This window comes from Lactuca virosa, chromosome 1 (assembly GCF_052849685.1).
Source record: "Lactuca virosa cultivar CGN04683 chromosome 1, Lactuca_virosa_CGN04683_v6, whole genome shotgun sequence".
Classification (NCBI taxonomy): domain Eukaryota; kingdom Viridiplantae; phylum Streptophyta; class Magnoliopsida; order Asterales; family Asteraceae; genus Lactuca; species Lactuca virosa.
In genome coordinates, this window is record NC_136426.1 from 30,173,121 (window position 1) to 30,245,209 (window position 72,089).

Sequence of the window (72,089 nt, forward strand, 5' to 3'; positions counted from 1 at the left end):
GGGTAAAGCTGAACCTAAAACTGAGGCCCAAGTCCAAAAACCATAAAGGCCCAAAACCAAAAGTTCCACAAAGGCCCACTAATGGCCTAATTTTCCAAATTGGGCCCAACCCATATGGGCCTTATCCTGAAGCCGAAAAATTCCCTTTAATCCAACAGTTGATCTCAGATGACCCAAAAGGCCCAAAGCAACAAGCCCAAAACTGAAATGACACCACAAGGCCCAAATCAGCAAGACCCACATCCAAAGTTAAGTCCAAGCCCAACAACCAAAAACTCCACTGATCAGACGAACGTACAACGTCCAGGGGATGAACGCACAATGTTCATCGGCGGACAAATTGACGGGGACTCAAGACGGAACGCGCTGCGTTCCCAAGGGCTACGCACGACGTTTCAAGACTTAGTTCCAAATTCTTATTCAATGGACTTAATCCATTAAGTCCAACATCTAGAACCCCAGAAGAGTCCTATAACAGTGACTTAACCTATAAAGTGGAAGGCTTTAAGCCTTTTCATGGCTTAAAGAAGCCCAACACCAAAGATGAACCCCAAAAGTCAAAATCACCCCAAAATGTCTTAAAAACTTTTTAATACCTTAAGACCTCAATCCAAACTTCCAGATCTGATTTCAAGGGACTTCTTAAGTCATAAAGTTTCCAACTTTATGACTTAACATAACTCAATGAGAACCAAATCAAAATCCTAAGTCTGAAACTTCATCAAATGACTACCAAATCATGCATGTAAGGTTTATACCCATCAAGATCCAGACTTTATGACACCATAACCTCAACAAGTACCAAATATGAAGCTCAATGGTTCTGGAGTAACTTCTACTCACAAGAACCACCTCAAAGGGACAAAAACCATCACAAGATACCACTTAGCTAGATCTACATGAAAGAGTTGTCAATGTTGAGACTTTATACCTCCAGAAGATAGATCTTGGTGCACAAAGCCTGGATCCAAAAGCTCCAAGTCAAGCAATGACTCTTCAAGAAGTTCCTTCTTCTTCCTCAAGCACCAAAAACACACATAAATCACTTTGTAGTTCAAGAATCACTCAAATGGAGGCTAGGGTTTCGTTCTTAGGATTAGAGAAGATGGAGGCTGAAGGAAATGAGGGTTGGAGGTGAGTTAAGGTCTTTAAATAGGGTCCAAGACCCTAATTTAGGGTTTTAATCTAGCCTGACGAACGTAATGCGTTCCCTTGGGGAACGCAGGGTGTTCCCAAATGAACTCTCATCCAAAATCCCGTGTACGCCATGCGTACCTCCCTTGTACGCCATGTGTACCCCTTTTGGTCCAACACCCCTCTAACTTCAAATTGTCATAACTTTTTCATCCCTTATCCGTTTTCGATGTTCTTTATATCCACGAAAAGGTAATGAGAATCCCTACACTTCTATAAACTTTATTTAGTTTAAAAACCAACCGAAATTAAATCCAAAATTCATAAAAGACTGAATTATCAAATTACGATTATACCCTTGACCTCTGAAGACAACATCGAACACTTGGATCACTTAAACCATAACACCCACACCCGAGAAGGGCCAAATTCTTCCTTCCCCAAGGCCCGAAGCCTCATGACTACTAAAGATTGGGCCGCAACCCCGAATAAAGAACCAAATATGAAACCGAGTGTTACAACTGTTTTCTTATAAAGTACTTTGGAATATTTAGAAAAATAATATTAAATGTTGACTTAAAGACAATTAATGTTTTGGTTGAATTAAAAATGATATTTTTACCACATAATTTTGGGTTGTTATAAGTTGGTATAAGAGCCTTGATTTGAGGGATTCAGGCACACTCTCGGGTATGTCGGAACTCAAGCTTAGGAATTGATAATCTTTTTAAAGAAAATAAGTTTCTAAAAAGATTTTGAAAAAGGAATAAACTACAAAAATGATTTTATATAGACAGAAGGGGTGTGGTGCGTGCAATCAGCCGAGCTCAAGTAAGTGATTTTATAAAGACAGAAGGGGTGTGGTGCGTACAATCAGTCGAGCTTGGTGTTAAAAAAATTACTTTTTTTTAATAATCATGATTTTTTTTATTATTATTCTTATCAACAGGTTATTAATCATTAGAGATCTAAAAGTATACAATTTTAATATTATGAAGAGCAATTTATAATTTAGGGAATATGGCACAAATGCCCTACAAAGTTTCTAAGATTGGTCGATTTAGTCCCTAAACTTTTTGTCGGGCTTTATGGGTCCCTAAACTAGGATACGACCTTCTCTTTTAGTCCCTGTCAACCTGTAATAGCCGGTTCACCATGTGACCGTGGCCATTTAGACCAAAAAAAACTCACATTGTGCCCCTATAAAGCCACAAAAATTAGTTCGGGGATTATCTTGCCAATTGCATTGATGCATCTTCCATAAAGTACCATTGTTTTTCTTTCCTCATTCCATGTTCTGTTGGCATAATGATCATGCATAAATCAAGTATTCACATAACTACGAATAGTGTAATGGAACATCAGATGTTTCATCCTATCACGAGATACAAGTATTAACAAAGTAATAACCAGAATTAACCAAAGTTCATGTCATTATCATGATCAATATGATTCATAGAGTATTAACCAAAGTAAGAAAAAAAATGCAAGTTTCGAGCCTCCAAAAGAATATCAAAGTCTGTAACTATTAACTAAAACAAGCTAAAATTTACAGAGAATTCAGTAGACAATGGAATGGTGGAATTGATGAGTACTTTATGATTTATGTGTGTAATAGACAAAGGAGAGCCAACCTGCAACCATCACCAAGCTCTAACACAATGCAATTTTGGGCGGCATGAATTGACGAATGAGAGAGGGAGATCTCACCGCAAAAGGGGTGAGATCGGTGATGATATCTGCAGGGATGACGATGATGATGGCCATGGGATCGATGGAATTGACGAAGCGGACATGGAAATATTGTTGGGCATGTAAGACGATGATGATGAAGTATCGGGAAGCTGGGACATAGGGATGGATGGTGTATTGTTTATGTGAGGAAGGTGGAATAAGGTGTGGTATTGGGTGGAGATGAAGGTGAAACTGCATTTGATCCTTGAACTTATTCTTTTGACTTTGTTGGGACACAATGTAAGTTTTTTTGGTCTAAATGGTCACTGTCGCATGCATGGTGAACCGGCTATTACAGGAACTAAATGAGCAGATCGTATCTTAGTATAGGGACCCATAAAGTCCGACAAAAACTTTAAAGATTGAATCGACCAACCCTAAAAACTTTGTATGACGGTATCATTTATCCTATAATTTAAATGTAACATGTTAGTTTTTATTTTATGCTTATGTGGTTATTATGAATTTTAGTTTTAAATTGAACAGTAACGAATTTGCTTAACAATATTTTAAAATATTTTTTTATAGTCTCAATATATATAATTTCAGTGAGTATAAGGCTTTCAAAATGTTTGTGTCGGACGTGTATGTATGTGCATTTGTAGCTAATTTTTTTTTCCAGTAGTACATGCTGCTGTATTTTGTTTTTTACCGAAAAGCCAAGTTTGATTTAATAACAATCATAAGGTAGCCCAAAAGATAACATATTTTACGTTAATTTTGAAGTCAAAATATGTAAAATATGATCAACTTATTTGATATTAAATAAAACTCAAACTTTTTTTTTTAAAATGTGATTTTGTTTTGTTTTTTTTTTTTTTTTTGTTTTTTCGTAGAAACCCTATGGCGTACCGTAGTTTGTGCCAAACTGGTATACAGAAAGCCAGAAATGGTGAATGGTGCATAGATACGGTTTTGAATTTTTTTTTTTCCAATATCTATCAAATTGTACATAGAGCTCTTACGACATATTCTTTCACGTAAGATTGTATACTTTAATGATGCTACTTTACATATCAGTACTTGATGCTTCTGCAAAAAATAATTTCCATATAATTCATAAAATTGTTCTATGTTGCCTTCAATGGCAAACATGATTGGTCAGCAATTTTTTGAAATAAAATTACAGACTAAAGGTTACTCTCTTGAATTTGGCTCACCAAGAACTAAATCTTTAATTGATCATCTCCAAGATTAATCTTTTGAAAAATATGTTCTTTATTGGTGTGAATGAGTTCTCTTTGTGGATAAATCTTGGATATATCAACAACCAAATCCTTTTACATTAATTTGTTATCTTTTTGGTGAAATATGTCAAAGGAAATACATTTCGCATACTATATTGAAAGAATTGCCGTGTACTAATTCTCTTTTGCATCACTAGTACATTTTATTGAAAATTGTAGTATAGACCATATATACTTTCCATATTTACATGCCGCCTAAATCTGTATACCTCTATTTGTCCTTGCTTTCTCTCTCTTCAAAGAAAGAAAGAAAAAAAGCCCTAATTTACGTTGTCGTTTCCTTTTAGACTGGCATGATGACCATTACCAGGACCACATGGGATTGGTTCTAGGGTTGCTTTCAACGATTGAGATAAGTATGACTACATGGAGGCTCCAGCTCCTTACGAATGTGTACTATGCCATTCAATTCAAGGGTGGAGATGACAATAAGACCATTGATCATACAATCCTAATTATTAAGTGCTTTCATTTCAAATTTCACTTTAGCATGCCCTTTGATTTGTACTGTAGTGCCAAAAGAATTTGATGCTCCTCCTCTATTGCTTATAACTCTTCATTCTTTCAAATGCCATCTACGATGTAACTCACTAATTATTCCCACTGTGGTTTACCATTTTTTTATATTCCCACTGTGTACTTTTGGTCATTTCCCACAAGATTCATCTGCACTTAGGTATGGTTTAATTATTGGTGCATATATACATATATACTGGGCGTGGGGTTAGGGGGTAGGGTGTTGAATCACTTTCCATCTTTAGCAACAACTTATTAAGTGACTTTGATGACACCGGCTTGAATAGCCAGCTTCAATTCTTGTATATATGATAGAGAAATTAAATATCCTCCTACAATTATAGGGCTTGTAAATTTTGGAGTTTTCTTGCTTGGAACTTCTAATTCGTCATCTACCATGTCTTTGGACATAAGTATAACAAAAGATTTGATTAGTTTTTGTTAACAGTCCACCATAATTAATTATACCACTGTGCTAATTAAGGGAACTTTTGGTTTTCTTTGTGTACATGCTCCATACTTGTTTGAAATTGCAACAAAAATGTTTCCAAGTAACTTTTTAAAGTCGAATAAAATATTGATTAGGCTACTAGAAAGTTGAGTCAAACGAAAGGATATGGCGATGGAAGAAACTGTCGCTAAATATCTACATATTCAGACGGTTTACCAATGGATATCTAACGCTTTACCCAAGAAAAAGGTTGTATTTAGTATTTACTATTTAGTATGGTAATTAGGGTTGGCCATTATTTAAAAGTATGTTATCTTTTGTCAATCTATAGTTATGTAAAAGACTTAATTAGTTCAATTACTTTTCAGTTAGTAGATTAAACCATTGCATGAAATATGATCTCTTTTGTAAGATCAAAATAAATATCGGAGCTAAATTCGGTGCTTAACTTAATATGCAAAGGACGTTTTGTTTGCGAGCTAGGGAACAGCTCCCAAGTCGTCTGTGCGTCTATTTAGCAAAACCAAATTATAAAGTGGGTTCCTAGCAATTGTTTTAACAAGTTTGAACAGACCCCTTTTTGTTTTGCTTTGAAACATTTGATTTTTTTTATCAGAAAAGCAACACTCAGCTAGCATTTTGGTTGCAAGGAATAAAAAAAATGTTTAGGATTAAGGTTTGGCTTTATAAGACCTAAAAAATTTAAGGTGTTGCAAGAGTGCAATCTATAGGTCTTAGTAGAAGGGTGGATGATGGGTCCATATGCTCATGGTTTTTAAGAGAAAAATTTATACTTTCTGTGTCAAAAAATTATTGTTTACAGACAAAAAACATACAGATTAAAAAAACAATAATTACCACTAACTTTATTAAATGAATTGACAGTTATACCAATTTTTTGCATTTAATTTCATGGTAGGTGAACTAATAATGAAGAGTATTTTAGTAAAAGTGATATTTATTTTTAAGTGTAGTTTATTATTTTTTGACAAACCAAAAAAAAAAACTTGGATTATTAATATGGAATGGATGGAGTATAAAAACTAGGTAGAGAGACTACCAAAGCCCAAAATGGTACAAAAAAAAGGGGAGACACTTATGCAATGGGAAATAGACTTCTTAAGGTAACTATTTTTTTTCACATCTAGGTAACTATTTTTTTTTGTACACATATAGGTAACGAACTTTTTGAAAGTGTTCACATATGACCATTATGACCGACTGTAGCAAGTTATATCCGGTCATAATAGTCATACGTGAACACTTCCAAAAAGTCTGTTACTTAGATATGTACAAAAAAAAGATAGTTACACAGATGTGAACAAACCGACAAGGTAAGAGTAAATTACACGAATGGTCCCTGTCGTTTGGGTAATTTGTGCGTCTGGTCCCTAACTTATTTTTTAACTTGGATGATCCTCACTGTATATTTTTGTTGTGTGTTTGGTCCCCGTCTTACCTCAAATGATTATTGTGCCCTTTTTAATTCATTTTTTAATTAATTTTCTTATTTATGTATTTATTTTTTATAAATTAAAAAAAAAAGTTTAATAGACCCCACATATCTGTATCTCCCAAGATGGAAAGGAAATAGAAGTTGAAGATGATGAGAGATGGGATGGTGACTGATGGGACCCAGTTTAAATTTCTTAAATATGGTTTTAAATTTAGGGTGAGAAGATATAGATATATGGGGTCTATTTTTTTTAATATATAAAAAATAAATATATAAAGAAGAAAATAAATTAAAAATGACACAATAGTCTTTTTATGTAAGACAGAGACCAAACGCACGACAAAAAAAATAGTAGGGATCATCCGAGTTAAAAAATAAGTTAGGAACCAAACGCACAAAATACCCAAATCATAGGGACCATTCGTGTAATTTACTCATACATTTTCGGTTTGTTGTAACTATCTTTTTTTTGTACACATCTAGGTAACGAAATATTTGAAAGTGTTCACATATGACCATTATGACCGGATGTAACCTGCTACAACCGGTCATAATGGTCATATGTAAACATTTCCAAAAAGTTTGTTACTTAAATGTGTACAAAAAAGATAGTTGCCCAGATGTAAACAAACCGAAAAGTTAATTACCTTAATAAGTTTATTTCCCGTATGCAATTGGTATCGCAATCTATTAATTATGATAATGATTGTATGTATGATAAACTATACATGATAACAAGCTTTAATGAGGATCATAACCTATAATAAATTCATTTTTTATAAACACAACAGTGATTAATTTATGGGATATATACATTAAAGTCCCAATATTTTCAACGATTTGACAAGAATGTCATAAACTTTATTTTTTGATAGTAAACTCCTAACTCCTGACAGTATTTAACACACTTATCCTTATTTTTCGGTTAGCCGGTAATTAGGACTTTACTGTCAAAAAAATAAAGTTTAGGACTTTCTTGTCAAATCGTTGAAAATATTGAGACTTTAGTGTATAGTCTTCCCTAGAAACAAATAATTTTATCAGTCTCGTGAGACCCAATTCGTAACCCAAGAACTTTTAATTGTGATTTTCGTCACGCACCACTATTATTCTTACCATCATCTTTACCCTGCTACAATCACGAGTAGGGGAAACAGATACAAAAGAGAGAGCGAGAGAGGGTGAGAAGACTTGTAAAGCTTTCTTATTGGTTCACCGCCAAATCTTGAACTGAAAATAGGAGACATATTATACAAACACAAACAACACATACCTAGTTAAAAGGGTGTGAATGTGGAGAAGGGGTAAGAAAGGCGGTTTCGTCTTTTCGGTTTCTTAGTTCTCCATTTTTTGGACGGCAAAAAGCCAACACAATCCTGTTTCTTTCTTGCTTTCTTGATTATCTCCATTTTTTTTCAATGTCGCTTTGTTGAGATTAAAAAAAAACTATTTAACAATAAGCAAACGTTAATGATTTCAATAGGACCTACCTTATCAAAATAGGTCTCAATAACCCTTATACTTCAAGACTATCATACCATTAAATTTCTAACAAAAAAAGGGATATATACAGTAAAGTCCCAATATTTTCAACGATTTGACAAAAAAGTCATAAATTTTATTTTTTGATATTAAAATCTTAATTCATGGTTTGACAAGAAAGTCCTAAACTTTATTTTTTTTTTAACAGTAAAGTCTTAATTACCGGCTAACCAACAAAAAAGGGTAAGAATGTCATAAACTGTCGGTAGTTAGAACTTCACTGTAAAAATAAAAAAAAAATAAAAAACAACTTAGGACTTTCTTATGAAATCATTGAAAATATAATAAATTTAGTGTATATATTCCTTAATTTAAAAAGGATTGATATTGAAAAATACTAAAATGAACTTTATGTATTTTAATTTGTAGAATTCTACCATATACGTAAACAACATGTCACTTTATTCTCTATTGGATAAGCACAAAATGAATAGCATAAACTTCATCGACTGTACTCTAACTTATGATTGTCTTTAAGCATGAAAAACGTTGCACATTCTTGAATCCCCTTTTCTAGAAACACCTCCCATAGACTCGACTAATTTCACTCGTAACGTCTAATATTAAAAATTTGACGAGTATTGTGAAGTTGCATGCCTTATTCTTACAACTATGATCAATGACCTCCAGAAGGAGTTCAAGAAATTCTTCGGTATAAGAAATATTTGAGAATCTAAACAACATGTTTCAGTAGTAGCCCAAGTAGGAGTCTTTTTAGGACTTTAATGTTCTTTAACCATGAGAAATTGAGGAAGGTCAATCGGTTGACACTCACATATTAAAGATGAAGAATTTCATTGGCCAAATTGAGAGGTATGGTTTTCCCATAGGCAAAAGCTTGGAAGTAATGATGATCATGAATTCTCTATCAAAATCATATGACTAATTCATTATGAACTATAATATACAACGATAGAAGAAGTTCATCTTAGAGTTATGTCTGAATCTCAAGATTGTTGAGAAGAAGATTCCAAAGTCCCCTTACAGTGCTACTAATTGGTCAAGTCATGTGAAGAAGAATCAATATGGGAAGAGTAAAGGAAAATGAAAGGTCACTGCCCAACAGGTTGTCATTCAACCCAAGAATAGGGATACATCTATGAAGGTTTCCTATTGTACCATATACTTGATGGGTTTTACATGTAATAACGTGGATAAATCCTTAACAATCAAGAATCCTTTCTTTGGAAACTTGGAAGCTAGCAACACAAATGTCTTGTCTCTGATGGTTCACACCAACACTAGCAACAAGAAGCTTTTAAGAGAGGAGAGGGGATGTCAATTTTCGGATATCTCTAGGGTAGGAAGAGTTAGCCGAAAATTATAGCTCAATGGGTCCTTTTATAGTGCAACTTGGAAACCCTATATAACCCTAAATGAATAAAATAATATTTTATTTAAATTGGTAATTATCCAGCTTCCTATTTATCTGCAAGATATATTTCAAATGTCCTGGAATATCCTAGAATTCATCCACCTCCTTCAAATGAAGGTTCTGGACTTTTTCTTGTTCAACTATTGAACTATTGCACTTTAACCCTTGCACTTTTAATTAATATAATTAATCCCAAAATTAATGTAATTAATTTCTAATTAATTATTAATTAAATATTTCTATTTCTAATTAATATATTATTTTCATAACATATTAATAAATTCATTTATTGCTATTTATTAATCATATAATAAATCAATAAATCAGTCTCTCTCTCTCTCTCTCTCTCTAAAAGTCATCTTATTCAATTATTAGGTTTGAGGGCAACCCAAAAGGACTTTGTTAATAATTCAAGATTATACTAATTCACTTATTGGCTTAGACACCTAATCCAACAGTCTCCTACTTGGATAAGTCTATAACTGCAATTACCAGTATAACTTCTAAATTAAATAGCAAAGAGTGCTTCCATAGCAACTGCCGAACTCTGAAATAAACAGACATTGGTCCTAAGCTAAGTGATCCAACATTCCTCCGTTCTTCTAGATATCATACAGACATGAGACATGGATTATAATCAATCTCATTGTCCAAATTTTTGTTTCTCGATTTCCCGATTTGTGATGACGACATAAGACTTCAAATTGAACAGATCAATTGAGTCCTGGTTGGGCCCAACACTATAAGGCAACACCAAATCATCAAGGGGCCCAAAGATATCTCTTTTCTCGTTAGGGTAAAAGGCACAAACAAACTTTGACTTATATGCTTGTATCCTTTACTCACCAAATCATACATGACACTACGTTTTATAACATCATGTTACTGACGCGTTTTCACAATACCAATGCACAACCAACTTGTAAATTACAACTCATATATCTCTGTTTCAAGAATATAATATATTATCGTCTTGGAATTACTCGTGATATAATTCATGAAGTAATTCTCTGAGTGTGGGTTTATCCAATACTTAAATCTCCATTTCTAAGTACTCGTGAATGTTGTAGCAATTCAATTGCTATGTATAACCTCCTTAGACAATCTACAATCCAATTCATTACAATCTTAATTCAGTACTTACTTCCCCAAGTATGAGCGATCGTGGAGTTTGAATAATTAAATTATTCGGGAAGTAAAACATGAAAAATGAAACACAAGAATATATAAATGACAAATGCAGTAAACAAACTCATAAATAATCTCTATTATTTCATCACCAAAAGTCAATTATATTTATTTTGTTACAAGTTTCAAACTAATCATCTAACTACTAAAAATAATGTCATCTCTCAATCCAATGCTCATAGCATGCTTTCTATGCTTAATCCTACTCAGAGCCTTTGTGAGAGGATCTACAAGATTATCTTCTGATGAGACTATCTTCATTATGAAATGACCTTCTTTTATTATATGTCTGATGTAATGGTATTTTCTATCAATATGTCTTGATTTTCCATGATCTCTCGGTTCTTTGGTTAAAGCAACCGCTCCTTCATTATCGCAGAAAACTTCCATTGGTTCTTGAATGTTTGGAAAAACTCCAAGATCTCCGATGAAGTTCTTCAACCATGCTGCTCCCTTTGATGCTTCACTTTCCGCTATGTATTCTAATTCACAGGTAGATTCAGCCACTGTGTCTTGCTTAGAACTTTTCCAAGTAACTACTCTTCCATTTAATGTAAACACCCAGCCAGATTGAGAACGAAAGTTATCTCTATTTGTTTGAAAGTTGGCGTCACTATACCCAGTCACTCTCAACGTATCACTACCACCAAAGACTAGAACAATTTCCTTTTTCCTTCACAAAAACTTGACAATGTTCTTAACTCCTATACAATGAGTTCTACCAGGATTTCCCTGATAGCGATTGACCATGCTCAAAGCAAAGGGCACATCAGGGCGAGTACATGTCATAGCGTACATGATCGATCCTACAACAAAATCATATGGGACTTGACTTATTTCAGCTATCACTTCATCCGTACTTGAGCTTTAAGTGTTACTCAATTTGACATTGCTCTGAATAGGTAACTCTCCTTTCTTGGAATTTTCCATACTAAACCGTTTTAGTACCTTGTCCAAGTATGTACTTTCACTAAGTCCAATTAGACTTCTCTTTCTATCTCTCAAAATTCTTATCCCAAGAATATAGGCAGCTTCTCCTAGATCCTTCATAGCGAAACACTTTCCAAGCCAAGATTTTACTTCTTGAAAAGTTGGAACGTCGTTTTCTATAAGTAACATGTCATCAACATACAATACCAGAAAAGTTACTACACTCCTACTAGCTTTGACATACACACATGACTCATCCCCACTTCTAGAAAAACCATACTCTTTGACTTTTTCATGGAAGCAAAGATTCAAACTGCGAGATGCTTGTTTCAGTCCATAGATGGATTTCTCAAGCTTGCACCCTCTGTTGGGAAACCTTACATCAACAAAACCCTCTAGCTGACTCATGTAAACATCTCCATCCAACTTCCCATTAAGGAAAGCAGTTTTGACATCCATCGGTCAAATTTTATAATCATGAAAAGAAGCTATAGTGAGCATTATCCTAATAGATTTTTTCTTAGCCACTGGTGAGACGATCTCATCATAGTCAATCCCTTGGGTTTGAGTAAAGCCCTTTGCAACCAGTCGTGCCTTGAAAGTGTGCACATTTCCATCCATGTCGGTCTTCTTTTTGAAGTTCCATTTGGAACCAACTGTCTTTCGACCAGGTTGTTGATAAACCAAATTCCAAACATGGTTATCATACATGGACTTGATCTCGCTGTCCATTGCCTCTTTCCATTTGGTTGCCTTAGGTTCTGCCATTGCTTCCTTTTATTTAGATGGCTCATCCAAATCTATCAGTGTTTGATCACTGATAAACGTATCACCTTCTGCAGTTATATGGAAACCATAAATCTGAGGTGGCACTCTAACTATGCTGGAACGACGAAGAGGTAATGAATTGTCACCTAGCTCAACTAGAATTTCTTCCTCTAGTTGAGTGCTAGTATCTTCTAAGGTTCCTTCATTAGTTGACTCTTAAATCTCTTCAAGGTCAATTGTGCTCCCACTGTCCTCTTTGCATATAAGCTGTCTCTCGTGAAAGACTCCTCTTCGTGCTACAAAGACCATGTTTTCACTAGGCCTGTAGAACAAATATCTAAAATACTTTTGTGGGTATCCAATTAAAATACATCTCTCACTTATGGGTTCTAACTTGTCATGAGTCTCTTGTCTAAGGAAAGCTTCACAACCCCAGACTTTGATATGTGCTAATGAGGGAACTTTCCCTGTCCACATCTTGTGAGGTGTTATGACAACCTTCTTAGTAGGGACAAGATTGAGGATATGGGCGGCTGTCTCTAAGGCGTAGCCCCATAAGGAAATGGGAAGAGTGGATGAACTCATCATGGAACGAACCATATCCAACAAGGTTCGATTACGCCTCTCAGCCACACCATTAATTTGTGGTGTCCTAAGAGAAGTCAACTGTGAAACTATTCCACATTCCTTAAGGTAGTCGTCGAAATCGATACTAAGATACTCTCCTCCTCTATCTGATTGGAACATCTTTATCTTTCTGCCTAATTGATTCTCGACTTCATGTTTAAACTCTTTGAACTTTTCAAAGGTTTCTGATTTATGTTTGATTAAGTAAATATAGCCATATCTACTATAATCATCTGTAAACATTACATAAAATCGATTAGCATCTCTTATGGTGGATCTGAAGGGACCACACACATTTGTGTGTATGAGGTCCAAGAAACCTTCACCTATTTCACAAGATCCAGTAAAAGGTAATTTTGTCATTTTGCCCAAAAGACAAGATTCACATTCATCATCTGGACTAAGGTCAAATGATTCTAACACTCCAACATTTTGGAGTTGGGCAATGCGTTTCTTGTTAATATGCCCAAGACGGCAATGCCATAAGCATGCTTTGTCTAGACAATTAGACGAATCAATATGAAATACACTATTACCTAAGCTATCAACACAAGTCACACTTTCATACACACCATTACGGGGTAAAGCTTCGAATATAAAAACACCATTTTTATAAACTAAAATTGAACCATTCAAATCATTAAAAGCATAGTGAAAACCTTGTCTAAACAATGCATGAAATGAAATAATGTTTCGTGTCATTTCTGACGAGTAGCAACAATCAATCAAACTAATCCTTACATTACTACTAAGCACGAGATGATAAGTCCCAATCTTGGTAACAAGAGAAGATCGCCTATTGCCCATGATCATATTCATATTCTCATGCTCCACCTCTTCACTTTCTCTTAGCCCTTGCAAGTTAGAACAAATGTGAAAACCACATCCTGTATCAAGGACCCAAGAATGACTAGATGGTGAGTTATGAGTTTGGATAATGTGTATACCTATTGACGATGGCTTCACCTTGCCAGGCTTCATGTCTTGCAAGTATTTGGGGCAACTCCTCTTCCAATGGCCCTTGTCATTGCAATAGTAACAAGTGACCTCTTTGGGTTCACTAACGGCTAGAATGTCTGAATTGGGCTTCACCTTTGGCCCATTGCCAAAAGACCCAACTTAGGCCTTGTTCTTCTAGTTATCTTTAGGAGCAACCTTTCTCTTCTTCCCTTTGCCTTTGCCAATGGCGAGAATGGGAGCACTAGCAGTAGTGGTAGGGGCTTGACTATTTCCCTTCATTCTTGACTCAACAGTCTATAGGAAGTTGTGGAGTTGAGCCAATGTGGTTTTTGTGTTGCTCAAATGATAAGCTAATATAAAATGATCATAACAACTTGGCAAGTAGTTTAGGACCATGTCAATGGCCAACTCCTCGTCAAAGTTCACATTGAGGTTAACGAGGTGCTCCACATATCTTTGCATTATCTGCACGTGGTTGCAGATGGACTCTCCCTCTTTCATCTTGCAGGCCATGAGGGACTTGACCACTTCAAACTTTTCTTGATGAGCTCTATTGTGGTGCTTTTCCACAAGGTCATTGTTCATCTCAAATGGCCAGTAGTCCTCATAGAACCTCTGCAATTCAGGAGTCATTGTAGCAACCATTGTGCAAGCAACTTTTGTTGCATCATCGTAGTGTTTTCTGTTGGAGGCTAGTTGTTCAGGAGTAGCAGTGGCTTCATCGACTTCAGCGAGCTTTTCCTAAAGGAAATATTCTTTTCCCTCGAAGTGAAGATCCATTATGATGTTACGCATCCAATCATTATAGTTTGAGCCATCAAAGGTCACTTTGGAGACGATGGAGAGTAGGGAGAAACCCGAGTGGTGGGTGGATGAAGATGGAGCAGAAGCATCAACAGGAGTAGACATCTATAGAGAAAAAGAGAGAAGTTTTAGTTAGATAACAATAATCCTTAATAATTAATCCATAATAAAACAATTAAGGCTAGGATCCAAAATAACAATTCACAACTAAGAAGAGCGAGGTCGTAATCTTAATGCGAATTTATGAAGGTAGGTAAAAGCTATTTACCAATTTCGAACTATGAAATTCCTAGATCTTTTGAGATTCATTGAATCTATCAATGGCATGTTTAATTTCAGATTATGCTATTCTATTTGTGACTAGGATGCCGAGAATCACAAACAAGATGTGAATAACCATACAAATATGCTTGGCACTCTCGATGTCATTTATCATCTCATTTTAATATGTCGGTTAACCACAAGCGCTCCATTAATCAACGATAATTTTCAAGATGTCCATTATTACTCGTTATAGTCACTATTAGTGTGTCGGTTAACCACACGCGCTCCGCTAACTTCCATAAAGTATAAAGTATAATTTGTAATTTTATGGATTAGCATACTATTCATATTTTCCTAAAGTAATTAAGAGTGTGATTTCATAAAAGATGTTTAGTTACCTTTTATGTCATTATACTTATTAATGAGGTTATCTCCTATCAAATCCGTTTGGCTAACGACCCCCCACCATACAAGAGAGCGGTGGGTAAGAATAGATACCCAATGGCGGTCATTTCATAGGTCGCTTCCTTAAACTCCCCTTATAGTATGGCTTCGTGAATGAGGCGTACTAGCGATTTGACGGACTTAATCTTATACATATAGTAATTAACTTCTAACGTATTATATATATATATATATATATATATATATATATATATATATATATATATATATATATATATATATATATAAGGTGTATCTTAAAACTTTTTCAAAAATACAAGGTTTAAATTAAATTTTCAAAATTTTCAAAATTAATTTAATTTAAAATAAACCAATTACGTTTTTTATCTTTATCTTTTAATTAATCAAATAATTAAATATAATTAAAACATAAGGATAATTCACAAATTTAAGATAAGGATATCTGATTAGAAAAGATAATTATTTAGTTTTATACAATTAAAAACAATATCTAAAGTAATTATCCTAATCAACTTGTGAATTAAGCAAGAAAACTGATTTTAAGTTGGTCTGATCGTCCACCATGTTGTGGTAAACAATTACCACATCCTGGTTGAACGAAACATAACACAAATTCGCAGATCAACACGTTGAGGTAGAAGATACCACGTCGTGGTGTCAAAACAGAATGACGATTCTGTTTATCCTTCGTGTTCAAGTTCAAGCAATGTACATTCAATTGTTAGATAACCATACGCTCTGATACAACTGTTAGGTTTTACATGTATTAACACGAATAAATCCTTAACACTTAAGCGTACATGTAACCTAAAGATCTAAGTCATAACACTATTGATGTAACATTCTATTGAACAACAAGAACACACTAACCCTAGGTAATATCGAAAATTAAGGAAGGAACAACATACCTTTTGATTGTTGTAGTAAACAATCAAGAATCATTTCTTTAAAAACTTGGAAGCTAGCGACATAAGTGTCGTGCCTCTATGGTTCACACCCAACACTAGCAACAAGAAGCTTTTAAGAGAAGAGAGGGGATGTCAATTTTCGGCTATCTCTAGAGTAGGAAGAGTTGGCCGAAAATTATAGCTTTATGGGTCATTTTATAGTGCAACTTGGAAACCCTAGATAACCCTAAATGAATAAAATAATATTTTATTCAGTAATTATCCAGCTTCCTATTTATCTACAACGAATATTCCAGATGCCAAAATTAATATAATTAATTTATGACTAATTATCCTGGAATTCGTCCACCTCCTTCTAAGGAAGGTTTTGGACTTTTTCTTGTTCAACTATTGAACAATTGCATTTTAACCCTTGCACTTTTAGTTAATACAATTAATCCCAAAATTAATATAATTAATTTATGACTAATTATTAATTAAGTATTACTATTTCTAATTATTATATTATTTTCATAACATATTAATAAATTCAATGATTATTATTTTTAATAATATAATACATCAATAAATCTCTCTCTCTCTCTCTCTCTCTCTCTCAAATTCATGTTATTCAATTACTAGGTTTGAGGGCAACCCAAAAGAACTTTGTTAATAATTTAAGTTTATACTAATTTAGTTATTGGCTTAGACAACTAATCCAACAATAGTAAGCAAGACCACTCGAGGAACTTTATATCTATCTTGCTATGTTGAAGAGATGAAAATATGGAGAGTCCAACGAATCAATTATTTACATACATACATACATACATACATATATATATATATATATATATATATATATATATATATATATATATATATATATATATACTAACACCCTCTTTTCATGAAACTATTATTAAATGGTTTTAATAACCATAACCATAACCATAACCATAATAATAATAATAATAATAATAATAAACAAACAGATCAATTTATTTAATATAATTGGGAATTATATGTCCAAGGGTCAAATTGGTATTTTCCGAAACTAATTATGTTAAGAGAGATGAGGGAAGTGGTGTTTCTTGCCAATAGACCAAACCCCAGGAACCATATATGCCAATATGTGAAACTTGGCTTGTCGCCTTCGTGAATCAGATATAGCCTCACTACTGTTTTTTTTTTCTCGTTTTGGATCGACAACCAGGAATAGCTTCGAAAGAGTGATGGATTTCAACCTCTTTTACCCACTTATATTCATAAGTATCGATCTTTTGGGTTGGGAGAAGAGGGAGCCTCATTTAGGTTGATGTGTGTTTATTTGTGTGTGTGAACTCCGGTGCTTATAAGGTGGTAATATAAATGTGTGAAAGTAACAGAGGCGGTGATGGTGGTGTTTGCTTTTTCAGCAAGTAAATATGGGGATGTAGTGTTGAATGAGCGGAGGTGAGCTCCAGCAGTAGCAGTGGTGGTATAAGGAAGTGCGATGGTAGGTGTTTGGAGATTTCTGGTGGTGGTTCTTGAGGCTGAAAACAATGATGTTATTGGTGTTGTTTGCGGATATGGAGTTAGAGGTTGTATTCGCGGCTAATTTATACTACCGATGGGATGCATTTAGGGATGTCGGAGACAGGGGCAGAGCTACTATGTTGCCCGGGGTAGCCCGGGCTAACCCTCAATTTTTCCCGTCAAATATAAATTTAGTGAATTATTTCGAAAATCCGTCACAAATCCGTTGGAAATCTGTCACAAATCCGTCGACAATCCATCACAAAGTTTAATATTTGTAAATTTGGTGTAAATTCATCAGTTTATTGACGATTTTGTGATGGAAACTTCCTTCGGAAATGAGTTTTTTCTAGTATGAAACCCCTAAAAGTTTTAGGCAACCTCTGATTTTTCTTTCTGGATTCGCCACTAGTTGGAGATAGGATTTTAGTCGAAGAAGAAGAGCTTTGGCGGTTGTACTGTATGATGAGGAAGGGTAAGGTTCGTTGACCGTTTGAATTTCATTCAATATTCATCATAGGTTTATATATATTTATTAGGTTGATTTATTGGGTAATGGTAATATTTTATTTTCGGGCTCTTCTTATGGATTCAAACTATCAAAGAAATATATATATGTGATCTAGTTCAACCATGGGCTCCATTTCATGAGATAGAAATTTAAATGGGTAAATTAAATGATACTCGGACCAATGGCTAGTAATTTGAGTCTACCTAATTATGAACTAAGTTTGCCGGATCATTCAATTCGTTGATATCCTTCTAGATTAAAGAATGGAATGCTATTTGTTGAATTATTTAATTGAATTGGCCACTTAGTAGTGTGGTCGATGATGGGGTTTAGCGAATCATGACTTTATCTTTCTGGTACATAGATATGAGCTTGGAACTGATGTTTGACCTTAGTGTGGTGTTAGGTGGTTTGTGTTAGTTGTTTATAATTGTGAGGCTATAAGACTGCAGATGTCAGCTTCAAATGAGTCTCCTCACTATATTATGTAGCACACTGGATGTCATTGTATGTTTGTTTGTCTTTATGAGTTGCATGAAAAACCATGTTTGGATCATGGTAAGAAAGACTGCAGTTGGGTTGTAGCAAAGGAAGTGACTGTAAGACTATGGTTGGATCATAGCGTTCACATGTATGTTTGTTTGTTTTTGTGACTTGCATGATAGACCATGGTTAGATCATGGCAACAAAGACTGCAGTTGGTTTGTAGCAACGGAAGTGACTGTAAGACTATGGTTCGATCATAGCATTCACATGGGTGAAATGGGTTGTTACTTGTACGGTATTTGGTATCTTGGGGAACTCACTAAGCTTCGTGCTTACTACTTTAAGTTAAATTGTTTCAGGTGATCTGGTAATGAAGAAAGGGCTACTGGAGATTTCCACACTTAATATTGTTTATATTGTACTCTGATTAATGTTTTGAAACAAATGGTTTATATAAAGATTTCTAATATTGGAGTTCTAACAAATGCTTTAATATTAAATGAAAATTTTACTCTGTATTTTAGGGACGTTACAACTTGGTATCAGAGCCTTAGTTTGAAGGATTCGGATACACTCTATAGTGTGTTTGAACTCAAACTGGGGACTGAAGGATTTATTTTTACGAAAACAATTTTTTGTTGAAAAGTTACAAAAAGAAAAAGGATGTGATGCGTGCAATTAGCCGGAGCTCTAGTAAGTGATTCCCAAAATATTCATACATGTTGATATCCTTTATGTGTTATAGTATGATAGAAGTTAGTCTAAGGAGCTGCACATGTTTGAATGATTGAATGCCTGATTAGGAGATATGCCTTTTTGTGCCTGACATGTGAACTGTTAGAGATGCGTGATAGTGTGTAGGCTAAGGATCTTCAGGAATTACGTGTTAGAATTTCCTGATCTTTGTGATGCCTTGTTGTTTGTTGTATTTGTTGCTCGAATGTTTCTTGCTTTGTACTATGTGAAACCTCCATTGATGATAATTAACTATTAAGCGAATACATTAGGTTGCATGCCACGAAGATTAAATAGTTTTAGAATGCTTAATTTGGCTCTATTATCCATCACTTGTTTGAGTCCAACCATTGTAGTGTATGATCTTTCATTCGAAGGACTATTTAATTGTCACACCCTCCCGACCGATGGCGGAAAATGTCGAGTGGTGACGGTATAAAGATTTCCCAAATCATCGAGCGCCAATCATTTACAAAATCTATAAGTCTTCATGTCGATATTCCTTCCTTGGCTGGATCTCTTACTCTTTCCTAGAAACACATGCAATTTTTGAAAACGTCAACATAATGTTGGTGCAAAGGTTTTCATAGTTTTCGGCTTTATTTGGGTTGTATTTAAGAGTTCTTTTTCTTCTAAAAAAATATTTCCTAAAGTATTTTATCAACCCTATCTTAGTATCTTTTAGGATATCTAACGATCCTATCTTACTATCTTTTAGGATATATTTATTTATCCTAATTTACTATCTTTATAGGATATTTAACAATCCTAACATATTTTATCTAGGATATCTAACGATCATTTCTTATTATTATCTCTAGGACATCTAACGATCCCATTATAGTATTGTATTAGGATTTTTTTATCTAATCCTAACGTATTTTATCTACCATTCCAAGGCATCCATAATGGTAGTCATACCCTAAGGTGATCTAATGTAGTACCATGAGCCCCCATAATCGACGTTGCTTGACTAATAATCGTGTTTATCTTTTATCTTTTATCTTTTATATTAATCCTTCCTAGGGATTTCTTATAACTATCACATTATAAATCTCTAATCTTGTATTTGATGATTATAATCTTTGATCTTAATCCTTCTTAGGGATTTCCTATAATCATCACAATATAAACCTTTGATCTTATATTTGGTAATTATAATCTTTGATCTCATAATTATTTTGTATATATAAGTATTCATATATATATATATATATATATATATATATATATATATATATATATATATATATCCTAGTTATGGTTATTTGAAAACAATATATTTGGACAGAGTAACAACTAAATACATTAAGTATCCCTAAATTTGAACAATATAACTTCTAGGAACTATGTTATCCAAGGAAATCAGCCATTATAACATCTAGGTATTATCTCTTCATAGACTATCGGGCATCATATCTCTTAGGTATAATATCATAGCTTAACATTAGGCATAATATCTACAACTACATTATCTTAAGGCTTTAAGCTTTATAAAATGATTTAATATTTATAACGATAAATATATTTTGATAAAACCATTTGATAAGCATGTATTCCCCCCGTAAAAAATTTAAAATATTGAAAATAGGGGCCATGTACTCACTCTAGCGGCATATTCTGAAGCATCCGAGCCATTGCATCCGAAACTTCGCGTCACCGAGAGGGTTTTCGAAACGACTTGAGAGGTATAGAGAGAGTGTTTGTGATGCGAAAATTAGAAAGTAAGCACCTCTATTTCGAGGGGTTGTGTGTACGGTGCACTTCATGCGCAGCGTGCCCTCGCTTTGTGGCTCCATCCAGAGATTGCCACGTGTGACACTTCTGATGGTCCACGTCTCCCTAATCTTCGACGAAACTGGTTGCCAGATGTGTACGTTGAGCATGACGTGCACCTGGCGTGCACCGCTAAATTTTTGATAAAAAATCATATCTTCCTTATATGAATCTTGTTTCTTACCCTCTTTATATATTTATGTAGTTCTCTTCTAGTACTACAACTTTCCTTAAGGCTGCGTTGTCAAATTTTGACTTTCATTTTTAACCCGTATTTTATATTTTTCTAAAAATTGTATCTTCTTCATATGAACTCCGTTTTGACCTTTTTCCTTTCAAGTCCTTATCTCACGGGTTACTACGATTTTCCTTTTAGTGCCATTAATCAAAACGCAACCGATCTCTATATGTTATTTTGACGCTAATAGCGTTATTAATGCGGTTGGTTCTTATCTATATAAAATCATAACCTCTCCAACCGGAGTCAGATTTTTGCTACACTTATATCCTCAGAATCGCTTTGTTGTGTACTTTCCAAATACACTAACCATCATATAACTTTTTGATCACTCATTTTGACCCTATTATCATTATGTAACTGGTCATATTTTCCTTTAATATGAAAAGTTCTATCATTATCATCTAACTGATCATATTTTCCTTTAATATGAAAATTTGTATCATTATCATTGGTTGATGCTATTCTTTAGTAACAATTGGTGATGGGAAATTCCCAATTGTTACATTAATCTTTTCTGCATGTAATTGTATCTTTAAGATAGTTAATTGACATTGGTGGATGTTTCTTCCACGGCTGATAGCAGGGTGGAGTAGGAATTCCTAGTGACCTAGAAAGAGTGTTAGAATGTGCTAGTATGGGCACTTGCATAAGAGAAATCCTAGAAGGAGAACCTACGAAGATTAGCGATGTGTACTCGTTCGAGTACGGGTATATGTGATTAGGTGGGTTAGTTGTGTTCATAAGTAGTGACTTGGGAACCTTGAAACAATTATTGGGACGAGTACGGATAGGTATGGAAGGTAGTATGGGCCTGTACTACTGAAATATCAACATCCATACGAGGACCAGGAAGAGTTGAAAATGTTTCTAAGGAGCTGGTGGAGGGTAGATAGCATGGTTTGACACCAGGATTTGTTGTAGTGTTTCTGTCTTTATCATTTATGGTTTTTAGGATGAATATGATTCTGGCATTTTTCGGACCTTAGTGGTTATGGCAGATTGGGTCTGAATGGTGCAAAACTATGTGAGTTAGCTGGTTCTAAGGCCGTGAGGGTCTTGTTCGAAGTAGTGACAGTTTGAGTTGCAAGACTCAAGTGGGAAGCGATTGTGATGATCGGCTCGAGGATTATAGCATGAGGCTAAATGGGGGACCGATGATTTGGGATGGACACCGAACACGTGATTCATGAGCGGGTGTAGGTTCAGGCACCACCTAAGTGATAGATTAAGGCTTTGGATATTTGTTTGGATGGAGTGGATAATTGTGGTTGTCTTGGTAAGTGTGGGAATAAGAAAGATCGTTCTTGGGGTATGGTTGCTGCAAGATATTTCAGATGTGGGCAAGAGATTCATTTCATTCGAGACTATAAATGAAGAGCATAAGTGTCTGCTCCTTTTGAATCAAATAGATCATGTTCAAACTAATTATTTAGGTAATCAGGAGGGATGATTTTGGAACTAGCAACTGTCGTTGTCGTTGGTGTGCCCCGGTTATGAGAATATTGTCTCTTGTATTTCAGTTGATTCTTATGATGAAATGTTTGATGGAAATTTATAGGCGTGGTGTGTGGCTAGTCATATTGTTGCTAGATAGAGAATTGGTACTCTGTTGGGACTGTCAAAGTTATTACTTGTGCATGTGCATGGGAATCTAAATGTGTTAGAGGCGTTAATGTCGGAGAAAGTTTCTATAACATCTGTTCCATGTATGAATCAACTTTTTTATGTATTTACTCAAATTTAGGAGGCCACCACATGGTGGAGCATCACCATGATGTGGCGGAAAGTTTAAACCGCTAGATTTAAATGACCCGCCACGGCGTGGCCTTAGGTGCCACGGACTGGCAGGTGTTTTTAGTTAAAACCCCTAATTCAGGATTTAGGCCCTATATAAAGAACATTAAGGCTAGGATTTCATGATCATTCAACCTCCATCACCCTCTCAAACTTAGAAACCCTAAGTCTAGCCTCCATTGAGTTGTGAGCTCATTCTTGGTGCTTTTGGTGATTTTTAAAGGAGAAGGAAGCCCGTGGTGTAGTAGTTACTTGGCAAGCATCATTTTCTTTAGCTAGCACATTTCCTGGACCTTGGTGATTGTCCAAGATCCAACCTTTTTCTTGCCATGTTACTAGATCTCTTGATTTTGTCCCTTTTCTTCATGTATTGATGGATTTGAATGGTGGGATCTCATAAATTTTTGTAACGCCCCATTCCTGGTATGTAATTTAAATATTGAATTTCCTTTCTTAGGGTTACTCGACGAGTCAGTAGCCCCGACTCCTCGAGTAGAAGCAGGAATGCACGTGGACTTAGTGGGGCGACTTAACGAGTCCATTCCCGACTCGACGAGTCTGCCAGTCTGGATGAAACCCTAATTCTTAGGGTTTGTACCCTATTTAAACATCCTTATAGCCCCAAACCAGCCTCCTTCACCTCTCAGAGACTTATTCCCGAAACCCTAGCCTCCTTGAAGTGTATGTGAGTGATTTTTGCCCTTGTGAAGGAATCTTGGTGCATTGTTGAGCAAGAAGAAGAAGGAGAAGGTAGAAAAACTCAAGGAAGAAGAAGTAGATCCAGATTATACTCCTCTTTGGCCATCCTTTCTGGTAATAAAGCTTTCATCTTGGTTATTGTATTGCTAGATCTAGTTTGTCCCGAAATTGATGGTTTTGAGCTCAAAAACCCCAAATCCCTAGTGATGAAGCTATGTAATCAAGCCATATCTCAAATCTAGCCTCTCTTGAGTTCCAGGAGCTCAAGAAGGCCACCTTTTGGCAGCCATGGCCTTGTTCTAGACAAGTAACCCCCCAATATAGCCAAGTTTGAGTGTTATTGCTTCATTGCATCATAGATACACGTAAAGTTAGCAACTTTACGTGTTCAGATTGTCCCAAAAACCCAGATCTATGAATTGGATGCACTGAAACTGATTAGAATCGACTGAATAGAAACTGCATGCAAAGGACTCGGCGAGTCCGGTCGCGAGTCTTAGATTCCCTGTTCAGTAGTGAGTGGAGTATAGACTCATTGAGTTAAGATATGGATCTGAGAGTAGAGGGACTCGGCGAGTCTACGCCCTGACTCGGCGAGTCCAAGGAAATCTCCTTACCCGTAAGAACAGACTCGACGAGCTGTTCATACAACTCGGCGAGTCGGATGAAGGTTGGCAGGATATCAGTAAAGAAGGAGAACTCGTCGAGTTTTGGTTAAACTCGACGAGTAGAGTCGAGAAGGGGAGTAGAAGGAAAGATAGGGACTCGACGAGTTGGCGGCCCAACTCGGCGAGTCAGGTCAACGGATTGTTGACTTTGACCAGGGGTAAAATAGTCATTTTATCCTAAGATTAGTTATCAGTGTCTGATTAAGTGTCTTTTGGGAATTGTAGCCGGGGAGTTACCGGAACAGCAGTCAGACAGTTCCCGAGGAGCATTTCAGCAGCCAGCCTTACAAGGTGAGTTTTTCCTTCCAGTAGGAACGGGTCTATGGCCACAATGCCGGTCCGTTTAGTTAGCAGTAGTTCCGGACTTCAGTCCGATGTAGTAGTTCAGTATGCTTGGTGTCTTTGTGATACAGGCATTGTAAGTGTTGTGTGTTCCGGACTATGATCCGATGTAGTATTCAGTATATGTGTTCATATTATATGCTATGATTATGTTATGCTATGTTCAGTCAGTTCCGGACTTCGGTCTGATGCAGTGGGCAAGGCCCTAGTCAGTTCCGAACTTCGGTTCGATGCAGTGGGCAAGGCCCTAGTCAGTTCCGGACTTCGGTCCGATGCAGTGGGCGAGGCCCAGTATGTGCTTTATATGTTATTGTATGGTATGTGGTAGTTTGGGGGAGCTTACTAAGCTTCGTGCTTACAGTTTCAGTTTTGGTTTCAGGTACTTCAGCTAGCAAAGGGAAGGGCTCGGAATGATGACATGGCACACACCACAGTTTTAGCCGGGGAGTTAGACTCTGATATTTTGATATGATCTTGACACTAGTTTTGATTTGATAAATTTATTATGACATTTTGAGATACACGATTCATGGTTTTATCTTTTAATAATTGATATTATGGTTTAGTAAAGTTTTCAAACGAAAATTTTTGGGTTGTATTTTTGGGATGTTACAAGTTGGTATCAGAGCCTTGGTTTGAGGGATTCGGGCACACTTTCGGGTGTGTCTGAACTCAAACTAAGGAAGTGGTATAGATTTTTCAAAAGAAAAGAGTTTTAGAAAAGCAAAAAGAATTTTAGAAAGAAAAGAACTTTGAAAAAAAAAGGGTGTGGTGCATGCAATCAGTCGAGGTCAAGTAAGTACTCCCAAATTATCCATACGATTTTATGCTATGTTATGATTATCAGCTTTATTAGAACAACATGCTAGATTAGGACTAAGGATCTAGGAAGGATGCCTTATGTGCCTGTTATATGTGTTTCAGCTCTATGAAAACTGCATGCTAGTACAGAACTGTCAGTATGATAGCCAGAGTAGTATATGCTTGATTATGTGTACTCGATGCTCGAATGCTGCTTGCTTTGTGCTTTTAGGAGTCTTAGTTATCTTTCACTAGCTAATAAATGAATATGTTACGTTACATATTGTGAGGATTAAATAATTTCAGAAGGTTAGGTCTAGCTCTATTAGGCAGCTCTTGTCTGAGTCCAACCGTTGTAGGGTAGGATCTCTCATTCGAAGAATTATCTAGTCTTAGTGATATGTAATAGTATTCACGAGCTAGTTAGGGGGAGGTAGCCGGGACTTCTTGAGCAGCTGATAGTGGAGAGTGGGTTTGTGATTACCCTAGGGAAAGCCTAGGATGAGTGTAGCAGAGAGCAGTGGTAGTAAAAGGGACTTGGTGGAGTCACGACAGTTCTTGAGGAAAGTACGGATAGATGTGGAAGGTAGTATGGGCCCATACTACTGAAAGCAGAGGATCCGTACTCGAATCAAGGAAGGCTGAGATGAGACCAGGAAACTTGTAGTAGTAGCGATCCCTCGAGATATATCTATATTCCTGACATTGTCATTATGTGTTTTCAGAATGGTGGTTTTATGCCCTACACCAGCAGTCGGTAGTTCAGGTGCCGGTGAGGGATCGGGATCAGGCTCGGGGGCCGAGCATTTGAATGAGCAGACTAGGGAGTTTTGTTGGATTAGTGTCTAAGTCCATAAATATTTTGGTATGTACTTGACCCGATGGTGCATGGTCCTTTTGGGTTGCCTTCACCAAAGCAACTTGATAGGATGAATTATGGAGAGAAAGGATCAAATATGATTTATTAATATATTATGAGAATAATATATTAAAGGAGAAATCATATTGTTTAATTAATATTAGTCAAGAATTAATTAGTAATTAGTTTTGTGACTAAAAGAGATTAATTAAACTTAAGGGACTGGAATTGTAATTATAAGATAATTGCAATTTGGGCTATGGATTGCCTTATATTAAGGAGTGGACGAATTCTATGGGGAAACCCATTAGAAATCGGCCATGGCCCTTAAGGAAAGGAGTCCATGGGTTGCTTAGGGCTTAAGCATCCAAATTAGGGTTTCCTTGTTAGATAACCCTAATAGCCTCACTATATATAGAGCCCTTATGCCTCAAAAACGTGGACAAGCTTCCTTCTAGGGTTTCCATACGTTTTTGAGAGCCTCCTTCTCTTCTCCTCTTCATCCTCTTGCTCTTGGTGTTTGTGAACCATTAGAGGAGTGACATTTGTGACTCTAAGCTTTCTAAAGTCAATACAAGAAGGATTTGAGATTGTTATTGCTACATAACAATTAAGGTATGATCTAAACCCTAATTTATATGTTATATTGATTATCATATACTAGATCTAGGGTTTATAGTCTTGGATGACTTGCATGTACAATAGAGAAACCTAGATCCAAGCATTAGGGTTTGTATGAGCACATAAGATGTTCTTATGATCAAAACCCATCAGTGGTATCAGAGCCTAGATTGGTTTCTATTGTATTGATGCCTTTGTTAATTTGTTCATGCTTGAAAAAAATCGTTTTTGCCTCCTGCCTGATGTACTCGGCGAGTCCCATTGTGGACTCGGCGAGTAGGCCTCTACTCGGCGAGTCCATAAGGGGACTCGGCGAGTTTAGCTGTCAGACAGGCGGATTTTCGGGATTTTTTACCTGTTTTGACTTAGGATAATTGCCATAATTGTTTAAACTTAATAAAATTCGAATTTTGTTAATCCCTTATGATTATCCTTGTCAAAATAAAAGATTTTGGTCATCTAATTAGATAATTGTTACCTTATTTGATATATGTTAAGTTATGGAAATTATTTGATCATTATCTTGCAAGAATTTGAAATAGATCTAATTAGATAACCACCGATTATAGTTAATTGCCTTATTTGAATTATGTGATCTAGAATATTCTTGACAAAGTTTGGAATAGTTTCAAATTAATCTCTTTAGGTTTTATAGTTTTAAATTTAAACTCAAAAGTTTAGTTTTGAAATTTAAATAGTTGAAACCCTAATGTTTTGAAAAGGTTTCAAAACTTGTCCTCAAGTTTTGGAATTTAAATTTTGATTAAAAGTTTAATTTTGATGTATATTTAAATTCTAAACCCTAATGTCTTGAAATGTTTCAAAACTTGCCCTCAAGTTTTTGGAATTTAAGAATTGGTTAAAAGTTTAATTAAAAATGTTAAATTCTAAAACCCTAGTATTGTTTTGAAAGGTTCAAATCACACCCTTATGGTTTTATTAATTAATTAAAGTGTATAATTAAAAGAGATTTAATAAATCCATAAAGTTTTGGTTTACAATTTAATTTAAAAAATTAAACCACCTAGTATTTTAAAAGTGTAAAATACACCCTATACTATATATAACATTAAAAGTCTAATATTATATATGTATAACTTAAACTGCTAGTCTTACCGTTAGTAGGCCTCATTCACGAAGCTGGTCTATAAGGGGTGTTTAAGGAAATTGCTTATAAAATGGCGATTGAATGGGTATCCACTCTTACCCACCGCACTCTTGACTGGTGGAGGGTCGTTAGCCGAAGGGTAGGATAGGGCGAACCCTCTCCTCATTAAAAGTATAATGAATAAAGTAACTAAATGTTTTTACTAAATCCCCAAATCTTAGTTACTTTAGGAAAAAGTGAAATCGATGCAATTCCATGGAATTACACTTTGTACCCTTGTCGAGACAATTAGTGGAGCGTGTGTGGCTAACCGGCACACTAAGTTGGGTTTGGCATTGGTAGCGAAGGGTGACTCGATGATTGTCATAGATCGATGGAGCGTGTGTGGTTAACCGGCACGTCGATTAGGTGACTGTAACATTGAGAGCATCATGTACATTCGCATGGTTATTCACACCTTATTTGTGATCCTCGGCATCCCAGTCACAAATGAAGGGCATAATCGAGATTAAACATGACATTGAAAAATTCAATGAATCTCAAAAGATCTAGGAATTTTCAATACATTTAAAACTTAAATTCTTTTTTCGTTTTTCATGGTGGAAAATTAGTGAATCGTCATTCACTTACCTTCAAATATTCTGCGAGTTGGATTACGGCATCCCTCTTCCAAATTTGTAGGATATTGTGTTGGGTCCTAGCCTTAATATCTCATTTGGGTGTTTTATTGAGGGCTCAATCAACTAAACTTGAATTTTCTCCCGTCTTATAGATGTCAAAGTCTGACAACTATGGTCTTCCTAAATCCGTTGGAAAAAGTTTTTCCAAATGAAGATGATGTTCCATGATTGGATTGTGGAAATAGAAATCATGCTTCTATTCCTCCACCTCCTCCAATAATTCTCCCTGACCCACATGTTCGAAGACTTGAAAAGTTCAAGGTCACTCAAGCCCTATTGGAAAAAGACATGAAAATGGAAAGTCTATATGTGCTCATGTCTTGGATAAAAGGTTACATATTAATAGATTGGGATTGTTAGGAAGTTGGCTATTCAGTCACTTCCCGAATCATATGGTAAGTTCGTTAGAGAGTACTATATGATGGACCACGACATGACCCTTACTGATTTGACTCATTTGCTTATTGCTCCTAAATCAGAAATGATTTGGCGCACCGGTCAGCAAATCTGTCTGGTAAATCAATATCCCAACCCTCTATGGGAAATGGTAACATTGGAAGTCCAGAAAAGTTTTCTCTACGCAAGAGAAAGGCTGAGTCTGAGATAGTCCCTTGTACCATTCCAAGAGAATCCATATGTTTCTACTGCCAAAAGAGCGGGCATTTGTTACGAAGCTGCCCTGACTACCTGAGAGATCTAAGAGATGGGGAAGTCAAGATGTATGACTTTGCATCAGGTAAAATCCACTATCCTACTCCATTAAGTTCCTTTTAGATTCTTAATACATGATTACATTTGGTGTTTTGTAGAATCGAAGAAAAGGGAAGCTTAAAAGGAAAGAAGTGAGCTAAATCTGGTAATGAAGAAATGGATTATGATCCCATGATTCAAAGATCAGATTGTTTGAGCTACTACTTTAGAGTTAGGATAGATTGCTAAGTAATATTTACATAGTTTTCATTTGTAATCATGTTGTAAGGACAATATTTTCTGCAATAAAATAAATCTTGATTTATCTTATTTATATTTCCTTGCGATGGATTTTATGAGAATTGGTGTTTGAATGGTTCTACTGTTAGCAATATTATGAATGGATTCGATTCTTAGTTACGTTATTTGTGGTAATGTCAGAAATTTACCAAATGAGGAAAGTTTCTCATCACCCAAGTTTCAATTGGACAGAAACTTGGAATCATGCAACTAGTATTGTGTGATGAATGAGAACCTTCGTATTTGGGAAATTTAGACTAATTCCTTGTTCACATAAGTATGTGAGTCAAGTAAAGGACTAGAAAATCTGGTACAAAATGTTGTGCACTGGTCAAATCCACCACAAAGAACGATAAGTTTATTCGTCATGATTTACTAAAGTCTAGTAAACATGATTATGCTTACAAGATTAAGTGTAATTCTGAATTATTGAAAAGTTTCAATGAATAGCAGAACGAATAAGAAGAATCGATGAAGGCAGAAAAGATAAAGGGTTCTCCAATCTAAGAAGAAGGGAGAGTACTTTTGTATCGTGTTTTATGATCGTCTTACAATTCATCCTCTAAGGATACCTTAGTTCACTAGTTTGGCTAAGAAGAGGGATGGTGAATTGTAGAAATGGTTAAGTCGATAAGATGTATCATACTTCGTTCCAATATCAAGTCTTAGAGTTATACTCTAAGATTGTGATGTAAGTGAGATAATCTTAAGTAGAAATGTTCTTACACTTGCACATTTTTGTAAGTTGTGATGTCTTGAATAAGACAAAGACCAACTAGTAACCAAATTGTAAGTAGGTTTGTCTTGATAAAGACACACACTAACTCTTGAGTATTTGTTTGTCAATAGATGTTTCTTGACAAGAGAATCTTATATGTCAAGAGGTCAGTGAGAGTCAAAGGATCTTGAAAAGTTTCAAGAACAAATCAAGAAGAAAAACCTATTAAACACTAGCACACGACTTGAGGATTGTAACCTATCATGTTGACAAAATTTTATTTCTGTGCCAATCCAGTTGAGTGATTATGCATATGAGTTCTACGAATTCTCAATTAAATGCATAAGGGCAAACACCTTGATCAATGAAAGTACATTGACTGGTATAGGTGAGCTGCTAAATAACTTGGAAGCAATGGTGGGACCCTTGATGGCAAGAAATTAAGAATGAACAAGTTTTGTCCATAAGAGGTTGAATTTGTCACGAACATTATCTTACGATTATGATTATGACAAATTTGCATGGATAGTAACACATGCACCATAAAATCTAAGTGTCATAAGGTTTCTCTCCTTCATGAAAATGATTGTGAGGAAACGCTTTCGCTAAGAGAGATTTTAAGGAGATAGCAATTATGTAAATTGCATTCTCAAATTCGATTATGATTACGGCATCCCTTTTCATAGTTCGAATTGTGAGATTTGACAATTAGTTTGAACAATCGAGACTTATTGCTAAAAGTTCTGGAATTGTTTAGACACACATGCGAGCTGTCTAAAGAAGGGTGTATGAGTTTGAGATGCTTAGATAAAAGCTTATCAAAGCATATCGTATTAGAAACAATGAACTTTGGAAGTCAATAAGTATTGTTTTCTCGAAGTTTAGCTAGTTTCTGAATACGTGTCAAAGCTAGTGGGAGCATAAATGTTATGCTAGTATGGATATAATCATCATGTTAGTGGGAGCATGATTATTATTGCAAGATAGCAATATTAATTATAGAAAAAAAAATTCACTTTGCAAAGTTGCATAGGTTGAAAAGTTGTTTTGCTATAATTAAGGGAGAAAATGTTATACTTTGTTTCAAATCTAAAGGCATAGTTCGATAAATTTTGATCAAATTTAGTCAAAAAGATATATGGATGTTATGTTGAAAGGATTCAACGTAAGAGAATTCTATATATGGAAATATTTGTTGCATTCTCACACTCGATTATGATTACGACATCCCTTTTCATAGTTCGAATCGTGAGAGCATGGCAAATAGAAATATTATAGCAAAAGACTGGTAAAGTATCATGTCATTGTAATATTCGACCGTTCTAAAATTTTCCGAATGCCTAGGGCATTAAGAGGGAAAGAGGACTAGAATCGAATTTGACTGAATTAGTTAAACCACTGTCAAGGATAATCTAAGGTTCGCCAAGGATTGATCACTTGTGAACAGTTGGAAGTATAATAATGGAAGGACCATACTGACATTATTATCATTAGATATGATTCTATTAATAATGAGTTGTTATATGGGAAATATGGAAATGTTTCCAGATTGGGAGTTGGACGTTAAGAATCTATATGTCTATATTAGAAACTTTTATGCAAGAAGGATGTTCAAAGGAATGTACTTTGAATGTGAGACTTCATGTCTATGGAATTGTCTTGTAAATAGAGCATTTTGTGATTTCATTGGCCGAGTCTTTGTGACTTTTGTGCCATGACATTACGAAAGGACTGTTGCATAAGGTGTTAGAATCTAACATGTTCTATAAGTGGCAAGAATTTGGTATTCTTACATTTGTGGTAAGGATTGGAAATTGTAAAATGAGTGTGATTGAGAATGTTGTTCAATTATATTATTTTACAGAGTAAGGACCATAAGTAAACATGGTGTGCATGCTAAGAGCATGGGACAATTGTCGTTATAATTCAAGTAAGAAGTTGATTAACCGAAACAACAAATAATGAGTAATCAATATGGTGATTAAATAAAAGTGTTTTATTTATACTCAAAGTTTGGGGCCATATAAGATTAGTATTATTCTTGTGTTTCAATTTGCATGTTTTGACTTCCTAAATAATTGAGTTATTGAGAATAATCGAATTATTTGAACGTTCCACAATCGCTCATACTTTGGGAGTAGGTATGAAAGAAGATTGTCATGAATTGGTGTGTAGATTGTCTAAAGTGTATTAGACATAGCAAAAGGTTGCTACAACGTTCATGAGTGCTTACGAATATGATTTGAGCATTGGATTAAACCCACGCTCACTTGGATCGCTTCATGGATTTTATCACGAGTGATTGGTGAGACGATAATATCTTATATTCTTGAAACCGAGATGTGTGAGTTGTATCTTGTGAGTCGGTTGCGCATTGATAATATGTAAACGCACCAGTAACTTGGTGTTATAAAACGTATTGTTGTGTGTGATTCGGTGAGTGAGTACAAGCGAGCATTGAGTCAAAGTTTATCCGTTCCTTTTACCTAATGTGGGATAAAAGCGATATCTGTGGGCCCCTCGATGATTTAGTGATGACAAAGGAAAGTGCTCGGCCGGGCCAGGGCTAATTTGATTTGTTCAATTAGTCAGTCGTCATAAATCAGAAATCGGGAAACAACACATAGACTGAGAGAATGATTTCAATCCATGTCTCACGTCTATACGATATCTAGAATGGAGGAATATATGATCCCTTATCTAAAGGACACGCGTATCTGATAGGATCAGAGTTGACAGCGGCTTTGGAAAGCTACGATTGCAGATCAGGATCTGAAGTCATACGCAGAATAGTTATTAGACTTATCCAAGTGGGAGACTGTTGGATTAGTGTCTAAGTCCATAACTATTTTGGTATGTACTTGACCCGATGGTGCATGGTCCTTTTGGGTTGCCTTCACCAAAGCAACTTGATAGGATGAATTATGGAGAGAAAGGATCAAATATGATTTATTAATATATTATGAGAATAATATATTAAAGGAGAAATCATATTGTTTAATTAATATTAGTCAAGAATTAATTAGTAATTAGTTTTGTGACTAAAAGAGATTAATTAAACTTAAGGGACTGGAATTGTAATTATAAGATAATTGCAATGTGGGCTATGGATTGCCTTATATTAAGGAGTGGACGAATTCTATGGGGAAACCCATTAGAAATCGTCCATGGCCCTTAAGGAAAGGAGTCCATGGGTTGCTTAGGGCTTAAGCATCCAAATTAGGGTTTCCTTGTTAGATAACCCTAATAGCCTCACTATATATAGAGCCCTTATGCCTCAAAAACGTGGACAAGCTTCCTTCTAGGGTTTCCATACGTTTTTGAGAGCCTCCTTCTCTTCTCCTCTTCATCCTCTTGCTCTTGGTGTTTGTGAACCATTAGAGGAGTGACATTTGTGACTCTAAGCTTTCTAAAGTCAATACAAGAAGGATTTGAGATTGTTATTGCTACATAACAATTAAGGTATGATCTAAACCCTAATTTATATGTTATATTGATTATCATATACTAGATCTAGGGTTTATAGTCTTGGATGACTTGCATGTACAATAGAGAAACCTAGATCCAAGCATTAGGGTTTGTATGAGCACATAAGATGTTCTTATGATCAAAACCCATCAAGTTTCTCTCCTCAGAGGTTACTCGCATCATACTCGAGCAGACTCCTGTGATCTTCGGTTCGATCAAGGAGGGTATTTTGGAGCTGATGGTCGAGAAGTTGAGCACATTCCGTGCTGAGGTGGTGGCCATGATGGGGTCGCGCACCCTCACTTTCAGGGAGTTCAGAGCATGTGGAGCTCCTGACTACCATGGGGTGCGGGATCCCATTGCGAGTACCAGGTGGTTGGCGGATGTCGCCAATGCATTCCGCACCAGCAGATGTCCCGAGGGGGACAAGGTCATACTAGCATCCTGTCTCCTAAAGGACAGGGCACGAGATTGGTGGAAGGAGATTGTACATGTCATGGGAGATGACGCAGCTCTCGATGCAATGACCTGGACCGATTTCACTACCAGGTTCAGAGCCGAGTTTGCACCGGCTATCGAGGTGCAGTAGTTAGCGAGGGAGTTTCAGGATCTTACTCAGACTACTGAGACTGTGGCGGAGATTACCGCCAAGTTCAGGGAGAAGGCTCTTCTCGTTCCTCAGTATGCGGCTGATGAGGAGATGAAGAAGGCTCGTTATCATGAGATGTTGAGGAGTGATATCAGACAGTTTGTGAGCCGGTCCAGCTGTAAAACGCTGGATGACATGATTGCGAGGGCTCGTGAGAGAGAGATATATTTGGAGATGGAGAAGAAGAGGAAGCCAGAGGCGGCATCTAGCACAGGGAGTTTGGGCAAAAAGCCTAAGGTATCGGATCACAGATCCAGAGGACAGCAGAGCCATAGTAGGTGTGGCAAGTGTGGGAGATTGCACGATGGGGCGTGCAAGGCAGGGATCTCCGGCTGCTACAAGTGCGGTCGGACCGGGCATATGAGTAGAGATTGTACAGCCACCACCACCACCACAGCAGCTGATCTGATTTGCTTCCATTGCAATCAGAGGGGACATAAAAAGTCCTAGTGCCCAAGTTTAGCAGTAGCAGGGAAGGTGGCAGCACCTGCCCCTGCTACTTTGTGGATTACAGACGGCCGTCAGGGTCGGACTGAGGCGCCAGTGGCGAATAGTAGAGCTTTCCAGATGACAGCAGAGGAGGCGCGGGCGACTCCTGATGTGGTGACGGGTATGTATTTTCCTCTTATCTCTGTATTTAATATTGATTATATCTCATGATTATGTGTTTGTAGTCAGAGTCGTTCTTAGTGAACGACATTTCAGCTACAATATTGTTTGATTCGGGGGCCACCCGATCGTTTGTCTCGCTTGCGCTTAGCAAGCGGTTTAGCAGAGCTCTGGGGGAGCTGGACCGTCCACTTGAGGTTGAGATAGCTGATGACAGGACCGTCAGGGTCGCGAGGGTACATAAGGGGTTTTCGCTGCGGTTATTTGATGAGCAGTTTTCAGTAGATCTGGTTCCTATTCCCCTGCGAGGGAATAAGGTCATAGTGGGTATGGATTGGTTAAGCCCCAATGGGACAGTGATTGATTGTGAACTGCAGTTAGTGAGGGTTCGCACTCCTAGTGGGGGAGAGTTAGTGATTCAGGGCGAGAGGCCACAACGCGAACCGATTCTGTGTTCAGCAGTGAGAGCGAGGCGCTACTTTCAGCAGGGTTGCGCGGGGTACATCGCCTATGTTTTAGATGCCCAGGAGAAGGGCAAGGCGACAGTTGACGATGTACCGGTAGTACGCAAGTACCCGGATGTATTCCCAGAGGATTTGCCTGGGATACCTCCTGAGAGACAGGTTGAGTTCAGGATTGACCTGGTTCCTGGTGCGGCTCCAATAGCCAAGGCACCATACCGATTGGCTCCTCCCGAGATGCAGGAGTTGTCTACGCAGCTGCAGGAGCTGCTAGACAAGGGGTTTATCAGACCGAGCAGTTCACCATGGGGAGCCCCAATCCTGTTTGTGAAGAAAAAGGACGGGTCACACCGTATGTGTATAGATTACCGGGAGTTGAACAAGGTGACGGTGAAGAACCGTTACCCACTTCCGAGGATAGATGACTTGTTTGATCAGCTCCAGGGAGCATCTTAGTTCTCCAAGATTGATTTGCGCTCCGGTTATCATCAGATGAGGGTTAGAGGTGAGGACGTGCAGAAGACCGCTTTTAGGACCCGCTATGGTCATTATGAGTTCGTGGTGATGCCATTTGGGCTCACCAACGCACCAGCCGCGTTCATGGATCTCTTGAACCGCGTATGCAGGCCGATGCTGGATCGGTCTGTGATAGTGTTTATTGAAGACATCTTGGTTTACTCCAAGGCTCAGGAGCAGCACGAGGAGCACCTGAGAGAGGTACTAGAGACACTGAGGAGGGAGAAACTTTTCGCAAAGTTCTCCAAGTGTGAGTTCTGGTTGCGCGAGGTGCAGTTCCTTGGACACCTCGTCAACCAGAAGGGTATACTAGTAGATCCGGCCAAGATAGAGGCCGTGATGCAGTGGGAGGTCCCGAGGTCTCCATATGAGATTCGGAGCTTCCTAGGTTTGGCAGGGTACTACAGGAGATTCATCTAGGATTTCTCCAAGATAGCAGTTCCGCTCACTCGACTGACCAGGAAGTCGGTGGCATTTCGTTGGGGGCCTGAGCAGCAGGCAGCATTTGAGACCCTCATGCAGAGATTGTGCGAGGCACCGATTCTTACCCTGCCAGAGGGAGTGGATGACTTCGTAGTCTACTGTGACGCTTCGATCACAGGTATGGGAGCAGTGTTAATGCAGCGAGGGCATGTGATAGCGTATGCCTCTAGACAGTTGAAGCCTCACGAGGATAACTATCCGACGCACGATTTAGAGCTGGGGGCAGTGGTGTTCGCCCTCAAGATTTAGAGGCATTACCTCTATGGGGTCCGTTGTACCATTTACACGGATCACAAGAGTCTGAGGTACCTTATGGATCAGCCGAATCTAAACATGAGGCAGCGTCGGTGGTTAGATGTGGTTAAGGACTATGATTATGAGATCCTTTATCATCCGGGCAAGGCCAACGTAGTGGCCGACGCCCTGAGCCGTAAGTCGATGATGGCCCCAATCAGAGATATATGTCTGAGGATGACAGTGATTACTCCATTATTGGAGCAGATTAGAGAGACACAGGTTGAGGGCCTAAAAGAGGAAAGACAGAAGTGCGAGAGGATCGTGGGCCGAGTAGCTTCTTTCGATTATGACAGTCGAGGATTGTTGACCCTTCATGGGAGAGTTTGGGTGCCATACTGGGGAGGAGTACGGCAGGTGTTGATGGATGAGGCCCAAAAGTCTCGGTTCTCCATCCACCCAGGGGCGACGAAGATGTACAGAGATCTTCGACTCGATTATTGGTGGCCCTGCATGAAGCAAGACGTCGCTTGGTATGTGGAGAGATGCCTAACCTGCAGGAAGGTCAAGGCAGAGCACTAGAGGCCCCACGGCAAGATGCAGCCGCTGGACATTCCCGTATGGAAATAGGAGGATATCACCATGGATTTCATTACTAAACTTCCCAGGACCGCACGTGGGGTAGATTCGATTTGGGTCATCGTGGATCGGTTGACCAAGAGTGCGCATTTCATACCGATCCAGGAGAGCATCTCAGCCGAAAAACTGGCTGAGATTTATGTTGGAGAGTTGGTGGCACGTCATGGAGTGCCTGTCTCAGTGGTATCAGACAAAGACGTTCGTTTTACTTCCAGGTTTTGGAAGCGGTTTCACGACGAGATGGGTACTCGTCTCCATTTCAGCACCGCTTTCCACCCTCAGACGGACGGACAGAGCGAGAGGACGATCCAGACTCTCGAGGACATGCTTCGGGCATGTGTGTTAGATTTCGGTGGCAGTTGGGATACGTATCTTCCGTTAGCGGAATTTTCGTATAACAACAGCTATCACTCCAGTATAGACCGGCCTCCCTTCGAGATGCTCTACGGGAGGAAATGTAGGACCCCCAATCTTTTGGGGTGAGGTTGGTCAGCGAGTCATGGGGAGTACAGAGGTGGTACTCAAGACTACGGGGCAGATTCAGCAAGTCCGGAGCAGACTCCAAACTGCTCAAAGCCGGCAGAAGAGTTACGCCGACAAGCGGCGTTCAGACTTGGAGTTTCAGGTGGGCGATATGGTCCTCCTGAAAGTGTCACCCTGGAAGGGTGTTATCAGATTTCGGAAGAGGGGAAAGTTGGGCCCCAGATTCATTGGTCCGTTTAGGGTTTTGGCCCGGGTGGGTCGGGTTTCTTATCGGTTAGACCTTCCAGCAGAGCTCAGCCAGATCCCCAGCACATTCCATGTTTCTCATTTGCGTAAGTGCTTAGTGGATGATTCAGCAGTGGTACCCCTGGAGGACCTTCAGGTTGATGACAGCCTGAACTATATCGAGAGACCAGTGGCGATTCTAGATCGCAAGGTGAAAGAGCTGAGGAACAAGAGAGTATAGTTGGTGAAGGTGCAGTGGCAGCACCGCAAGGGTTCGGAGTGGACATGGGAGCCCGAGGAAAAGATGAGGGAGCACTACCCAGAGTTGTTTCCAGAGACAGCAAACTTCGAGGACGAAGTCTAAGATAAGTATGGGAGAATTGTAACGCCCCATTCCTGGTATGTAATTTAAATATTGAATTTCCTTTCTTAGGGTTACTCGATGAGTCAGTAGCCCCGACTCGTCGAGTAGAAGCGGGAATGCACATGGAGTTAGTGGGGCGACTCGACGAGTCCATTCCCGACTCGGCGAGTCTGCCAGTCTGGATGAAACCCTAATTCTTAGGGTTTGTACCCTATTTAAACTTCCTTATACCCCCAAACCAGCCTCCTTCACCTCTCAGAGACTTATTCCCAAAACCCTAGCCTCCTTGAAGTGTATGTGAGTGATTTTTGCCCTTGTGAAGGAATCTTGGTGCATTGTTGAGCAAGAAGGAGAAGGAGAAGGTAGAAGAACTCAAGGAAGAAGAAGTAGATCCAGATTATAATCCTCTTTGGCCATCCTTTCTGGTAATAAAGCTTTCATCTTGGTTATTGTATTGCTAGATCTAGTTTGTCCCCAAATTGATGGTTTTGAGCTCAAAAACCCCAAATCCCTAGTGAAGAAGCTTTGTAATCAAGCCATATCTCGGATCTAGCCTCTCTTGAGTTCCAGGAGCTCAAGAAGGCCACCTTTTGGTAGCCATGGCCTTGTTCTAGACAAGTAACCCCCCATTATAGCCAAGTTTGAGTGTTATTGCTTCATTGCATCATAGATACACGTAAAGTTAACAACTTTACGTGTTCAGATTGTCCCAGAAACCCAGATCTATGAATTGGATGCACTGAAACTGATTAGAATCGACTAAATAGAAACTGCATGCAAAGGACTCGGCGAGTCGTTCTTCGGACTCGGTGAGTCCGGTCGCGAGTCTTAGATTCCCTGTTCAGTAGTAGCGAGTCCGTTAGTGAGTGGAGTATAGACTCAGTGAGTTAAGACATGGATCTGAGAGTAGAGGGACTCGGCGAGTCTACGCCCTGACTCGGCGAGTCCAAGGCAATCTCCTTACCCGTAAGAACAGACTCAACGAGTTGTTGATACAACTCGGCGAGTCAGATGAAGGTTGGCAGGATATCAATAAAGAAGGAGAACTCGTCGAGTTTTGGTTAAACTCGACGAGTAGAGTCGGGAAAGGGAGTAAAAGGAAAGATAGGGACTCGACGAGTTGGCGGCCCAACTCGGCGAGTCAGGTCAACGGATTGTTGACTTTGACCAGGGGGTAAAATAGTCATTTTACCCTAAGATTAGTTATCAGTGTCTGATTAAGTGTCTTTTGGGAATTGTAGCCGGGGAGTTACCGGAACATCAGTCAGACAGTTCCCGAGGAGAATTTCAGCAGATAGCCTTACGAGGTGAGTTTTTCCTTCCAGTAGGAACGGGTCTACAGCCACAATGCCGGTCCGTTTAGTTAGCAGTAGTTCCGGACTTCAGTCCGATGCAATAGTTCAGTATGCTTGGTGTCTTTGTGATACAGGCATGGTAAGTGTTATGTGTTCCGGACTATGATCCGATGTAGTATTCAGTATATGTGTTCATATTATATGCTATGATTATGTTATGCTATGTTCAGTCAGTTCCGGACTTCGGTCCGATGCAGTTCCGGACTTCGGTCTGATGCAGTGGGCAAGGCCCTAGTAGTTCCGGACTTCGGTCCGATGCAGTGGGCAAGGCCCTAGTCAGTTCCGGACTTCGGTTCGATGCAATGGGCAAGGCCCCAGTCAGTTTCGGACTTCGGTCCGATGTAGTGGGCGAGGCCCAGTATGTGCTTTATATGTTATTGTATGGTATGTGGTAGTTTGGGGGAGCTCACTAAGCTTCGTGCTTACAGTTTCAGTTTTGGTTTCAGGTATTTCAGCTAGCAAAGGGAAGGGCTCGGGATGATGGCATGGCACACACCACAGTTTTAGCCTGGGAGTTAGACTCTGATATTTTGATATGATCTTGACACTAGTTTCGATTTGATAAATTTATTATGACATTTTGAGATACACGATTCATGGTTTTTTCTTTTAATAATTGATATTATGGTTTAGTAAAGTTTTCAAACTAAAATTTTTGGGTTGTATTTTTGGGATGTTACAATTTTGCAGCTTTATGAATCTCTATACCATTTTGGGCCTTAGATGATTTGGATCTGGAGTATTATTGAGTTTTAGCATCATGCATGGGGGTTTTGGCCAAAAGCCCTCATTTTGACCTAAAATGGAAATGACATGCATGTCCATAAAGCCACGATTTTTAGGGTTTATTAGGAGTATGATGTTATTCTGGAAAACATTAGAGGTGCAACTCTAAGGATTGGGTGCTTAATGAGAGTCTTGATGCATTAAGTTATCATTAGGAGGTATGGTTTGGGATATTAACTTATTGAGGGGTCTTAAGGGATAAAGTTGGAAAATTTATCCATTTAGACCATGGAATGGACCAGATATGAGTTAGGAGCTCTTAGAATCGAAGAAAATGACTTAGCCAATTAAGTTCTTCGGAACCTAGTGCCCATGGTGTGGCGACTGCGCTACAGCCGACTGTTTTGTTGTTTTGCTGCCACGACGTGGTCAGGGATGGCCACAACGTGGAGACCAGATGGAGTTGACTTTAACTTTTAACTGTTGTGTAACATCGTGGTTTTTCACCCAAGATTTTCTTTTTTATTTAAACACATTTTAACCAGAATACATTAGCGGAAGTCTTATTTTAAATATTATGAAAACATCACCAATGTTACTTTATTATCAAAACAAGTGCATCAAAATAAAAGTTCTCAAAAGCTTACACCAAAGTAAATTCTGAAACCCAAATGTGATAAAAACTCAACAACATGTCCAAAATGGTATCAATACTAAGACATAAACTAGGATGTAACTACCCAAAAGGTCCCATCCTATCCATGCATCATATCATATTACATGTTCCAATGCAAGGCCAATGTCAAGCAAAGAAACAAGTGTTAACATAAGCTAAGTGAGTCAATTCCAGTACAATGTTAAAAGAACACACATATCATAAATGGATCACACAACACATTCCCACATGATCAAAGACTCACAAGCAAGACATAGCATCACACCGTATATCAAACACTGTTTAACTCAACTAATTTTATTCTTCCTTTAGAGCTTCTTTTTTAGTTACTCTCCTCAACCACGTTGTAACTGATTTTCTCTCTTTTCACCGCTAAAATATTATTAAATAATATATATCTCTGCTTTATTTTAATAATTACTTACCTCTTACCATCAATATAATTATTATAGTAATACTTCCTAGTTAAGGTCTATTCATTCACCGCAAACCCCACGGAAAGTATCTCGTTCGCTACTAACGTGACTGGGACGAACCAATGCACTAGCTGATGCACGACACTCACACGTAATCATTGCTCCTGGTGCGCTGCGTTCACTACTCCGACATTTCACATACGTATACATGAGTTGTCATTAAGGATTGGTACAAAACGTGCCAATTCCACCGTGTTACACCTCCCAATCCCATGTGATGTTTACGTTGGCCCCGCCGCTAGACCAACATCACACCAGTCCACCTACCGCTCGGACCATGTCTTGAATGATCTCCTAGAAAAATCATTTGATGCTGCTTTGGCTTAAGTTTTTTTCGCGTAGGTGTCATTCAACCCATCGAGTCTCCACAATAATCTGGATAGGGTATATACCTATGTCTACGTTACTACCCTTTGCCCCACTAGTGTATTCCGTTTTTTAATTTAATAATAATTAATCAATTAAGGAGTTACACTTTTACCATCTTCAAGTAATCATGCAAATATTATGATTTTTCTTTTATTAACATATTACTTCTTTAAGGGTTCATTTTCATGTAAACATGTATTTTTATTTAATTATTACATTTCACATCACACACAACTTTCATATACAACACTTCAATAATGGTTTTACAACACTAGCATGCTTGTCCTAAAATAAATTAGGCAAATATTTTCAAACAAATATTGGCATGCTCACATCACATAATATCCATGTACAACACGCAATCTAACATGACTTTATCACACATCCCACATCAAACAAATAAGAAACTAGCATGCACGTATCCTAGATTCACTTACACAAAGTAATACGACATACATGGCACATTACTCAATACCAAATAGGACGCATACATCCTAGGTAACCAGGTTCATCGCATTCCATCTAAGATATGAGATTCTCCTAACAGTGTACTTTTAAAAACCACAAAATTAACTTTCGTTACAACTTCACTCTTGCACTTTGTTTTGCAAGTTCCTTAAAGTAGCAATTTACCTAAACAATAATATAATTACATTTAGATATAGCCATAAACTTCATATGCTCTCTTAAAAAAACTAGACGTAATTAAATTCAAGCTTAGCTTTATAGATTTACCATATTAAAATCTTCATAATAGTAATTAGAATATTAAAATATGTAGGTTTCGATGTCTAAGCTATAATGATTATGTCCTGTTCTTCAAAGTTGGATTTAATAATAGGAATAATGTATGCTCCTTGTTCTATTATCATAAAATTTAGAAAAATTAAATATCCTCCTACTTTTTGTTTCTATAAATTTTCCTACCCAATTAAATGATAACATGTATCACATTTAATGCTCATTTAATGATATTTAAGTATACTAAAATGACACATGTCATCATTTAATTGGGTATGAGGGTTTGTAGGAACAGAAGTATGAGGATATTTAATTTCTCTAAAATTTATAAAATAATCTTATCTAGCAAACAATTACACTAGAATTAATGGTATCTATGAAAACCAAATTGTCAGGAATATATAAGTACTTAACCATGCACATTGGCATATACCTATACATATTATAATTATATTTAAATAGGTACCTCCATATAAAATATAGCCACGTTATACAGAGTCTCATTCACGCAACTGACCCATGCTTATGATGATCAAATAATCACAGGTTCTCTTATCGTTTCTTCCTGTAACCGAATGGATCAAGAGGTAGGTTTCTTATTTTCTTCCAGCCGTAGGAAGAATATCCGTCTCACCATGCTTGCTTCATATTTAGTCGGAGTCTCGAAGATGAAGTTAACGTCGAGGTTGTTGAACAGGAACCCATAGCCATCATATTGACAATAAGCTTGCGCTACTAACGCATCATGACAACCCACTTTGCCAGAATATTACCAGCAAAAAGCATATGTGGAGAAAGTCTCAATGGCTAGAAATAATACGACCGAAATCATAGCTCATCTCGTGTGTAACTATTTTTTTGGAAACTGATCTGCCGTGCACCAGCTTTTCCCGCCGGAAGTGGAGTCTGGAACGTAAAACACATATAGCTCACTCATCGTCAGATACATAACTCGATCTCTTTCTGAAATGCTAGCTTTCTCTCTCGGGTTTTGTTGTTACATGCCGGTAAGATCACCGGGAGGACAATAACAAGAATCATGCGTTTTTCGCTGATTTGGGATCAACAGATAGCAAAATGAAAGTCGGTAGCTAGTTGTGAATATCCACCGATGTATACGACTCAAATTGATTGCAAGAAAATGGTAGCGACTTATATTCTCATACGTTACTAGTTTTTAGTAACTTAACCAAATTGTTTTAATTCAATAAAGGCTACAATTATTTTCCTTGAACTTTACCTTCTTATTCACAATTAACCCTAACATAACTGGACGTAATTTAATTTCTATATACATATATAAACGCTCATATACATCCCTCATTAAATTTGTTTAAGAACCAATTTATAACATTGGTCCCCCATGATATACTTCTTTTTTTTCAATAACTGTCTTCTACTTTTATTTGAATATCTTTAACCCTCACATATTATTAGATATTATTAGGCATATATATATATATATATATATATATATATATATATATATATATATATATATATATATATATATATATATATATATATATATAATTTGCCACATTAACAACTTAGCCCCATGAACTTTTATTAATTTTGCTAAAACATACAATCTCACGCTATAAACATACGTAAAGCTTAATCTTACATAACAGAAGACTAACTACACTAACAGAAAGAATTTGGGTCGTTACACATTGACCATTGACTTTGACCAAATTTGACTTAGGGGTATTTTGGGTATTGTGAGTAGTAGATTGAGATTAAGTCACTGCTTGTTGTATTGGTGACCTATAGAGTTGGCTTTCGGAGCAGCATTCATTTCTACTACCTTTCAGATTTTAAGGTGAGTTTTCCTCACTGTACTTGTGGGTCGAAGGCACCAATATCGGCCCACTGGATTATGTATCATGGTATATTGGATTGATGTTATGATGAGTAAGTGTTAGATTGGTAGACCTGTATGATTACCTATGTTCACTGAGTATGTATTAGATTGGTAGATCTATATGATTACCTTTGTTGATGATTATTAATTATTATTGTGTATGTCGACATGTTATGGTTTGTTGGGTTGAGACGTTCCTAGTTTGTGCTAATGGCCAAGATACCCTGGGCGGTCCAAATAGACTGAGGGCCTACAAGGCGGTGCAGTCAAGCCGAAGGCCCAGAGAGCGGTCCACATCGGCTGTAGACCCTATGAGGCGGTCCAGTCAGGTTAAAGGCTCATATATGGATAGGCTCATATATGGATGTTGTTATCTGTATTGGTGGTGTGTTGTACTTTGGGGGAACTCACTAAGCTTTGGATTACAGTTTAAGTTTTATGTTTTAGGTACTTCAGATGACCACGGGAAAGCAACGGCGTGATCATACACATCCTTTGGTGATATGTTTTGGAGATGTTATGATACATTGATTTTGGAAAAATTGTACTTGATCTTGGATTTTTCTTTCTTGGGTTTAATTGAAAGCAATGATTTCTCTTTAATTTAAAAATGAAAATTTTTATTGTGAATTTGGAATGGTACAAGTTGGTATTAGAGCCCTGGTTTAAGAGAATTGGATGAGCATTCATGTGACTCGATACTCAAACTACGGATATGTAAGAGTTTTCAAAATGGTTTTCAAAATTGTTTTCCAGAGTAACCAAGGAAGGATGAGATGTGTACAATTAGACAGAGCAAGAAAGTATACCCAAGTTACCCACAATGTTATTTTTTTACGATGTTTATGATAGAACTGCATGTTAGTGATAGGCTAGGGATCTTCAGGAATTGCATGATAGAATTACCTGATGTATGATGTCTCATAGCTAGGAGAACTTCTTATATGTTAGATGAAATTGACATCATTATTGTAGTTGCTTAGTGTGTGCATCATAGTGGTACATAACTAAGATTTTATAGTCTGAGAATGTTTGGTTTAGCCTTATTTCATGTTACTTGTTTGGTTGTGGGCTTAGGGTAGAACCAAGGATTCGACTGTCTATGGGATCCAGCGTTATGTATGATTAGCATGTACAAGTGGCTGCAGGGTTGGTGGAAGTTTCATTAGTGAGTATGGGTGTAGCAGGCCAGTTGAGGAATGGTTAGCCACTCTCGAGAGAGTGAATATAGGATGAATGTGTATCCTATTTGTGGGTTTGTTTTAGGGTAGTTTGTGATGATCCATTGAGACAGATACATGTAGGTATGGAAGGTAGTATAGGCACGTACTACTGGAAGCACGGGACCCGTACGCGTAGCAAGGAAGTCACAAACTCCAAGGCTTTATCCTCTTTGTGATGGTTGTAATAGTATAATTGTTGCATTTCTTATATGTTTTGGTTCATTTTCAGTATGGTGTTCACGAGAGGATCTGCTTCTGGAGTTGGTGGCCATGATAGTCCAGGATTGACAGATGACGACATCCGTGAGTTGATCGCTACTGAGGTAGCTGCTGCTAGCCAGGGTGCCATCCTCGAGGTTTTTGGGTCTATCAAGACCGCTATGATTGAGCTTTTTGATGAGCGGTATGCTATCGTGGTTGAAGCTACTTTTGACACTGTAGCAGTCGCTGCTATGGGAAGCCAATGAGGAGGTTCATTTCAGTACCGGGACTTCAGCAACATGAATCCCCCGTAGTTTGATGGGGTCAAAGACCCGATCGTGGCCGTTAGATGGATTTCTGATGTGGAGGACTTCTTCTTCACCTGTTCCTATCTGGAGGACTGGAAGGTCAGGTGCGCCATGAACCTCCTTCGGCTGGGCGCGAAGGACTGGTGGAATCTGGTGACCAGTTCCCACACTCCTGAGCAGAGGACTGTTGTTACTTCAAAGTAGTTCTTTGAGATGTTTCGCACGAGGTATGTCCCAATGGTGGAGAGGGAGAGGTTGGCTCATGAGTATTTGGATTTGAGGCAGACGACAGAGTCGGTGATGGAGATCACCAAGATGTTCATTGGGAGGGCTCTATTCTGTCCTGAGTTTGCTGCTTCAGAGCAGGCCCATATGGCATTGATGGGTTTTATACAAAAGAACATCCAATGTGCTCATGCAAACCCTAAAGCTTGGATCTAGGTTTCTCTATTGTACATGCAATTCATCCAAGACTTGGGAACTCTAGATCTAGTATACAACAATCAATATTATCATAATAAAGAGTTTAGATCTTACCTTTGATTGTTATGTAGCAATAACAATCTATTCCTTCTTGTAAATTGACTTCTGAAAGCTTAGAGTCACAAATGTCACTCCTCTACTGGCTCACAAACACCAAGAGCAAGATGATGAAGAAGGAGAAGAGGAGAGGCACCCAAAAACGTCTAGAAACACTAAGGAAACTCTTAGCCACGTTTTTGGTGCCCTAGGGGTCCTTAAATAGTGAGGCTATTAGGGTTATCTAACAAGGAAACCCTAATTTGACTGCTTAGGCCCTAAGCAGCCCATGGGCTCCCTCCTTAGAAGCCTTGGACGATTTCTAATGGGTTTCCCATAGAATTCGTCTACTCCTCTAATATGGAGTCCATTTGTCCAATATTCAACTATCACACAATTGATAGTTCTAGTCCCCTAAGTTTAATTAATCTCTTTTAGCCACAAAATTAATTCTTAATTAATTATTGACTAATATTAATTAAACAATATGATTTCTCCTTTAATATATTATTCTCATAATATATTAAAAAATCATAATTAATCCTCTCTCTCTATAATTCATCCTATCAAGTTGCTTTGGTGAAGGCAACCCAAAAGGACCATGCACCATCGGGTCAAGTACATACCAAAATAGTTATGGACTTAGACATTAATCCAACAGTCTCCCACTTGGATAAGTCTAATAACTATTCTGCGTATGACTTCAGATCCTGATCCGCAATCGTAGCTTTCAAAAGCCGCTATCAACTCTGATCTTATCAGATAGCGTGTCCTTTAGATAAGGGATCATATATTCCTCCATTCTTGATATCGTATAGACTGAGACATGGATTTAAATCATTCTCTCTGTCTATATATTGTTTCCCGACTTCCGATTTATGACGACTGTCAACAGACTACAGTTGAACACATCAACTTAGTCCCGACTTGGCCAAGCGCTTAGGGTGTCATCACTAAATCATCGAGGGGCCCACATATATCGCTTTTATCCCACTTTGGGTAAAAGGAACGGATAAACTTCGACTCAATGCTCGCTTGTACTCACTCACCAAATTACTCACAACAATACGTTTTATAACACCAAGTTACTGGTGCGTTTACGTATTATCAATGTGCAACCGACTCGCAAGATACAACTCACACATCTCGGTTTCAAGAATACAAGATATTATCGTCTCACCAATCACTCGTGATAAAATCCATGAAGCGATCCAAGTGAGCGTGGGTTTATTCCAATACTCTAATCTTATAGGAGCACTCATGAACCCTGCAGCAAACTTTTGCTATGTCTAAAACACTTTAGACAATCTACAGTCAGATTCATGACAGTCTTCTTTCATTCCTACTTCCAAAGAATGAGCGACTGTGGAGGGTTTGAATAATCTTATTATTCGGGAAGTCAAAACATGCAAAGTGAAACACAAGAATAATACTAATCCTATATGGCCTCAAACCTTTGAGTATAAATAAAACATTTTATTTAATCACCATATTGATTACTCATCATTTGTTGTTTCGGTTAATCAACTTCTAACTTGAATTATAACTACAATTGTCCCATGCTCTTAGCATGCACACTATGTTTACCTATGGTCCTTACCTTGTGAAATAGTATAATTGAATAACATTTTCAATCACACTCATTTCACAATTCCTAATCCATTAGTGTAAGAATACAAAATTCTCGCCACTACTAGAATATGTTAGATTCTAACATTTTATGCAACAGTCCTTTCGTAATGTCACGTCACAAAAGTCACCAAGACTCGGCCAATGAAATTACAAAATACTCTATTGGAGATTGTTACAAGACAATTCCATAGTCATGAAGTCTCATATTCAAAGTACGTTCCTTTGAACATCCTTCTTGCATAAAAGTTTCTAATCTAGACATTTAATCTCGATATCCAACTCCCAATATGGAAACATTTCCATATTTGTCATATGACAACTCATTCTAAATAAAATCTTATCTATAATAATGTCAATATGGTCCATCCATGACTATACTTTCAACTGTCCACAAGCGACCAATCATTGGCGAACCTTAGATTGTCCTTGGCAGTTGTTTAATTATTTTAGTCAAAACCGGTTCTATTTCCTTTTTCCCTCTAAATGCCCTAGGCATTTGGAAAATTTTAGAACGGTCGAATATTACAGAATATGCAATCAATCCTATACCCGAAGCGTATGGGATACAATTCATAGCGAAAACATGATACTTTACCAGTTTCTTACTATAATATTGTCATAATATTTCTATTTGCCATGTTCTCAAAATTCGAACTATGAAGAGGGATGTCGTAATCATAATCGAACTTTGAGAATGCAAATAATAAATATACCCTTGACTAAATTCAATTAAAATTTCTCGATCTAAGCTTTTAGATTGGAAACTAAGTATAACATTCTCTCCCTTAATTATAGCAAAAACAACTTTTTTACCCCTGCAACTTTGCAAAGTGAAACTTTTTTTTTTCTATAATTAATATTGCCAACTTGCAGTACCTAAATAATAATAATCATGCTCCCACTAACATGATGATTATATCCATTCCAGCATAACATTTATGCTCCCACTAGCTTTGATACGTATTCAAAAACCAGCTAAACTTCTAGAAAACAATACTTATTGACTTCCAAAGTTCATTGTTTCTAATACGATATGCTTCTAAGCTTCTCAAAATATGTGTGTCTAAACTAATTTAGAACTTATTTTACTAAGTCCCAAATGTTCAGACTAATTGCCAAATCTCACAATTCGAACTATGAAAAGGGATGCCGTAATCATAATCGAATTTGAGAATGCAATTTACATAATCGCTATCTCCTTAAAATCTCTCTTAGTGAAAGCGTTTCCTCACAAACATTTTCATGAAGGAGAGAAACCTTATGACACTTAGATTTTATGGTGTATGCGTTCCTATCCATGTGAATTTTCCATAACCATAATCGAAAGATAATGTTTGCGACAAATTCAAACTCTTATGGACAGAACTTGTTCATTCTTAATTTCTTGCCATCAAGGGTCCCACCATTGCTTCCAAGTTATCTAGCAGCTCACCTATGCCAGTCAATGTACTTTCATTGAATAAGGTGCTTGCCTTATGCAGTCTATTGAGAACTCGTAGAACTCATATGCATAATCACTCAACAGGATTGGCACAAAAATAGAATTTTTTCAACACGATAGGTTACAAACCTCAAGTCGTGTGCTAGTGTTTAATAGGTTTATTCTTGATTTGTTCTTGAATCTTTTCAAGATCTTCAGACTCCCACTGACCTCTTGACAAATTAGATTCTCTTGTCAAGAAACATTCCTTGACAAAACAAAATATTCAAGAGTTAGTGCGAAATTCTATCAAGACTAACACTTAATTTAATTTGTTCTAGTTGGTCTTTGTCTTCTTCAAGACATCACAACTTACAAATTCCAAATGTGTATGAATAAGAAAACTTTCTCTATTCCACAATTGATAAGTGTTACAAACCTACTTAAGATGTGTCACTCAAGTCACAATCTTGGAGTATGACTCTAAGACTTGATTTTGGAACGAAGTACGATACATCTTTTTGACTTAACCATTTCAACAATTCTCCATCCCTATTCTTAGCCAAACCAGTGCACTAAGGTGTCCTTAGAGGATCAATTGTGATATGGTTCTTAATTATTAAGATGATCATAAAATCTGATACAAAAGTACTCTCCCTTCTTCTTAGATTGAAGAAACTTTTATTTTTCGGCCTTCATTGATTCTTGTTATTCGTTCTGCCATTCATTGAAACTTTTCAATGATTCAGAATTACACTTAATCTTGTAAGTATAACCACATTTACCAGACTTTTGGTAAATTATGACGAATAGTCTCATTTTTATTTGTGGTGGACTTGACTAGTGCACAACATTGTGTTCTAGTCCTTTAGTCCTTTCACTTGACTCACATACTTGTGTGATCAAGGAATTAGTCTTATTTCCTAAGTACCAAGATTTCCATACATCACATGATTCAATTCATATGATTCCAAGCTTCTATCCAACTGAAACTTGGGCGATGGGAATCTTTCCTTACTTGGAGAAATTTGATACTTCCATAAATATCATAACTAAGAATCACATCCATTTATTATAGAAATACGCAAACATCAATTTTTCCACAACGATTTCATTGCAAGGATATAAATAAATAAATAAATCAAATCAAAATTTATTTTATTCATAAAAGCAACAGAAAATATGTCCTTTCAATGCAAAATCAAATGAAAAACTATGTAATCAAATATTCCTAACAAATCTATCATAACTTTCCAAGCTCAAAATCTGATCTTCGAATCCATGCGATCGTAATCCATTTCTTTGAGATCAGACTCATCTTGCTCTTCCATCAAGTTTCCTCTCTTTTCTCTGATCCTGCAAAACATTCAAATGTAATCTTATCACATTATGTATTAAGAATCAATGAATAGGAACTTAATGGAGTTAGATAGTGGATTTTACCTGAAGTAGAGCCATATTTCTTGACTCTCCCATCTCTTAGATTCTTCAGATTCTCTGGGCAGCTTCATATCCAATGCCCCTTCTCTTGGCAGCAGAAACAGGTAGCTTCTCCTGGAGCGACCACGGAAGCATGGTTGGTTGAATTACCAGACAAATATGCTCCATTACTTTGCCAAATCATTTCTGATTCAGCAGCAATAAGCATGTAAGTTAGGTCAATGAGGTTCGCGTCAAGATCCATCATATAATACTCTCTTTTGAACTTATTATATGATTTAGGGAGTGATTTAAGAACCCAGTCTACAGCCAACTCCTTTGGGAAAGTCGCACCCAACATTATCAACCTATCGATGTGTGATTTCATCCCTAGGGCGTGAGCACACACGGACTTTCCATCTTCATGTTTCATCGCCAACAGGGCTTGAGTGATTTTGAACCTTTCAATTCTTCGGTCTTGTGGGTTTGGGAGAACAACAGGAGGAAGTGGAGGAAGTGAAACCAAGCTAGTCCACAATGCAAGGATCGATCTTTCACCTTCATTGTGAAATAGACTTTCACTTTGAGCAGGAAAACCTTTTCCTTGGGATTCGGGAAGACCACGGTTAGATTCAAACATCTACAAAATGGGAGAAAAATCAAGTTAGTTGATTGATTGAGTCCTTAATAAATCACCCAAAAAAGATATTAAGGCTAGGACCCAACACAATACTCTACAACTTGGGAGAGGGATGTCGTAACCCAAATTGCAGAACATTTGAAGGTAAGTGAATGACGATTCACTAATTTTCCACCATAAAAAACGACAAAGAGATTAGGTTTTAAATGTATTGAAAAACTCCTAGATCCTTTGAGATTCATTGAACTCTTTAATGGCATGTTTAAATCTCGATATGCCCCTCGATTTGTGACTGGGATGCCGAGGATCACAAAACAGGGTGTGAATAACCATGCAAATATACATGGTGCCCCCAATGTTACAGTCACCTATTCGATGTTCCGGTTAACCACACACGCTCCACCGAACTATGACAAACATTGAGTCACCCTTTGCTACCTTTGCTTAGAACCATTTAGTGTGCCGGTTAACCACACACGCTCCACTAACGTCTTCGCAAGGGTACAAAGTGTAATTTCATGGAATTGCATCAAATTCACTTTTGCCTAAAGTAACTAAGATTGGGAATTTTGTAAAAACATTTAGTTACTTTATACTTCATTATACTTTTAATGGAAAAAGGTTTTCCCTATCCTACCCGTTCGGCTAACGACCCTCCACCAATCAAGGAAGCGGTGGGTGAGAGTGGACACCCATTAAACGGCCATTTTATAGGCCATAACCTTATACCCCCTTATAGATCGGCTTCGTGAATGAGGCCTACTAACGGTAAGACTAGCAGTTTAAGTCATATATAATATTAGACCTTTAATGTTATATATAGTATAAGGGTGTATTTTACACTTTTAAAATACTAGGTGGTCTAACTTAATAAATTACACTTTTAATTTAATTAAATGTAAACCATATCACTATGGATTTATTAACTCTCTTTTAATTATACACTTAATTAATTTAATAAAACCATAAGGGTGTAATTTGAACTTTTTTCAAAAATTAGGGTTTTAGAATTTAAAATTTCAAAAATTAAACTTTTAATCAAACAATTTTTAAATTCCAAAACTTGAGGGCAAGTTTTGAAACCTTTCAAAACTATTAGGGATTAGAATTCAATTTTTTTTAAAATTAACATTTTAATCATAAAAATTTAAAATCCAAAACTTGAGGGCAAGTTTTGAAACCTTTCAAAACTATTAGATCAAAATACAAATAAATCAATTAAACAATTAATCGGTGATTATCTAATTATGACCTAATTCAATTTCATGCAAGATAATGATCAAATAATCCAAAAAAAATTAACATTTATCATATAAGGAAATAAATATTCAATTAATTTGAAATTATCTTTTATTTTGGCAAGGATAATCATCTAATATCAATAAAATTCGTAATTTATCAATAAAAAACGATTTGGAAATTATCCCACAGCAAAATAGGCATGAAATCCCGAGAATCCCTCTTTCTGACAGCATGACTCGCCGAGTTCCCATAGGGACTTGGCAAGTTCATCCTACTCGACGAGTTCACTTTGGGACTCGACGAGTTTGTCAGTCAGAGGAGCAAAAAAATCAATTTTCTAAGCATGAATGAAACACAAAGCATCAATACAATAGAAATCAACCTGCCTCTAATACCACTGATGGGTTTTATACAAAAGAACATCCTATGTGCTCATGCAAATCCTAAAGCTTGGATCTAGGTTTCTCTATTGTACATGCAATTCATCCATGACTTGGGAACTCTAGATCTAGTATACAACAATCAATATTATCATAATAAAGAGTTTAGATCTTACCTTTGATTGTTATGTAGCAATAACAATCTATTCCTTCTTGTAAATTGACTTCTGAAAGCTTAGAGTCACAAATGTCACTCCTCTAATGGCTCACAAACACCAAGAGCAAGAGGATGAAGAAGGAGAAGAGGAGAGGCACCCAAAAACGTCTAGAAACCCTAAGGAAACTCTTAGCCACGTTTTTGGTGCCCTAGGGGTCCTTAAATAGTGAGGCTATTAGGGTTATCTAACAAGGAAACTCTAATTTGACTGCTTAGGCCCTAAGCTGCCCATGGGCTCCCTCCTTAGATGCCTTGGACGATTTCTAATGGGTTTCCCCATCGAATCCGTCTACTCCTCTAATATGGAGTCCATTTGCCCAATATTCAACTATCACACAATTGATAGTTCTAGTCCCCTAAGTTTAATTAATCTCTTTTAGCCACAAAATTAATTCTTAATTAATTATTGACTAATATTAATTAAACAATATGATTTCTCCTTTAATATATTATTCTCATAATATATTAACAAATCATAATTAATCCTCTCTCTCCATAATTCATCCTATCAAGTTGCTTTGGTGAAGGCAACCCAAAAGGACCATGCACCATCGGGTCAAGTACATACCAAAATAGTTATGGACTTAGACACTAATCCAACAGACACGATACTTGAGCATGTTCAAGACTGATATTCGGTAATTTGTGTCTACCCAATGCTACGGTATCGCCGAGCTTCAGGATGTAGCGAGGAGACGAAAGATTAAGGTAGAGACCCAGACGAGGGAACAACGGCAGGCTCTAATTCAGTCACAGCCTGCAGCAAAGCGGTTCAAGCCCGCTGATTCGTGATCAGGAGGTCATAGGGTCCATACTTGTGTCAAGTGCAGCAAGGTTCATGAGGGTGTATATCCATCTTCTTCTAAATGCCACATGTGTGGCAAAGAGGGACACAATATGAGGGGTTGTCGCCAACAAGCCCTGGTACCGAGCACCAGGATTTTTTATAATTGTGATTAGGTGGTCCATGTGAAGGCCCAATGTCCCTTGCTTGCTGCCAGGCTGGTGCAGGCTCCATCTCCGGCTACTTTGAGGATCACGGATGGACACCGGGACAGGAGGGAGCCTCCGAGGGTTCGAGGTCGTGCTTTCCAGCTCATAGCAGAAGAGGCCAGGGCACCGCCGGTTGTCGTTACTAGTATGTTTTCATTTATTATTCTGTCAAATTATTTTATGGTATGCTTATGTTTATGATTCTGCTAGGTACCTTCTTAGCGAATTTCCTACCTGCTCTTGTGCTTTTTGAATCGGGTGTAAGTCAATCTTTTGTGTCTCAGTCGTTCAGTAGGAGTTTTGATATGTATCTTGGAGATTTTGAGTGCCCGTTGCGAGTTTCCATCGCCAACGAGCATGGGGTTTATGCATCGAGCGTTTATTGGGTTTGTGTTTTGGAAATTTTCATGGTGTATTACCTGATTGATGTGATCCCTTTCTATATGAGGGATGTTTTCGTGATAGTAGGGATAGACTGGTTGAGCAGGTTTGGTGTGATGATCGATTGTGACGGTCAACGGGGGGTAATTCGAACCCCAAGTAGGGGATAACTGGTTATTTTTGGAGATGGTACCAGGGTTGGATCAGCCTTTTGTTCTGTTGCCAGGGCTCAGCAATATCTTTAGCATGGGTTTATGGGTTACCTCATGTATATGGTTGACACTCGGGTCGGGAAGGAGGTCTCGGTTTCAGATGTGCCCGTAGTCAGAGAGTTTTCAGATGTGTTTCCGGGGGAATTACCCAATGTGCCTCCTGAGAGGCAGGTTGAGTTCAGGATCGATTTGGTTCCCGATGCGGCCCCGATTGCAAAGGCATCATACAAATTAGCACTAGCATAGATGCAAGAGTTATCCTCTCAGCTTCAGGATCTGTTTGGCAAGCAGTTTATCAGACCGAGCAGTTCACATTGGGGAGCGCCGATCTTATTTGTGAAGAAGAAGGATGGGTCCCACTACATGTGTATTGGTTATCGGGAGTTGAACAAGTTAACAGTGAAGAACTGTTACCCACTTCCATGAATTGATGACCTTTTCGGTCAGCTGCAAGGTGCATCTTGGTTCTCCAATATTGATTTGAGGCTAGGGTATCATCAAATGTGGGTTAGAGAGGAGTACGTGGAGAAGACAATGTGTTGGACTCATTATGGTCATTACGAGTTCGTGGTGATGCCGTTTGGGCTCACCAATGCGTTCACGGCATTCATGGATTTAATGAATCGAGTGTACAGACTGATGCTCGATCGATCAATTATTTTTTTCATCGATGATATCCTGATCTATTCTAAGACCATGGAGCAGCATGAGGAGCGCCTTCTAGAGCTTTTAGGAGTTTTGAGGTGGGAACGACTGTGTGTTAAGTTCTCGAAGTGTGAGTTTTGGTTACGAGAGGTCCAGCTCCTGGGACACCTCGTTAACAAGAACGGGATTTTGGTCGACCCAGCCAAGATGGACGCTGTTATGCAGTGGGAGGCCCGAAGTCCCCCTCGGAGATCAGCAATTTTCTAGGTTTAATTCGGTATTATCGGAGATTTATTCAGGAGTTCTCCATGGTTGTGGTACCCCTCACTCGTCCGACGAGGAAGTGATGGGTTTTGAGCATTCTAACACTCCTATGGTGTACATGCAACCCTAGAAACCTTGGATCTATGTTTGACTAAGATACATGCAAATAATTATTTTTCCAAGGTTCTTATCCTAACTAGCATGGCATGGGGTACTTGAATCAAATAAAACTAGTAGAATTACTTACCTTGTAGTAGTAGTTGATTGCTTGGAGTTTGAGAGCCTAGCACCAATAATGTGGATGCCTCAAATGGAAGTCACAAATCACCACAAACTTGGAAACTTGAGAGAATAGTCACAAACTTCTTGAAATCGGCCCTCTTAGTTTACACACATCAACTAGTGTTATTTCAAGAACCAAAGCCTCCTTTATATAGTGTGGTGGATTAGGGTTACATCCATGTAAACCCTAATACCCATGTCTTTTCATTTCCATGAGATCCATGGGTTAAAGCTCCATGGAGTATCCATGGACTTTCCATGCAAGCCTAGCCCATTCCAAATAAGCATTAGCCCACATTATATAAATACAAGAGCCCATATTTAATTAGCCATACTTTTGATCTCTAAATTAATTCTAAATTAATTATAGATCAACACTAATTAAATAATATGATTTTATATTAATATATTAGAACTTATAATATATTAATAAATCATAACTTATACTATTCTCAAAAGATTATCCGTAAATTGTTCAGGTGAAGTGCAACCCAAATGGACCATGCCGAGTCGGGTCAAGTACATACCAAATATAGTTATGGACTTAGACACTATCTCCAACAGTCTCCCACTTGGATAAGTCTAATAACTATAGTTGCAAGTATGACTTCAGGAACCGATCAGCAATCGTAGCTCTTAAAACTCTATTGAACTATGAAGCGCCATTTTAGATAAGTGATCATATAATCCTCTGTTCTAGATATCAGCCGGACAAATACATGGAACATGGTCTTGCTTATTGTCCAGCATTTGTTTCCCGATTTCCGATTTGTTTGACATAGGACTTAACTAAACACATCAATTTAGTTCTGACCGGGCCCGGTACATAGGTCAAAACAAAATCATCGAGGGGCCCAGATATCGCTTCTAATCCTAGAAGGAACAGATAAACTTTGACTCATATGTTTGCTCTACTACTTGTTGAATTACACACAAAAGCACGGTTTATAACATCGAGTTACCAATGCGTTTTCTTGCAATCAATGCATAACCAACTCATAAGCAACAAATCATATCTCTAGGTTTGAAGACTTATATGATATTACCGTCTCACGATCACTCGAGATAAATTCCATAAAGTGATACAAGTGAGCGTGGGTTGAATCCAATACTCAGAACTTATGAGCACTCATGAGTGTTGTAGCCCCGCTTTGTCTAACATCTTAGACCTCTACAAGCCAACCCATGACAGTCTTGATTCATATCTACTTCCAACATATGACCGACTGTGGAGAGTTTGAATAATATGATATAAACCATAACATAATTATTCTGGAAGTCAAAACATGCAAAAAGAAATAATAGTAAACTATTGACAAGAGATAGCAACACTTTACTCATAAATAACAGCTTTTATTTATCATCAAATGTCAATTACATTTTACAAATTTCAAGATTATCTAACTACTAAAACTAATATCATCCTTCAGCCCTATGCTCCGAGCATGCTGGAGATGCTTAGCCCGAGTCAGTCCCTTCGTGAGGGGATCTGCTGGGTTCTCATCCGATGATACCCTCTTTGCCATGAGGATTCCTTCTTCTATTCGATGTCTGATGAAGTGATATTTTCTGTCAATGTGTCTAGATCTCCCATGATCTCTTGGTTCCTTGGCTAAGGCAACCGCACTATTGCTGTCACAGAAAATCTCCATTGGCTCCTTTATAGCTGGTACAACTCCAAGGTCTCCGATGAAGTTCTTTAGCCATATAGCCTCCTTTGCTGCCTCGCTTGCTGCTATATACTCTGATTCACAAGTGGAATTAGCCACTGTCTCCTGCTTGGAACTTTTCCAAGTAATTGCCCCTCCGTTTAGAGTAAAGACCCAGCCCGACTGAGAGCGGAAATTATCCCTGTCAGTCTGAAAGCTAGCATCACTGTACCCTACAACTCTCAAGTCCTCACTGCCACCAAGGGTAAGGAACCAGTCCTTAGTCCTCCGTAGGTACTTGAGGATATTCTTTACCGCAGTCCAGTGTGCCTTGCCAGGGTTCCCCTGATACCTGCTAACCATGCTCAAAGCAAAGGCTACATCAGGTCGAGTACACGTCATAGCATACATGATCGATCCTACAGCTGAAGCATAAGGTATTCGACTCATTTCTGCTATCTCAGCCTCAGTACTAGGGCTTTGTATCTTACTCAATCTGGCGTTACTCTGGATGGGTAACTCTCCTTTCTTGGAGTTATGCATGTTGAACATTTTCAACACTTTGTCCACATAGGTGCTTTGACTAAGTCCAATTAGTCTTTTACTCCTGTTTCTCAAAATCCTTATCCCTAGGATATAGGCAGCTTCTCTAAGGTCCTTCATAGCGAAACACTTCCCAAGCCAGGACTTTACTTCCTGTAGGGTTGGGATGTTATTTCCTATGAGTAGTATGTCATCCACATACAGTACCAAAAAGCTGACTATACTCCCACTAGCCTTGATATAGACACAAGATTCATCTTCACTCCTTGAAAAGCCAAATTCTTTGACTTTCTCATCAAAGCAAAGATTCCATCTGCGAGGTGCCTGTTTTAATCCATAAATGGATTTCTCGAGCTTACACACTCTACTGGGGTACTCTGTACTGACAAAACCCTCTGGCTGAACCATGTAAACATCTTCAGCCAACTTTCCATTAAGGAAAGCGGTTTTGACATCCATTTGCCATATTTCATAATCATGAAATGCAGCAATGGCTAACAGAACCCTAATAGACTTAATCTTGGCCACTGGTGAAAAGGTCTCATTATAATCAACTCCCGGAGTTTGAGAATAACCCTTTGCAACCAGTCGTGCCTTATAAGTGTGTACATTACCATCCATGTCGGTCTTCTTCTTGAAAATCCATTTGCACCCAACTATCTTACGATCAGGTACATTGTCAACCAAGTTCCAAACTTGATTGTCATACATGGACTGTATCTCGCTATCCATAGCCTCTTTCCATTTAGCAGCCTCAGGGCCTGCCATGGCTTCCGTATAGCTATTAGGCTCATCCAGATTTACCAGTGTGTTATCACTGATAAGTGTCTCACCTTCTGCAGTAATATAAAAACCATAATAATGCTCAGGTGCATTCCTAACTCTGGTGGAACGCCTCAGAGGTATAGATTCTTCAGTCGGCTCAACAGGAGTTTCCTCCTCAGGTTGAGGGCTAGGGTTTGAGGTTCCTTCACCACTTGACTCTTGAATTTCCTCAAGGTCAATTTGCCTCCCACTGTCTCCTTGGCTCATGAATTCTCTCTCTCGAAAGAATCCTCTTCTTGCTACAAAGACCACATTATCACTGGGTTTGTAGAAGATGTAACCAAAGGATTTCTGTGGGTAGCCGATGAAAATACACCTTTCGCTTCGGGGTTCGAGCTTATCGTGAGTCTCGCGTCTCACGAAAGCCTCGCAACCCCAAATCTTGATGTGGTCTAGATTGGGAACTTTTCCAGTCCACACCTCGTGAGGTGTTTTGGCAACCTTCTTTGTAGGGACTAGATTAAGGATATGGGCGGCAGTCTCTAAGGCATACCCCCAAAATAAGATTGGTAGCGAAGCTCGACTCATCATGGAACGAACCATGTCCAACAAAGTCCGATTGCGCCTCTCAGCTACACCATTCAACTGTGGTGTCCTAGGAGGTGTCAATTGTGAGACAATCCCACATTCCTTAAGATAGTCAAGGAACTCAGTACTAAGATACTCACCACCACGATCGGATCGAAGCATCTTAATGTTCCTGCCCAACTGATTCTCCACTTCTTGCTTAAACTCTTTGAATTTCTCAAAGGTTTCTGACTTATGCTTGATTAGGTAGACATATCCATATCTACTAAAATCATCAGTAAAAGTCACATAGAACCGATTAGCATCTCTTGTGGCGGTTCTGAAGGGTCCACACACATCCGTGTGTATGAGGTCCAACAAACCTTCACCCCTAGCACAAGTGCCAGTAAAAGGTGACTTTGTCATTTTACCAAACAAACAAGATTCACAACTATCATCTGACTTTAGGTCAAATGACTCCAAGACTCCATCCTTTTGGAGTTGGCCTATGCGTTTCTTGCTTACATGTCCAAGACGACAATGCCATAAGGATGCTTTATCTAAGCTAGTGGAAGAGTTAATATACAATACATTATTTCCTAGATTATCTACAACAGATACAGTTTTATACACGCCATCACAAGGTAATGCTTTAAAATAAAGAACATTATTAAAGAAAGCATCAATACTACCATTATTATTATCAAAATAAAAGGTAAAATCTTGTTTATACAATGCATGAAAGGAAATAACATTTCTTGCCATTTCTGGCGAATAATAACATTTATTCAAATCTAATGTAAACCCACTATTTAGCACTAAGGAATAAACTCCTATCTTGGTGACAGGTGAAGCTTTCCTGTTCCCCATGATCAAGTTTATCTTTCCCTGCTCCACATTCTCACTTCTTTTTAGTCCCTGCAAATCACAACATATGTGAATACCACAACCTGTATCAAGGACCCAAGACTTAGAATGAGGTGAGTTATTAGACAATATAGTGTATATACCTGCATGGTTGGGTTTTACTTTCCCATCCTTCAAATCTTGATGGTACTTTGGGCAGTTTCGCTTCCAGTGCGACTTTTCATGGCAATAGAAGCATTCAGCCTCATTAGGGTTAGCAGAAGGAGTGACAAAACCTTTCTTGGTTTTGCTTGAAGAGGAGCCTTCAAGGGTCTTACCCTTGGTACCCTTAGAAGGGTTCTTTCTCTTCTTCCCTTTGCCATGCCCGATTGCCAAGACATTGGCCGCAGTTGGAGTAGGAGTAGGAGTAGTAACAACCGACTTACCGTTTAGACCACTTTCGGCGGTCTTCAAGAGTCCTTGAAGTTTGCTGAGGGCGACTTCTTCCTTGTTCATGTGATATGTCATGCGGAATTGATCATAACACGATGACAAGGAGTGCAAAATGATGTCTATTGCTAACTCCTCAGGGAAGTTCACATTCAGCTTCAGTAAACGGTCCACATACCTTTGCATTTTCTGTATGTGGCTCGTGATGGGTTCACCATCCTTCATTCGGGTTGTTATCATGGAGGAGATTATTTCATATCGCTCTTGACGAGCACTTTGATGGTAGCGGTCCATCAAGTCCTGGTGCATCTCAAAAGGATAATAGTCCTCATAGGACTTTTGGAGCTCGGTTGTCATGGTGGCCATCATGATGCATGCCACTTTTGTAGCATCTCTTTCATGTACCTCATATTCAGCAAGCTCTTCAGGAGTAGCAGTTGGCTCGGGTACCTTCAGCTCCTTGTCGAGAACATATTCTTTGTTCTCATACCGAGTGACCATCCTGATGTTTCTGATCCAATCTGTAAAGTTGGACCCATCAAATATGACTCTCCCACAAAGATTCATGAGAGAGAAGGAGCTAGTAGGGTTTGAGCCAGAAGCATTGTTATTGGAAGACATCTGAAAAGAAGAGGGAATAGATTAGATTAGATATAGAGATAGTCCTTAACAAAACACCCAAATGTAATATTAAGGCTAGGACCCAACACAATATTTTATAACTTAGAAGAGGGATGCCGTAATCTAAGCTATAAGATATTTGAAGGTAGGTGAATGACGATTCACCAATTTCCACCATGAAAAACGAAATATTTAATTAGGTTTTAATTGGTTTAGAAACTCCTAGATTCTTTGAGATTCATTGAACTTTCTTCAATGGCATGTTTCAATCTCGAGTGTGCCCTTCAAGTTTTGTGACTGGGATGCCGAGGATCACAAAACAAGGTGTGAAGTAACCATGCAAATTACTTGGTACCCTTAATGTATTACCCCTCAATCGATGTGCCGGTTAACCACACACGCTCCATCGATACTATGATAAACATTAAGTCACCCTTTACCTACCTTGTTAAGTTCAAGTTAGTGTGCCGGTTAACCACACACGCTCCACTAACGACTTAAACAAAGTGTAAAGTGTAATTTCATGGATTAGCACCTTATTCACATTTTCCTAAAATAACTAAGATTGGGAATTCAATAAAGTTTAGTTACTTTAGTATTATCATTATACTTTTAATGAGAATTTATAAGTCCTTGTCCTACCCGTTCGGCTAACGACCCTCCACCGATCAAGGAAGCGGTGGGTGAGAGTGGACACCCATTAAGTTGCCATTTTATAGGCAACAACCTTATACCCCCCTTATAGACCGGCTTCATGAATGAGGCGTACTAGCGGTAAGACGACTTGATCTTATACATATATAAATATTATTAAACTTATAATATTATAAAGTATAAGGGTTGAATTTTAACTTTTAAAATTCTAGGGGTTGGAACTAAAGTTTTTAATATGACTTTACATGTTCCAAAACTTGAGGGCAAGTTTTGTAAACTTTCAAAACTTTTCATTTCTCATAACTTATGAGTTAATGGTTATTAAAAATGAAGACTCTTCATTTTTTGTAACCTATGTGTTCTTTTAATGGTTATTTATAAATGTGACTGTTGGTTATCCATAACTTAAGAACTAGTTATGGACTCCATTAAAACACATAAAGATCAAGAATTAATCTAATCAATTATTAGCACATAATTTCTATGATCTTCTAAACTCATATGTTTATGAATGTTCATATCAAAAATTTCAAGAATCGTAAGTACATATACAAAACTTGATATTTTGATACGAGCTTTTGAACAAAACTTCGATTTTCAAGTTTTTTTTTTTTTTGCATCAAGTATCAAATAAACAAACCTGGCTCTGACACCACTGATGGGTTTTGAGCATTCTAACACTCCTATGGTGTACATGCAACCCTAGAAACCTTGGATCTATGTTTGATTAAGATACATGCAAATAATTATTTTTCCAAGGTTCTTATCCTAACTAGCATGGCATGGGGTACTTGAATCAAATAAAAATAGTAGGATTACTTACCTTGTAGTAGTAGTTGATTGCTTGGAGTTTGAGAGCCTAGCACCAATAATGTGGATGCCTCAAATGGAAGTCACAAATCACCACAAACTTGGAAACTTGAGAGAATAGTCACAAACTTCTTGAAATCGGCCCTCTTAGTTTACACACATCAACTAGTGTTATTTCAAGAACCAAAGCCTCCTTTATATAGTGTGGTGGATTAGGGTTACATCCATGTAAACCCTAATACCCATGTCTTTTCATTTCCATGAGATCCATGGGTTAAAGCTCCATGGAGTATCCATGGACTTTCCATGCAAGCCTAGCCCATTCCAAATAAGCATTAGCCCACACTATATAAATACAAGAGCCCATATTTAATTAGTCATACTTTTGATCTCTAAATTAATTCTAAATTAATTATAGATCAACACTAATTAAATAATATGATTTTATATTAATATATTAGAACTTATAATATATTAATAAATCATAACTTATACTATTCTCAAAAGATTATCCGTAAATTGTTCGGGTGAAGTGCAACCCAAATGGACCATGCCGGGTCGGGTCAAGTACATACCAAATATAGTTATGGACTTAGACACTATCTCCAACAGGAAGGGGTGGGTTTTCATTGGGGGTCTGAGCAGTAGGTTGCATTTAAGACGCTAAGACAGAAGTTATGTGAGGCCCCAGTGTTAACCCTTCCTGAGCGTGTTCAGAAGTTTGTTGTGTATTGTGATGCATCCATCACCGATCTGGTAGCAGTTCTTATGCAGCGAGGGAAGGTTATCACGTATGCTTCTCGGAAGCTGAAGTCGCACCAGGTGCGATATCCTACGCATGATCTGGAGTGGGTGGTGGTGGTGTTTCCCCTCAATATTTGGCGGAATTATCTATATGGGTCCGGTGTAATATCTACACGGATCACAAGAGTTTGAGAGTTCTAATGGATAATCCAAATCTAAACATGAGACAGCGTAGGTGGCTTGACGTGGTCAAGGATTATGACTGTGAGATTTTGTACCACTCGGGGAAAGCGAATGTGGTCCCTGATGCTTTGAGCTGCAAGTCGACTAGTTTTTCTGTTATGAGCTTATGTATGAGGATTTTGATGAATTCGCCACCTATAGATTTGATTAGGGAGGCTCAGGCCGATGTAGTCAAGAAGGATAATTAGAAGCATGAGCGAATCATGGGTGAGATCAAAAGGTTTTTACCGATAGTCGTGGATTATTGACCCGGTGCGGTCGCTTTCGGGTACCAGATTTTGGCGGGATGAGACAGAGTGTGTTGGAGGAGGCACATCAGTCCAGATTTTCGATACGCCGTCATTTGAGCTTCTTCATGGGAGGAAGTGTCGTACCCCAGTTTGTTGGGGGGAGGTCGGTCACAGGGTTATGGGAAGGATCGAGGTAGTCCTTCAGATGACATAGCTTATACGTCAGATCAGACAGAGGTTGCAGACAACTCAGAGTCAGCAGAAGAGTGATGCTTACATACGTCGATCCATGTTGGAGTTCAAGGTCGGCGATATGGTTTTACTGAAGGCATCACCTTGGAAGGGTGTAATATGCTTTAGGAAGAGGGGTAAGTTGGGACCCTGATTCATCGGATTGTTTCGAGTAGTGGCCAGGGTAGGAAAGGTAGCCTACCAACTGGATCTACTTTCCAAGCTCAGACAGATTCATAACACCTTCTATGTTTCTCAACTGCGAAAGTGTGTAGCTTATGACTTAGTGGTGTTTCCGCAGGATGATATTCAGGTTGATGATCTCCTGAATTATGTTGATAGGCCAGTAGCAATTCTGGATATGAAAACGAAGACCTGGCGCAACAAGGTGGTATCATTGGTTAAGTGGGGTATAATTGTAACATTCAAGTGCCAGCATCGGAAGGGTTCCAAATGGACTTAGGAGCCTAAGGTAGAGATACAAGAGCACTACCATGAGTTATTTACAGCTGAGGCCTTCGAGGACGAAGTCTAATTCAAGTAGGGGAGAATTGTAACATTCATCCCAACTATGAATCAACTTTTTTATGTATTAACTCTAATTTAGGTGGCCACGGCATGGTGGAGCATCACCACGACATGGCGGAAAGTTTGGACGGAGAGTTAAATGACCCGCCATGACGTGGCAGGTGTTTTTAGTGAAAAACCCTAAATTTAGGTTGTGGGCCCTATATAAAGAACATTAAGGCTAGGGTTTCATGATCATTCAGTCTCTATCTCCCTCTCAAACTCCGAAATGATAACCCTAGCCTTCATTGAAGTTGTGAGCACATTCTTGGTGCTTTTGGTGATTTTTGATGGAGATGGAAGCCCTTGGTGTAGTAGTTACTTGGCAAGCATAATTTTCTTCAGCTAGCACATCTCCTAGCCTTGGTGAGTGTCCAAGATCCAACCTTTTTCTTGTCATGTTACTAGATCTCTTGATTTTGTCCATTTTGTTCATGTCTTGATGGATTTAAGGGTGGGATCTCAAAACGTTTGCAACTTTATGAATCTCCAGACCATTTTGGGCCTTAGATGCTTTGGATCTGGAGTAATATTGAGTTTTAGCATTTTGCATGGGGGATTTTGCCAAATACCCTCATTTTGACCTAAAATGGAAATGACATGCATTGCAAATGCATGTCCATAAAGCCACGGGTTTTAAAGTCTATTATAAGTAGGAAGTAATTTTGGAAAACTTTAAAGGTGCAACTTTGAGGATTGGGTGCTTAATGAGAGTCTTAATGCATTAAGTTATCCTTTGGAGTTAGGGTTTTGTCTTCACCAAGAAGACAAGTTGTAACAAAGACGATTACGACACCAAGCCGTTTTCACATTAGGGTTTTACCTTAATGTTCAATATATACTAATCTATACAAGTATATCCCTTGATTGAGGGGATTGTATCTTATCTATACTAAGAACCGATCTTCATAACAAAGATATCGGATCTGCTATCTATTCTATACTTATTTGTATCATTACTTAATATACAAAGGATTACATGTAATAACTATACTAAGCTGAGTCTGATAGTTGTCATACGTTGACGTTGTCGATATGTAGACGATGATGCTGATAAACAACGTGTAGAGAGTTTGACTCATCAAATCATAAGGTGTGACCTTACAATCCCCCCCTATCTGATGATCTCAAAACTAATCTTCAATGAATTCTTTTAGCTCGTTCCCCCTGAGAGGATGGATGACGACTTTCCATTTACAATTGTCAATTAGTGGAGACAATATATATATATATATATATATGAGTTGCAACAGACATCAGAAAGAGTGTCGAAGCTGTAGAATATGAGAATGTTGATGTCCTCTTCACTCCCACTTTGATTGATAATATCTAGCAGTTTCTTTAGCTTTATCTAGGTTCTCGTTGTTTTTGACATCAGCAGAAATATAGAATTGGAGGAGAAGACCAGAGTATCAGAGTTGCAGCTTGCAATCTAGGAAGATTGTGATGTCTCCAGATAGTGTGGGCTTAAACTACCATTCACTGACATACTATTGCGAGATCTCATCATTGTGTGGTTTCATACGCTGACTCATTAATCACTTTTATTAGAAGAAAAAGAGCAAGAGTGGTATTATGCGTTTGATAAGTTGTCGTGTTTTAGCTTAACCATCAGCATAGATTTTTCAAGTTCTCATCAACGTGTGGTTCATTACGCTGAATCGTAAATCTTTTTAAGAATAATGTAAGGGCAAGAAGGGTTGGTGCGTGTGATAGCTTACGACACATAGACTAACCATCGACACAGAGTTTCAAAATTTCATCAGTGTGTGGTATATCACATTGAATCGTCAAGTTTTATTAAGAAGATAAAGTAAAGAATGGATTATTTCTGTCACACTGAGGTGAAATCAACATGAATCATAAACAAATATAACCCATCAGCTTTAAATGGTTTAATTCTTGCATCATAGAGTTTTAGTTTTAGTCTAGAATCAAAGATTCTCCGTTAACTCATAATGGTACCATGTCATACCTCAGACTAGGAGGCCAGGGACATGAATAACCCTTTATCATTTAATGACCAGACAAGTATCTCTTACGCTGATGATTTGTGCAATCAATGTAAGCCATTGGTTTATGTTCAATGTTTCAGCAGAACATGAAACTTGATATATATGGCAAGCATGCTTCCCAGAACAAGGTCAGGTAATATAATTAACTAAGAATAAACACCCAAGCCTTTCAATCAATCTTTGTATTTGGACCACGGAATGTCACTTAGAAAGTTTAGACAATGCTAGATAGTCATCGTGAGGGGGTGAGGCAATGTTCTCAGCAGATGGTCTTGTTGATGAGAGACATAGAGAGATTTAGTCATATACATCAACATGCTTCTAGGGATGATGATTTTTCAAAAGTTACATACTAGGCTCAGAATTGCCTCCATCAGATCCCTTTAAAAATGGTACAAAATAATAAATAATATAATAATGCAAACAAAAGATTTAGTCAAACAAGGAAATATTCTATACAGCGAAATATGTACAAATTTTTCAGAAAGGTGATAAAGACATGGTCCATCAAATCTTTTCAATTTAATGGTCATAAATGTACTTCCATTTTTCGAGATATCTACCCCTTGAATTCTGGTTATAAAAGAGAGCAAAAAAGATCAACCATATCAGACAAAAACACAATTCATAGTACGCAACAGAGAGAATGCCTTTAATCATTTTGATATTGCAAATTGATTCCAAGCTTCATGTTCACCAAGAACAAGAGAAGAGCATGAACCAATCTTTGTAACTAACGAGTTAAAGGGATCCAATCTTTGTAACCTTCGAGTTATGAGACTCACTAAGACAATACTCGAAGGTTCCATTCATTGTGATAGATGTAGGAAGAGAAGGTGGGATAACTGTCTTGTTGAAGACTCCTTTGGATCTTTGAGGTGATGGAGTGGTAGTGACAACGTCAATGGAAATTAAGCATGTTATGTCAACTAACTTCACTTCATCCCACTACAACTGAAATAGGTTGTTCAAGACAGAAGGGATATGTGTCCAGAAGAACACTTAGTGGCACAGTTATCCCTCATATGGTCTCATCAACATGAAGCAACATGTAAATTAGCATGTGCATCAACGTCAGTGAGAGGGCAGTTGTTGCTGAAGAAAAGATGCAGAGTCAGCGTCAACTAGCTCTATAATGAACGTGATGCATTCAAGGGAGGAGATATTGAGCTTATCGTTTAAGATCAATGTCGAGATGGAGACAGGGGATCCTGAGACATTTATAAGGTGAGAGAGAAGATCATACATAAACAATGTTAGTAGCAAAATGTACAATACTCTTTTGGTAAAATAATATTTGAAATGAATTCTTGAAGCAAAAGTTAGTAAATAAAAAAAACAGCTTATGTTCATAAATCTAAAAGTTGTGGAGCATAAAGCAAAAACAAATAAAGTAGCAAAATCAAACCATATAAACGTCGTTATCCCTGAGTGCAGAAACAACAATTTTGTTCTCACAATCAAACACCTTTCCCTCGTGGCAATTGAAAAGAACTTTATAACCAGCATCAAAAAGTTGACTGATGGAGATAAAATTTCCTTTTAGGACCTCGACGTAGAACACATCCTTCAGCTTGATCATCCTGCACTCAAAAGTTCCAAAACCGGTAACAACTCTTCCACTATTTTCACCAAAGACCACCATTGTACCATCCTTTTCTGTAAAGTCTGTTAAGAGGGACTTGAAACAAGTGATGTGTCTAGAGCTTCCACTGTCTAGATACCAAGTTTATCCTATATTTATACTTGATCCTTTGACAGCGTAAGAGTCATCAACGTCACACATGTCATCAGGGGAATCATTGATAAGAGCCATAAAACCCATAACGTTTAGCCCCTCGTCTTCAAATGTCTCCTCTTCTTCCACCCATTCTTCACGATCCTCTTGTTTTGCAATGAATGCTTTCGACAGAGAGATGTTTTCCTTATTCATGTGTTCCATTAGCTTCTTATACAAGACTTATAGTTCTCAGGACTTTGGGCTTTTTTATTCTCTTTGCAAATCTTGGAAAAATGGTAAGAGCTACCACGGTTAAAACAATTATTTGAGTTTCTCTTTTTTGAAGAGGATCTCCTTGATGAACTGCTTCCTTTAAACTGAGCTCGTCGAACTCCGTTTGATCTACTTTCTTCATATCGTTTGACAATAAGAGCAGCACTAGCAACAAGTTCATCAGTGAGGTCTTCATCACTCTCTTCACCCTAATCTGAGTTATATGAGTCGATCATGTGCATCATTTCATCCTTGCGAGAAACCAATGCTACAGACTTTTCCTTGATTGATTATGTCATGATATCTTTACGAATATCTTTGGTCTCTTCATAATTTCGTATATTTCCAAACAAGGAGTTTAGATCCATGGAATCGATCTTTTCATTATTCTTAAGAACATCAACGTGATGTTCTCAGCTTTTCCCAAGAGAGTTTAGAAACTTCATAACCAACTGAGATGAAATCTTGATGATTCCCAGCCTGCGCATATCATTAACTAAGCAGTTAAATCTATTGGAGGTTTGGGTAATTGACTCACCCTGTTGAGCAAATAAATTCTCGCCGTAACATTCACTAGGTTGGTAGGCAGTTAGAAGTGTTGTAAGACTTTGGGGTAGCCGTATCACTCACTAGGATGGTTGGCAGTGGTGGAAGTATCGTAAGACTACGGGGTAGCCGTAGCATTCACTAGGTTGGTTGGCAGTTATGGCACTAATAGAATTCTACGACTTGGCTTGTAATGTTCACTAGGCGGAGTTGGGCCGATTCAGGAATGGTAATAAGAGTGTGAGGGGATCACAACCTTCGTTCGAGTTGGGTCGGGTTTATTATTGTTATTTAGTTGGAAGTGTTGTAAGATTGCAGGGTAGCCGTATCATTCACTAGGATGGTAGGAAGTGGTGGAAGTATCATAAGACTACGGGGTAGCTGTAGCATTCACTAGTTTGGTTGATAGTTATGGAACTAATAGAAGTCTACGACTTAGCTTGTAACGTTCACTAAGCGGAGTTGGACCGATTCTGGAATGGTTATAAGACTGTAAGGGGATAACAACCTTCGTTCGGGTTGGTCCGGGTTTATTATTGTTATTTAGTTGCTTCGTGTTCAGGCAGGAGGAATGTTAGATTTGTATCGGTGTTTAGACTAGTATAGCTCTCGGTCGAGGGTGAGGTCGATTTAGTTGTGTTATCTTGGGTGAGCGAGTCATTCAAATGCTTGAGGTTATAATCGAGGCATGAAGTGTTGGTTGGGAATCCACAGGACAGTGATGGAATGATGGCAAGATCAGTGTGTTCTGTTATCTAAATGTTCAAGTGGATTAAATGATGTCATGGTATATAGTGAATCAGTAAGTGTATGAATCATGAAGGTGGGATCCCATAGTGTCTGGCATGGTTGGGGCGTTAGAGCAAGTTTAGAGTAGGGAAACTCAGCGATCAACGGGTTGATCCGTGTGGTAGATAGGCTAGGGTAGCCTTTATCAGTTAGACTCTTGGGCATAGTCTTGTTGCGCGACCATGCGTGAATTGTCTGTCTCAGCAAATGGGTAAAGACTTTACATACCGGTGTATTGGAAGGTCAACGTGGAATCAGGAGATCTCGGATAGATTAAACAATATTTTTTTGGTTATCAGGATGTGCGTTATGTATTGGTTTGGCACCAATGGTTGGGGATTGTAGTAAGAGTTGCCTTTGTTTTAAGGTTCAAGGTTATCGACATCGGTAAATGGTCAAGATATTTGTTGTCTAGTTATCATCGTGGTAATTCAGGGTCAGAGGGATTCGTTCAGTTCAGGTTGTAGAGTGGAGTTATTATTGATGTGGTATATGATGGTTAGGTGTGCCTGGAAGTCAGTTATAGTATAGGGTTTTAATGTTTTTAGGCAGGGCAGTTGGATCTTCTTTGGTTGGTCATGGGTAGAGAGTGGAGGTTCGTTCTTCGTTATGATGTGTGATTTTTGCTAAGTTGGGTCTTCAATAGCAATG